Raw genomic sequence first — 72,089 nt, 5'->3', positions numbered from 1 at the left:
CCGAATCAAATATTCTTATGAAAAACATATGTTGCATCCATATGTTTTTCTTATGTCTTTACTTATATGAAGTCTATGTGGACTCCTCCTCCTCCCCGTTTTTTCTTCTCAGCACTAATTGTTATCTAGTAGTTTGATGTATTGGCTCTTCTATCTATTAGAAATTTTTAAAAAAGATTTTATTTATTTATTTATTTAGAAAGAGGGGATGGGAGAAAGAAAGGGAGAGAAACATCAATGTGTGGTTGCCTCTCACGTGGACCCCACTGGGGACCGGGCCCACAACCAAGGCATGTGCCCTGACTGGGAATTGAACCAGCGACCCTTTGGTTTACAACATGTGCTCAATCCACTGCGCTACACCAGCCAGGACTATCTATTTGAAAGGTAAAGAAATGCTATATAGAGCTATATAAATATATATTTATTTATCAAACAAAAAATTAATACATGCGAAGTTTTTAGCTGTCTGCCTGGCACATAAAAATACTCTATAAATGGCAGCCACTAAGTACTGTTATCTTAGTAGTCACATTCTTTATTCGTAATTGTTTGGGTTACCTAACTACAATAAAACTTTCGCTATCTAATGAAGAGTGGCATCTAGAATGAAGATCAGAAATAAGAAAAAGTAACACTTATCTATAAAGAATGAACATATGGTTATTAAGAGGGGAGCGGCCAAAACAAAGTCAAAGACTCAGAGGTTACACCTAATATTCTGAAGTTTGTGACTGATAAAGCTATCAGTCACAAGCCTTATCTAACTTTTTGGTGATGCCAGGCCAGAAGAGTAGGTAAAAGAAAAGTGGCAGAAGAGAAGGGAGAGACTGGCTGGGAAGAGAAACTGACAGACACCAGTGGTGATAAAATTGTACAGCAGAAAGGCTAGCAGCAGAAAGGCTGCTTAGCCACGACACAGGAAACGGGGCATGACCCAGTTCCCTGTACCTCAGAAGCTCAGGATGTCCCTGGTTATTTCAGCTGTGTGTGGAAAATACCCACCTGCATTTCTGGACTTTTAAGGGCTAATCTCCAGTTCTATGGAAGTCACTAATTTACAATTACACACTGTCTGAAAAAGGTGAATTTCTGAGGGTTTTTTTTTTTCCTTATGGGCACCTGCTTATAGCTTCCATTTGACAGCATTTAATGGATCAGAAAGTGGTTCTTAGTGTTGTTAACAGTTGGAAAAGAGCTGAAGGCTAACAGTTTGTTAATTACAGTATTGTAAATGCAGCACTTCTCTATGTTAATGATATCAAAATGCTGTCTTTAAAAAAGTCACAAATCCAGCTGCTCTAAACACTACTAGCATGAAGAGGAATGCTCAAAACTTTTGGGTTCTGATGGTTAGACATTCTTCCTCTCCATAGCCCAGTTTTAAGCAGCTGCCTCAATATTTACGAACCAGAATAAAGTACGTTTGTCAATTCAAAATTTGAAAAGCATGTAGCAGATGAACTGATTGATGTGTATTCAACTCCTGACCAGGTAGAATATATTTTCTAGAGTACTACTAAACAGTGAACGAAGATGAGAGAGAGAGAGAGAGAAATAAAAATGTCTATGAAGGGTAACCGAAAATCAATGAATATATACACATACACACATAAATAATATATATACATACATGTATATATAATATATACATATCTTTATATTGTATGTGTGTGTATGAAACTGTGAACATAAAAGTAATTTTATCACCTTAAATATTCATCCCTGGGCTCATATATAAGAAAGATCTTTCCCCAAATCAGAGACTCTTTAAGTGCTACTGTGAAAAACAGTCAAATGCTTCTAGAAGCCTTACTCTCAGCACTTTCCATGGCTCACGTACGGCACTCATAGTTAGGTATACTCGACTTTGAAGTGGGAGGTCATAGTAAAGCTGCCAGTCCTTCCCCAGGATTTTTTCCCTTCTTTCTATTCCTCTCCTAGCCCTCCTCCCATCTCAAAACAGCACATACAGAAAGAAGGCTGATTCTTTGTGAGTGGGACAATTTTTTTTTTTTGTATACTGCTGTAATTGAGAGAGGAAAGACCAGGGCAGACATGTGGGCTACTTGCATGGCATTGCCTTAGATATAAATGTTTGCTGCAGCTCTGAGAGCTGGAAGAAGAGTAACTGTCAGATGGTAGGAGTGCCTCTTACCTTGTAGGTAAGCCAAGGAGAAGCCATCTTTTACCCATCCTGTCCAACCACAAGATGACTTCTAAAGTTACAATGGAAAAGGAAGGCATTAAAAGTATTGCACCATGGCATGCAAGTTTTGTGTTGGCCGAAAAGTCCATACGGTTTTATCCGTAAAATAAAAGACATATTTTTCACTTTCACAAGTAACTTTATTGATCTGGATATTCTGAGTATGTCGGCTATCTCCCGCATGGTATGACATTGATTGTTCTCAATTAATGTCTTGATGTGATCACTGTCAACTTCGATGGTCTACCCGACAGTGGAGCATTGTGCAGCAAGTAATCTCCACCACGAAACTTCACAAACCACTTTTGACACATTCGATCAGTCACAGGACCTTCTCCATACACTGCACAAATCTTTTTCTGTGTTTCAGTTGTGTTTTTACCCTTCTTGAAAATAATAAGCATAATGTGCTGAAAATGTTGCATATTTTCTTCCATCTTCAATATTAAAGTGGCTACACAAAAATTCACCAATTTTGATGTTTTTTTTTTTAAAAATGCAGGCTGATATGACAGTTGTCACAATATAATTTAACAACATTGTTTGAAATGTAGTTAAAGACAACTAAGCACTACTAGAGCCATCTTACGGAAAAAACCAAATGAACTTTTTGGCCAACCCAATAGTTCCTTCTTACCTAGGTGATGAGAAAATGGTGTGGAAGGTCATATACCAAGGGGGAAATGGCCCCATTAAATATGAATGCACATGTCTGTGATTGTATGCAAAAGTTCTAAAAGAAAACTCACCAAACTCAAAGGTGGTGTCTCAGATAATAAATGGTGGTGGTGATGGGGGTTGAGGACCCACAGAGAAGAAAGTTCACTTTGTATTCAATGCATTATTATTATTATAAAACATCTACAAATGAAAATAGATCCATGTGTTACTTGCAATTTTTATGCATCAATTAAAAATGACATGGTAGAAACTTTTATGATATTTAAAAGGTAGAACCACAAAAATTTAGCTGACTACCAGCCCTCAAAGACTAACAAGGGACATAACTAGGCCCATCCGAAGTCTTCTTTCACACTGCATTTAGGAATGCTGACTACTTTATGGACATTACATCCTGAAAGATTTCACACTGACACATGAAGCCTGAAAACTTTAGGCTATCTCTTCTGCACACATTTTTGCTATCTTCATCAGTGTCTTTTAACTCAAATGTAAAGGTTAACTTTGAACTCTCTGAGTGAATTTAGAATTTCTAAAATAAAAAGATAATGCCTTAATATACAGGGTGGGGCAAAAGTAGGTTTGCACTTATGAGTACATGGAACAGTTTATTCTTGTTTTATTTTTATTAATTACTGTATTATTTTTTATACAAGCAACTGTAAACTTACTTTTGCCCCACCCTGAATAGTCTCGCAAAGGTATACATTCTTGGCAAATACATTAGCCAGAGTTAAAAATTGGGTGTTGAGGAGGCAAGTATCCATTGGTTGTTTAGGCTGAGTGCAGGTATTATCCTGGTAATTGAAATGCAAAGTCTTTTAAAAAACTGTTAGGTCTCAGTTGCTCAAATGGAGCCAGGAGAGCCAGGGTTCTGATATCCAGGTACATCATAGAAAGCAATATTGCACGGACTCTGCAGGGCAGTGACAAGAAAGTATTTCTACTAATAAACAGAGTATTCCTATTTCCAAATATGCATGTGTTCTAAGGTATATATAAAAATAACAGGGTAAAAATGAAAAGTCAGCCTAAAACAAGAAATATTTTAAGTCAATTGTGTATGTCAATAACATATGTATCAGTGAACTTCTACTAATTTGAAATGTCCTCAGTGACTGGTCTTTAACCACAGCGGAAGTGGGACATGACACTTTCCCTATAATTTTTCTGAGCACTTACACACCAATAAGCTATTTCAGAAATAGAGACCATGAAGAACTATTGGAACTTTATGTGCTAACCAACTGTGCTATATACATCTGCTGTTATTGTAGGGATTTATGAAACTAGCTTTAAGTCTTCCATATCTGATCTTGATCATACTTAGGCTCCAATTTTTAAACAACAGTTAAAAAACAGTGTCAACCCTTAATAAGAGGAAGGAATCAAATAAAATTAACTGAACTTAAGATTAATCCCTACTAGTTACACTAGCCAATGGTTGAAAAATTCTTATATTTCAAACCCTACACCACAACTGTTAGTTATAAACACCTGATAGGGGTCTTCTTCATTCCACAGTGATGTGGTTAATAAACAGATATCACAGAAATAAAAAACTTTAAGGAGAAAAAAGAGACTGTGCTTAAAGAACAAAGTAGAAAGCAGATTCCTTAGAAAATGAAAAGCACTCACTTCTGCCCTGATTAGATAGTCCCACCTGGAGATTAGTGCTGACCAATACAGCTCACCATTTATGGCTTTACTAAGACTCTTTAAGTCAACGGTCAGTATTAGCTCTCTTTGTAGGTAAGTAACAAAGAAATAGAGAGAAAATAATACAGGGAAGTAGGAAAGGTGACACTGGACTACTTCTAACTGCTTTCAATGGACCATAACATAGGAGGAACCATCCCACCGGTTTTGGACATGCAGTGTTTGCTTAAAGAGCAAGAGATTGGTAGGCAAGGAATCTGGGTCAACTTCATTCTTTCTCTTACTCTGCACTTAGCACAAATCGCTAATACTGATCCTCAGATTCCTCATCGGAAAAAGTGCATCATATTTGGCTCCCAGAGACGTGAGGATAAACTATGACAATCACAGTCGATGCACGTACGAAATACTCAACTAAGGTTAATCTTCTCCCAGACGTTGGATCAGGTGGCAGAAAAGGCTGTCAGGGTTTCTTGGCAGTGCAGAGCAATTAAAAGGTTTGCCTTGGTGCTAAAAAACAATCCCCAGTGCTATGAGAGAGTGAGGGAGAGACTGACCCTCTTCACCCTAGGCAAATTTCTCTCCCCTTTCAGAACTCAAACAGCAAAGTATTTCGCATTTTATATATATCTTGCCTTGTACCTTCAGTCACATTTTCACAGTGTAAGATCTGGTCTTTTAAATCAGATCTAACACTTCTCCCAGAGTCTTTTTATACACAATTGCCTACTCTAGGGCCCGGCTCATTACAAGTAGCAGTAAACATTTGTTAACTAAAAGAGAACACACGGAGTAGAGTTAGCTGAATTCAGAGGGCTCCTGTGACTGTGGTTTTAAAAAGGTAGAGGCCTCTTCCAGCCTAACGATATAATCCTGGGAGGTGCCCTGCCAAAGCTTCCCCATCCCCCATTCTGTTCCCGACTTCTCGCGCACCGTTTTTGATTTCTTTTCCCATTCCCTTGGACGAATCTGTACTCTTTAACGGTGTGGAGTGAACGCTAGTAAAAAATTTACTCGTACAGCTGAGGCCGCCGGGGCAGCGGAGCAGCAGCCACACCTACACCAAGGCGCCAGGAGCCCGCAGAAGGCGCGCCGGCCAGGCAGCGGGGTGTTTGGGCGCCGCCCCCTCCTCCAAAGCTTCGGGGGAGGATCCCAGGTCCCGACAGGGTCCGCTACCCCGCGAGCACGTGAGTGTCAGCCGAGGATGAGCGCCCTGCCTGGGAAAGAAGGGGAGGGCGCGCCCGGCGGGAGCCCGCGGCCTGGAGAGACTCGGAGGTATTGATCGAGCGCCCGGACCGCGGCCGCCGCCAGCGCTCCGGGACAGGAGCTTCCCCAGAGCCCCCGCCTCCCCGCCGGCCCGGCGCCCCGCTCCGGAGACCCAGTGGGAGGCGGGGCTCCGCGGACCCGGACCGGTTCTTCCCCGCCGCCACTCACGGTGCTTGCTGCCGCCGCTGCCGCCGCCGCCGCCCGGGTAGCTCAGCAGCAGGAACGGCAGCGGGGAGCCCGGCGACGGCGGGGTCCTCCAGGCACGCTGTTGCTGCTGAGGCGGTGGGCGCGCTGCGAAGCCGGCGCCTCCATCTCCCGGGTAGAGCAGGAAAAAGGGGGCGGCCACCGGCGAGTCCGGCTCCGACTGTCCGCCCGGGGAGGCCGGCAGCTGCCCCGCCCCGCCCTCTGGGTCCGCGTCCCCGGTCGGAGCGTGGCGCGGCTGCTCCAGCGGCTGCTCCCCGCCCCTCGCCGGCTCCTCGCCGTAACTTTCCGCGCCGGCGGTGGGCGGCAGTGAGGTCTCAGCCATGCTCGCTCTTTCCTACGTCGCCTTCGACTCGATCCCGGGCCTGGGCAGGGCAGCAGAGTCACGGTGGGGAGTCGCTGCCCCGGCCCGTCCGTGCCGCCGCCACCTTCCTCCTTGGCCGCTGTCTGGACTCCGCCACTCAGTCCACAGCCCGCCTCGCCCAGGTCCGAGCCAGCTGGAGCGACAGCCCCGCCCGACGGCGCGGCCTCTTTACCGGCCGCCTCCTCCCAAGGCCCCTCCCGCCCCGGCCCCCAGCCGGCGGCGCGGCTCCCCTAGGGGGCGGTGTCTCTTCGCACTTCCCGCTCGCCACCCGCAACGCGTCCCTCCCCGGCGACCCGGGGGAAGAGACGGCCGGGCTGTGCCTCGTCCTCAGCTGCCCCCTGCACGGCCCTTCCGAGCAGTCAGCTCTTTGCTCCCCGGGGCTTGAATGGTGGGAGCCCTGACAAAATACGTAGAGGCGTTTTTGTGTGCAACCGCCTAACTAAATCGGTAGCGCGGAGGGACTAAGATCGGGGTTTGAAGGTTGGGTGAAAGCTAATTTTAAAAAGGAACCTCCTCCCACCCCCAGGCATTAAACTGTACCATTTGCCTTTCACATACTAGAATTTTAAACGTGGATTCACTGTTTTGATTCAGGAGCTTTTTGTGTGAGAAACCAAAGGTGGGTGTCTCCGTTTCACCACCTCTTTTGTTCGCTGTCATGTGCACTGTATGGAAACCTTGAATTTGCTTTGACTTTCACTCCCTGGTTTCCGGTGTTCCGGGTGCGCATGAGTGCATTTTAAACCGAACAGCTTAGAATTTATATGACAAGCATCTATTACGGGTCGACAGTTTTCACTTTCATACCGCCTCGCTAGTAATTGGCCGCTGTGGCTTTATTTTGACTATTTGAATCAATGTTTACAAATCCAGTAATTCCCATAAGTAAACATTCTTTCTCTAATAAAGACCATTTCCAGTTACTATCATTATTCTTTATGCTGGATTCTGTGCATGTGCTCTCGCATTTCCCAGCTCACTGGCTTTGTGTTCGGGTTGTAAAATGATGGCATGAAATCCATGTTGACTCATAATTAAAAATCACTGTTGTGTAACATTTTGCCCACCTGCTTTTCCCTCTTACTGTGGTTTGTCTTTCCTCCTGTAGAACTTACTTCTCTCTCTCTCAAAAAACTAAACCTTTTATTGTTCTTATTCTCTGAAAATGACTCTTGGAATTACCACAAGAAATTACCATACTATCGTTCACCAAATATTTTAAACAAAACGAAATTTAAAAGATGTTTACAAGAAGCTAACTTGAAGCAGTCAGAAAATTTCTTAGCTTTTCACTTTGTAATATTCTCCTAACTTGTAGATCCCAGAGTTACTGCCCACTTAAGTAAGTCGTCATCTGAGCCTAGATTCCTCTTCTGTAAAAATGTTTTTATTACTTATTCATAGGTATATTGTGAGGGTTAAATAAGAAATATAAGTAAAGCCTTTAAAACAGTCTGGCATAGGGTAAAATAATAATTATTAGCTCTTTATCATTTTGGCAAAACAGCATGTAACTTAAGAACAAACTCAGTGGAGAAAAGAAAAGCCTTTTCATCATTTCCTCAAAATTTTGGAAGTTTGTGGGGCTTTTTATTTGTCTTGGTGATGTCTGGATATAAAAAAACATTAGCCTTTTAGGAGTTGCAAATTTGATCATACCTTGAAGAGAAAAACGAAGAGATTCCAGATGTTATTTTTCTTTTCTGTAGAGAAATATTCACACCTTTTTTTAGCCTCCAGACATAACTACAGGTAAAGACAGGTTTTAGTTATTGCAACCTGACACAAAAATCCACAACTTGTTCTAAAAGCTTGCTGTCTGCTTCAATTTTAAAATTAAAAAAAATTTTCATTACAGTTAACATTCAATATTGTATTAGTTTCAGGTGTACAGCATAGCAATTAGGCATTCATGTAACTTACAAGGTGATAATCACCTAAAAGTCTAGCACCCACCTGACACAAAATATAGTTATTACAATATTATTGACTATATTCAGTATGTCTTAATTTACACCCCCCTATTTTGTAACTGCCAATTTGTATTTCTTAATCCTTTCACATTTTTCACCCAGCCACCCAACCCTGCATTATATGGTTTTAACACTCATCCTTAACTGGAACTTTTACCCTGTTTTTGCATGTAGACATTTCAAAGTATCATTATATTCTTGTCAGGTTCCTTCACAGAGATGTTTTGCAATGTTTCAGTAAAGAATTTGACAATGTACACTTACGCCATTCTAGGTAGAAGAAGAGAGCAGAGTCCTCACAAATCACCCTTGAGAAAGGCCAATAAGCAGCCAAGGGAGTCATCAAGTCAACAAAGCATGAAATGCTATCTAGCCTAAATTGCTAACTTTCTCCTTTCTAGTTAGCTAAGATACCTCCAGGTATTAGAAACATTGACATGCTATGGAATCTTGCAGGGTACTGGGGCTTTTTATGCCTCTCTACTTTAAAAAAGTTCTATTTATGCTTTGTGTCATTAATTAAGTGGCAGTGTAATGAATAAAGAAAATCAGCTGAAATATGAGTCCTTTAAATTTTACATGGAATGCTATTTATGAGCATTTTCTTTAAAGGTGGGTGGTACTCCAAGTTCCTAGTTTCTTATGCTTTCAGCTTTTGGATCAATAATATAATCACAGCTCTGCATAACCCCTAGTGACATAAAGGCTTGATTCAGCAGTCACACGTATTTAGAGAAGCCAAGATTATAAAAATAAGCCTAAACATGTTGCTCCTTCTTGAAAATGCAGAGCAACAAAAATTCAAGCCATTGTAAGAATCAAGCTCTATTTTCTTGTTATATAAAGGGCTGCTTTTCTACTTTATCTGCATTTTATTTTTATTTGTCCATGTTTGGTTTTTTGAAACCCTTGGGTGATTTTAAGGATGGACACTTAGAATATATTACAAAACTTTTTAGAGATCAATGTCATGGATGTACATTTAGCATAAGCTTCTTAGAGCTGTAATCAGAGAAAGGGTAACACTTGAGAAATGTTGATATTCTTTCTCAGTACAGTACATAGATTTATTATGATTCCAAAATGGATTTCTTGAGCCATTTGTTTTTCATTGTGTGGTACTTGGGAAAAGTCTTATTTGAAAACAAGGTAATTCTTCATGTTAAACTTCTCATTTTAATAAATGCAGGAATTTATTTGTACTAATTAGTTTATATAAAGCCTCAGTGTGAAAAGCTGTCTCTCTCTCTTCTTTTTAAATTATTAACGCTGGGAACAGTGAAACAAGGAAGGGCTTAGGATAGCAGAAACAGCAAAGAGCCTAGCCCAGGCTGCTTCAGTTCTCTAAAAATGTTATAGGAAAGAAATGAGCCTAGGTGGGGCTGCTTTAGCTCACTAAGTCAGAGAAAAGGGGGACCTGGAGACAGGTTCAGGGGGTTAGTCTGGGACAAGCTGCTGCTGTTCATTGCTCCCCTGGCTGCAAGTCTCCTGGGGACCCTTAGAGTTTAGGAGATGCCCATTGTGGGGAAAGAAAAGAGAAGGGAAGGGCATGTGTGTGCTTCCTGAGGGAGAGCCTGCTGAAAAGCTTTCTTCAGATTCCATTATTCTTTCCTTTTGCATTACTAGGTTTTGATTGCTGTTGTTAGTATTGATGATTGTTATTTGATTATTTTTCCAAAACATTTATTACAAAAATACTTAGTCAATACATACCTCCTCTCCATGTTTACTGTATATCTATAATAATCACTTTAAAAAAAAAATCCTCACCTGAGGATATGCTTATTGATTTGAGAGAGATCGACAGTTGCCTCCCACATGCGTCCAGACCAAGGATGGAACCCACAATGTGGATGTGTGCCCTGACCAGGGATTGAACCTGCAACCTTGTGATATATGGGACCACACTCCAACCCACTGAACCACCTGGCCAGGGGCTGTAATACTCTTAAGAAATATAAACACTACTTTTAATACAACAATGCACTCTCAATAAATATCTTTTATCTTAAGCAAGGTATTTAGTCTAGGTCAAGCAATGGCAGTTTTCTTTGGGTGGTAGAAATACCATATTTTTGGGGCTGTAAGATGCACTTCCCCCCCAAAATTTGGGAGGAAAAGGGGGGGAGCATCTTATAGTCCGAATGTAGCTTACATTTACATTGGCAAAATGTTATTAAATATTTTACCACATTTTTTGCTTCGAGAATTTTTTTTCCTATTTCCCTCCTTTAAAACCTAGGTGCGTCTTATGGTCCAAAAATATGGTATGTATTTTTCTACTCTTCTGTACTTGCACGTAGTCTATCATGAATGTTAACTTTGTAATAGGAAATAGTAAAATACAGTGAAGGACTGTTTTAGCCTATCTTTTTTATGAAGACCTGCTAACAGCAAGCTTGTGTTGTCTATACTGTGGAATAGAATTCCTACCCTAAGGGAGCTTATCATATTTTGTGTCTATTTAGTTTTAATCTTAATAGTGTCGCTAGACCTCTCTGGTTGTTTGCTTTTGCTGACCTTCTGTAACTTTATCTCGTGTTTTCCAGTTCTCATGTGCTCTTTTTCAAATTCTCTTCTAAATTTCTCTCAAAACTCTCTTTAATTTGTGCTCTCTGCTCTAATTGCAATCTTCATCTTTTCTTGCCTGTGTTATTGCAAAGGACTTGGAGCTGGGATGCAGTAAATGGCTCTGACTGTAATGTGTTTCTCTCTTCTACCAATGTGTGTACTTCCAAAGTTGACATCTTCGAGTTTCTCCTTTTTACAACATACAACGAATTTATTCCTCTAGTAGTTCGGCAACACCTCTCCCCCCACCTTTAATTAAAAATCCCTTTCTAAAGTCCTATCAAAATTCTTTGATTCTGTGACCAGCAGGAACCCAAAATAGAAGTGATTCAAGAAAATTGAACTGAATATGAATTTTAATAAACTTATTTGGCCTTAACATCCCTTTTTGTGTATATTCAAGTGTGGTGTCATTAGAAATGTATGTGTAAAAGAGCTCACTTAATAAATATTAAAAAATTCTAGGTGCTAATAAAATTCTGTTCAATCATCAACTTACTGTGAATAATCCCCTCCCATCCATGGTAAGATCTTCTAGTATACATATTAACGAGGCCATATAAAGCAGTGCTGAAGCGTAAAAAGAACAGTCCCCTAGTATAAGTTTTCCTACTGAGGTCCAAGGACTCCTGGCTTCAGAGTCTAGGAACCCACTGACCTGGTATATAAAATGTGAGTAGGCCTATGTTACTGTTCTGCTGGTGGTTGAGGGGAAGATTCATTGCTTTCAACAGATTCTTCTAGGGCTACCCTCGAGGTTTTTATAATCCCATGGTAATACGCCATATTTCATTCCTGTAATTTCATTCAGTCTCTGTCACTAAAGAGAAACCTAAAAACCAGTGTGCCCAGAGCAGTGTTTCCCAGTCTGTTTCTATGGTCCACCTGGATCAGCATCATCTGAGTTACCTGTGAAAAATACACCTCTCTGAGTAGACATTGGCCCAGTTAAATCAGAATCTACATTTTAAACTTACCAACTGATCCTTAGCATTCTGGCTTAAGAACCATTATGATAAAACCAAGGAGAAAATTAATGCTTTCAAGTGGAGTAAATTTTTTTTCCTAATGGATAAATAGTCACTAAGTACTTAGTACCTGCCAGGTGATGTTCTAAATGTGTTACATGGTTTAATTTTTAAACGGCTATAACAATCTTGTATTATTCAATGTGAGGAAATTGGGACACAGAAAGGTTAAGTGGACTGAAGACACATCATTAAGTGATGAAACTGCGATTTAAACAGCCTGGCTTGGGCGATCAAGTTCCTAATTGCTACCCTATCTTGTTTCTCTTAAGGCAGGACATTATTAGTTTCTTCCAGGAATTTTTGTTTTGTAGTTTAAAAAATGTTGATTCTTAAAATTTACTATATTTAAAGCTTCACTTTGAAGCAAATGTAAAAGAAAATCATGGTTTTCTTTTTTTTCAAAATGAATAGCTGAGTCAAGAAAGCATATCTGGAGCTTAGCTGGATAGCTGTTTGTTAGAATATACAGAGGTCCTGATATACAGAGGTCCTGATATACAGAGGTTGAAGGTTCCATCCCGGATCAGGGCACACAGAAGCAACCAGTGAATGCATAAATAAGGGGAAGAACAAATCAATGTCTCTCTCAAAATCAATGTTTTTTAAAAAAGAAAACATATCTGGAATACATAGCTAAAGTAACTACATTAAAACTTCTGACATGATAAAATACAGTAGGTGAAATATAAAACATACCTTAACACTTGTTGATTTGCTCATAGAACTTACATACAATCACACTTACCAGTTTAGTAAAAAGACAGATGAACAGTCAGATAAAGCATAGGACAAGGTCAGGGAGGGTCCTGAGTGCATGAGCTTCTGTCCCTGTGGACTTGGGGTGCATCACCTCCCCAGTATGTGTATATGTTCACCAACATGGAAGTTCCCTGAACCCCACACTATTGGGATTTTTATGGAGACTTCTTCATGAAAGTATACTCAATCATTAACTCCATTTCTGGCCCCTCTCCCTTTTCTGCAGAATGAGACTGAAAATTCCAAGTTTCTAATCATAACTTGGTCTTTCTGGTGACCAGCCCCTATCCTGGAGCCATTCAGGAGCCCATCCAGTCACCTCATTAGAACAAAAGATGCTCTTGAGTGTTCCAACCACTTAGGAATTGACAAGGGTTTAGGATCCCTGTGTGAGGAATGGGGAGGGAGGCAGACACACACACACACATACACATATTATCTATGATCCCACAGCTCTTAACCATTGTTTTATCTCTTCTTCAAGGTAAGTATAATAATTGTACTATACAGATGAAGAAAGTGAGTCATAGATCAAATAATTAATTCAAAACCACCCTAGTAAGTTAACTCTAAAAACTACACTTTTTATGTGATATCAAAAGGACAGGGCTCTGAAGCCAGAAAGTCTGGGATGAACAGCTATATATCCTTGAGAAATTACTTAACTTCTTTGTCAGCTTCCTCATCTCTTTAACTATGGGTAATAGAATTTACCACACAAGAATGGTTGTGAAGAAAAAGAAAATAACTACACAGTGTACTTTAGCATTCAGTAAATGTTAATTTTCCTTCCAATCTACTTCTTTTATTTATAAGAAAACAAAAGATAAACTTATTTGACATGTGTGCTACTCTAAGGAGGCAGATGCAAGCAGAGGTTAAGAGAGTAAAGGTTCAAATTAAGCTGGCTTGGACCCAAATTTCAAGATGTCCTTTAGAAACTTAACCATCACGAATTTCAGCACCCTCCTGAGAGAATAGTACTTCCTCACAAGGTTGCTGCAAAGATTAAATGAGGTGATACATACCTAGTACATGGCAAGTATTTAGTAAATACTAACCAGTGATCATCTCTGCATCTTTAGCAGCTAGCACAATATTTAATGAAAAACAGTGACATAGTTAAGTCATCTTTTGTGCTTACTTTCACCAGTCCTCTCATTTTCTTCCCCCGCATTATCCTAAACATTTTTAAGTTCACCATCTCAATCTCTCTCTCCTACTGTAAATACCAGAGCAACTTAGAAAAATGTCTTTGCTACCACTTGAAGTTGGCACTTATCCAAGGGGTACTCATACCAAATTTTCAGCAAACGGAGTGTAGAAATCGCAACCACGGCATGTTACCAGTACAGAAGGGGAAATGGAATTTTTACCTATTTACCACTTTAAGGATTATTAGAAAATATCACAACTAATGTAATTAAGGAATCTTTCTAACTTTAGCCACAGTTCCACTTCACTCTTAAGCTTTTACTGCACATAATGTACAAAATTCTTAAGTTAACATTAAACCTATTTATTAACAAGTGTTCTGCTCAAGAATTATACTTAGGTAAATGAAATAATATGTCAGAAATATTTTATAGCCTATTTTACAAATGACTGCCAAAGATGCATTCACTTCCGTTTATGGGAAAAATTATAGAAGTATTCTAAGTTTGACTGTTGTTCCACAACTAGCTGTGAAATTTTCCTAGGCTACTACTTGACAGGATATTGGAGAACTTTTTTCAACACCATCTCTTTTACCAAGCACCTGCATATTGCTTCCACAGTTCTTAGTATGACCTTAATAAAAATTAAAGGAAAAATATATTGATCAGTAACCCAAACAAATTTCCCTGCTGAGCAGAATATTTAAAATTTAAGATTAGGTATTATATGAATACAATCACTTCACTATTTAAAATTAAAATTTATTGATCTAAAACTTGCAAAACAAAAACAAAACTTAAAGCAAAAACTTTACTTAAGCTTAATGCTCTTTTTAACTCCTGCACGAATTCCAGATATTTCACCACTGTAACGTTGCTCCTCTCTGCGAACTTCACGAACCTGGCCCCTTCTGCGAATTTTGGCTCTTCTGAACTTCTCCCGGTGTTTCACTCTGGGATTGCGATCGATCTTCTTTCTCCTAGGAGTAAGTCCCCTATTTTTAGCAATCTGATAGGTAATGGCTCTCTTTGCATTTTTATCTTCAAGGGCCTGTTCTTCAGTACTATTTTCTTCTCTCTTTCTCTTCAACTTTTGCCTGTCTTCTGTTTCTTTAGAGTATTTCAGCACAGCTTCATCAAAACTGGAATCATCAGAAAGATCTGTAACAGCAGAGACAGCAGCAGCCTCTGAAACAGATTTTGGTTTGGCCTTGGTGGATTTTACTTTTGGAGTTAGTTCTGTCTTTCCAGTATTATCCTTAAGTGTGAGAAGATGACGAATGTCAGAGGACAGCTTCTGATCCACAACCGACAGCTTGTTGATCAAAGTTCGGTAGGTAACAAGCCTTTCTATAACAGGATGTCCGTGTGCAGGGACTCTCCTAGCTTTCAGGATCAAATAAAAACTGATGTTGGAGCAGTAGTTCAAATAGAGGTTGTATTTGGTCATCAGGTACTGACTTCCTTTTCCAGGTGGAACGATCCCTTGCTCCACCAATTGCAACAATGGCTCCAGCTCATCTTTCACCTCTGTCAACTTAACTTTCAGGTCTTCGATCAGCTCCAAGAGCTCTGGTGATTCCTTCCTCAGCATCTTTAGCTTCTCTTTCACCGAAACTTTTGCCAAGTCCTTCACGACCCGTGTCTCAGACTCATCTACCTGAGGTACCTGAGGTTTTGCAAAGGCCTCCACCCAGGTAACCCCAAAATCATCCTCTTGCAGGGCTTGGGCTAACCGCTGCTGAATGAGCTGTGCCTCCTCCTCCTCCTCTCTTTCCTCCTCCTCTACTTCTTGTTGACTCTGCCGGCCTCGGGACTTGGAACCATAGTCCGTGTCATAGTAAAGTTTTTTCCTCTGACCCCAAGACAAACTGGGATCCACAGAGGCCTCAGCCTCACTCTGCACGGAGCTCCCACCATCACCATCATCGTCATCCTCATCCCAGGCACTCTCTCCATCCTCCTCGTCCTCTTCCGCAATATCTAGGGCTAGCACCTCCTCCTCCTCATCGCCATCCTCCTCCTCGTCCCCACTCTGTACTTCGCTCCAGCCCTTAGCCAAGGCGGCTCGAGATCGGGCCTCATGGAAATCATCTACCTTATCTTGGTAGTAGCTGGAGTCCCCTGGTGAGGGCGGCAATTCTAAATCGTCCTCCTTTTCGTCCGCTGGGCCGCGATCTGCCTTGGCCCGCACAGCTGCCCACTTGGCCGCTCCGCGCCTCCGGGATCTCCCCACCATAGTTCGCAGTCTCAGGTTCTATACCAAGGTCAGGCAATCCGCCACTCTCGATCTCCGTGCACGAGCCCCGCGCTGCAGCAACACGCGTGTTGAAATAACCACGCGCTCTCCTACCACGCGAGTTTGCCGGCTCTCCGGCAGTTCGTAGGAGATCCTACCTCCTTCCGGCTCCCAGGATGCTCTCCGTGTGCCGTGTGAACCGGAACTTCCGCTCGGTCCCGCAGGCCTAGTCACGTTAAGAGCGCCTCTCTTTTCGCTTTGCCTTTTGATACCAATCGAGTCGGATGAATTAAAATCTTTCCGTGTAGGAACAATAGGTATAGGAAGTTTAGTTCCGTAGAGCCCCTTAGGAACGCCTCCGTTCTTACTCTCGCGAGCCTGAATGGGGCGGGGACGGGGGCGGGGACCGGGCTTAGTGAAGGAACCGCGAGGCGTGGTCGCCGGGACCAGTAGAGGGCGCTCTGCCTCTACGCCTGGGGGAGGTACCCCAGGCTGTGCATTGAGCTGTACCGCGAACTTATCGGGCGTCTCCGACCCGGAGCCAAGTGCGGGTGTTTAGGATTTCCAGGTTTACTGAAATTGTTTTATCTTTTCCGCTCAACGGTCTGGAAGTTAATCAGGTTGCTTTTCTTTCCGCCACGTGCAAATACATTTACGAGCACCATCGCCGGGGGAGCCGCTGGCGCTGCAGGACTGGAGGATCCTGTCCTCGGCTCCGGGCGTGAGCGGAGGCCGGGCTTCTGGACCGTTGTTAGAAAACCTCCAGCTGCCCGCTCTCAGGGCTTGGTGACTCCTCGGGGATGTGAGTCTCGGAGGGGTGACTACGGGAAGACAGAGCCCCGCTCTAGGGTTTGACTCTTTCCGAGGATCTCAATTTGGTTGTAGAAGACACCGTGATTTCTATTCCTTTTAGTGGAGAAGATTCACTCTTCCAGATGCTTTGGAAGTGACACATTTTAACTCAGTGGCGTACCCTTAACTTACTAATTCTTCAACATTAAGCACGAGGCACGTGTTCGGCCATGGGAAAACAATGGTGGGCAAAAGCAGGCGCTGTCCCCGTACTCGAGCAACTTGTGGTCTAGCGGGGGACAGCCTTTAATCAAGTTATCATGCTGGCGTGCGAAAATATAACCGGAGTTAAGTGCTGTGAACCCTTGTCCTGTGTTACCCAGCCTTAAGCTACTGAAAACAGTCAACATGCCTTTTACATCGCTCCATTTATAGACGCCATTCTTCTTTCTTAAACAGGGTTTAGTACTCCACCCAACCTTGGGGAATTTCTGCTGTATTGAAGAGAAAATTTAAGGATCACCTCTTTGATCTCAGCTCCCTTAATTGTATTTTCCTCAGTTCTACATCACCTAGTAGTTCTTTACAAACACTGATACTGCAAGCACCCAGTGCTGTATCTGACAGAGTAAGCATCCAAAAAAGGTTTAATGAGTAAGTATTGAAATTACAGTATTTGGTTACCTGTTTGTCTCAGGTGCTATATAAAATAGAGTGAGTGAATGATGCATTAGGCTACAAACATCCCTAAAGGAGGTAACCTGAACTGGAATGGATTTTAGGGGTCATCAATTCCAGCTTCATATTATTATTTTCTACATGTGGAAACAGACTTGGGGAGATTATATTAGCATATCTGGCACAGAAACCAGAGACAGGGCACCCACACCATGCTTTCACACTCAGCTGTTACCAGTCCTTTGCTTCTTCGGTGTGAATTAGTTTCAGATCTTTCCCAGAGGGTATATTTTGCTGGGTGGATGAAAGAAACCAACAGCACAGATTAAAGTTTGTGAGGAAGAGGGTGGTAATAAGGGAAAAATTAGTTAACCTTGTCTTTAGAAATATTGCTAGGGCTAGAAGTACGAAAGGACAACCCTATAATCTTAGAATAATTCAAGGTTTAAAATTACAGACTTTACATATGATAGGCTCAGTTAGTATTTTGATACTTTCAATCATAGGTTGTTGGAAGCTGAACTTTTGACATGTTGCTAAAAGTAATAGTGACATACAATTTCTTTGCAGAAAGTATGTGTCATTAGCTTAAGAAAAATAATACACATTTTTAGAAAAGTGATATTTTGAAGTAACATACATTTGAAAACCTTTACAAGATTTTTTAAAACATAATTTTATGAATACAAATGGTATGGGGTAAAAATCTTATGTTTTGATGGCAAGCACAGAATTCACTTTTGAATGTAAATATTAATAGATTTTTGTCATTCATCAACTATTGACTGTTTACTAACTTTAGCAGAATGCTATATGCTATAGTAGATACAAAGGAGAATTAGCCACAGTCTTTTTCCTCTAGGAGCTTTTAATCAGGTGGAAGGAAGACAGACATACAGATTACGAAAATACAAGGCAGTGTGTGATGTAAACCCAGTGCTGTGGGAGATCACCTCTGGATTGTTACTCTAGAAATATCGCTTATATTATGTTGCATCTTAACTGTAACTGTAATTATATCCCTGCTTTAAATGTAGTATTGAATTTTCATTATGTCTAAACATTAAGTTTTATTTAGGCACATAAAACAAATTCCAATTCTTCTGTTGATTTTTATTGCAGATTATTTGAAAATTTAGTCATATTTCAGGACCAATGTATGTTATTAAAGAGAAGTTAGAAAGTTATTTGGGATATTTTTAATGAGAATGATCACATTGCTCTAATATTATTTACTTCATACACATTACATTTTCTATTTAGAATAGAGTTGCAATAACCAATGTATATTCTAACATTCTCAGATCTTTTTGATAAAGAACAGTTAGAGTCAATTGTTTAATTCCAGTGGCTTCCACAAACTAATCTTTTATAAGTTAATCTTAATGCCACTTAGGTGAGGAATTTTTTTTCTTAAAAATTTGTATTACTGGAAAGACATTAATAGCTTTATCATACACCTATACCAATCAAAAAGAAAAACACTGAGCCCACAGAGAAAATGAACAGGTATTAAATAACATTTGACACTTAACTATTATATTTGTGGCAACTATAATTTATCATCAACTTGAATCTTTATTGTGTTATACTGCTTTAGGAGTTAGCAAACTACACATAATGAGGGCAAACTTTTTTTTTCTTTTTTTTACAAAAACCCTTTTGCCTTAAGCCCTTTAGGAGAAGGTGGAGGTTTGTGAATGACACACTAGGTCAGGGGTGTCAAACTCATTTTCACCGGGGGCCACATCAGCCTGGTTGCCTTCAAAGGGCCGAATGTAATTTTAGGACTATATAAATGTAACTACTCCTAAACTAGGGGCAAGGAGCTTGGCACTGCCACTGGGTAGAAACAAGGTGCCAGGCCAGATAAAACAAGGTGGAGGGCTGGATTCCATCCTTGGGCCTTGTGTTTGCCACCTGTGCAGTAGGTTATAATAGCATACTTTCTTCTGGGCATGAGTTCTGGGTGTTGAAGGTATTCTACCACCAGATTAGCTAAATTGATCTCAAATTCGTCCAGGACTATGTAGCAATAGTAATAATAGCTAACAATGAGAGCAGTTTGTAGTAGGTACTGTTATAAGCTCTTGACATTCAACTCTATGAGGAAGGTACTATAATAATCTCTAACCTAAGAAACTGAGGCATTTGGAGTTTAAAGGAGGTAATAAGGCTAGTAATTGGTAGAACTAGATTTGAATCCAGACAGCTGGCTTCAGAATCTGTACTATACTGTAGCTGACTACTGTATTATACTTACTTTCAAATATTAGCTCAAAACATCATCTCATTTCCAGTCCCTATACATTTTGTTCAGTATCATCAGATATAGCTTTCTTAAAAAAAAAGATTTTATTTATTTATTTTTAGAGAGAGGGAGGGAGGGAGAGAGGGAAACATCGATGTGTGGTTGCCTCTCACACACCCTGCTGGGAACCTGCCTATAACCGATGTATGTTCCCTGTATGGGAATCAAACTAGTGAGTGACCCTTTGGTTTGCAGGCCTGCGCTCAATCCACTGAGCCACACCAGCCAGGGCCAGATACATCTTTCTAGAGACAATTTCCATTGTCCCACACCCTTGTTCAAAACTTTCAATGACTCTCAGTTACTATCAAGATAAAGTTCACAACATACATGGCCCTCCCACAGTTTTGCCTCAAAGCCAACTTTCTAGCCAGTCATATCTTTCATTACCCACTACTAAAACCTTCCACACCTACTGAAGTGCTCTACCACTCTATTCTTCAGTCACTGCTTTGCAGTTTTCTTTCCTCTTTGCTCATCTTTTCAGTGTTCTCATAATTATTTATCAGAAATTTACAAGTATTACAGACATCTTTTTGGCTAACAATTCTAACAATCCATAAGGGGACCTGTATGAGGCTGTGTGGAAAGTTCTTTTGATAGCAGGGAGTTGGAGACAAGCTGGATGCTCATCCCTGGAAGGGCAGGTCAGTAACATGTCATGGATGAACAGCATAGAATTTAGGAGCACAGAGTGACCACACACCTTGGTTTGCCAAGTACGGCCCTATTGAACCTGTTATTCCAGTGTAATTGTTAATAGCACCCCCTTTTACTTTCATGATTTTGATGGTAAATTAGATGGCTATTTTAACTACCCAGTAACTGAAAATAGTAGATTATATGAGTTTATCCATAAAACAACATGAATGGCTCTTAAAAACAATGTGCTTAGGGAACAAAATAAAAAATTAGATTGTAATACAATACCATTCACGTAAATTAGAAATGAATGCACAGTACAACAATACACAATTTTTAAGATATATACAAACAAAAATAATGTACATTAATTGTGAAAGGACAATTGCTATGGATCAGCAAAGAATGGGATGAGGCTTGGAGATTGGAAGGAGTAGGGGAAGAATCTGCCATGGGCCAATAATGAGAATGTACCAGGAACTGAGGAGAATAACTATTTGTATCTTAGGAGAAAACAAAAAACAAATAAGCACACACACAAAATGACCTTATAGGCCCCTATCTTAAAGTCCTTTAAAAGCTTCATGTCCTTTATGACCTGACTCCTGCATAGAACTTTAACTTCACATCTTACTACATTCTTACTGCCATCATGTGGGGCATAGTATTGCATATTTCTTCATATGCAAATATGTTATATGTAATATATTAGGCTAAGAGCTAAGGCCTATATTGTATAGAGAAGGAGGCTGAGTAAAGAAAAAATGTTATGTGAACTGTGTTTCAAAAGACCTTCACTATCAAAGCTATCATTATCATTGAATCAATCATTAGTGTATAAATAACACCTGCCAGGTTCCTCCTGAACCTTGTGGAGGCTGTGCTTTTTCTTGCCTCTTTTGCTTTGCACATATTTCTTTTATACTTTCTAGAGAACTCTTATTCACCCTTTAAGACTCATTTTAAATTTCACCTCAAAAGCCTTTGCTGGCCTCCTCAGACAGGGGAAAAACTTCCTCTTGTTTTATACTTATCTCTATTTATACTTACTGCTTTCCCCCAACTGCGTGTGTGAGCCCCATTAAGTCTAGATCCAAGTAGTCCCTTTTTTAAAATCCTAGAATCTAGGTCATGTCAGCCTATCAAAATAGTAGGCGTCAACAGTGAGTTGCAGTGTCTTCTGTGCTTCTCTAGTCATCAGCACAGTTATTTTTATTTTAATTTAAAAGATGAGATAGTCAATATGTGACTTTTGTGAACTTAAGCTAATAGTTAAGTGTGTATTTACTTTTTATCCCAGCGTCACAGACTACCAGGTTTTGATGGCCGAGGTTGTTAAAGAAGTAGCGCTTTTTATGCCCAGAGAAGTAGTAGTAATAGTAAAAACAGTTTGATATGGTAATAGTGGGAAATAGTAATCGTGGGAAAATGGGTTCTTGGTACTATTATCTCTCAACTTATTTAGATAATTTAATATAATCACAGAAACTCCTTGAACTATTTTTGGTGCAAAAAAGAAAGAAGGGATATTTTTAGGTTTAAGAAGGAAAATGGAAGAAATGAAGAATAGTTGCCATCTGCTTTCATTTCGGATGGAAACCACTTACCCTGAAACCAGTAAGTTGTAGATTCTTTCTGCAGCTCAGGGCTGTATTTATTTAAAGACACAAAAATCCTAGAAGTGATTTGGAAGTAAAATATAGAACTTCTGCTGAAATGTGGGATAAACATAACCCTTTCAAGCTTTTAATGAAAAATGACTGGTCTGCCAGCTTCAACGACGAAATGAAGAATTCACTGAGATCGTGACACTAGTTTCCCTCCCAAACTCGAACCCAAGGAAATGCTGTGTAGTTATTTTCTAAACATCATTTTCATCTCTTTTCATCTTTTCCTGTCATGAGGAACCTCATAGATACAATTATTTCTATATTAACTATTGATTTAATGGTGATTATAGCTTTGATGATGAAGGTCTTTTGAAACACAGTTCATGTAAAATTTTTTCTTTGGTCACTCCTAATTCTCTATAGCAAAAAGTCCTTACCTTTTAGCCTAGTATTCAGGGCCCGCCTTTATCTGGCCCCAACTTATTTTTGCTGCTGCTCTCCTAGTACTTTCCTTGAGGAATTCTATATTCTAGCCAGACTACATTACGCATTGTTCTCCTTTTGAGATTTCTTTCTCTTGGCCTTTTCTTAAGCTGCCCACATCTTTATTCTTAGATGGCCTTCAAAGCCCAGCTAAAATGTGTTCTCATTAGCATCTAATAGCCCTTTAACTCTTCCTATGTTAGGATATGAAAACCTTTTCTCTATTGTGTTAAAACTACAGGTATTCATATACTTTTCTGCCAGATATATCACTGTGCATCTCGGTAACCCTGACATTATCTAACGCAGTCACTTGTACCTATAAGTACTGGTAAATAGATAATCAAATAATGGGTTAAATCAAGTTCTGTTAAATTTTAATAAGGTATTAGAAGTTAGTAAAAGCAGCCTAAGATTTTAATAAGCTGCCTGCAAATGTGGCATTGATTTATATCTATTTTTGGTATTCAGGGATAACATAGACTTTATGCTAAGAGCAATGGGGAACCATTGGAGGGTTTTCAACAGGACGAGATTAGAGAATTGATGAAAAAAGGTAAGATTGCGGGTAGGAAGTTAGTGTGAGGCTGTTAAAGTCATCTAGGTGATGAATTATAATGTCTAACTAGGGTTCTGAGAATAAGGATTTAAAAAAACATTAAGAACTATTTAGGAAATGGCATTATAGGATTTAGTGCATTATTAAGCATGAGGGATGAGGGGTTACAGTGACTCCCAGGTTTTCTTGGACAGCTGAGTAGATGACAGTATCCTCCACTAAGATAGAAGTCTCAGGGGGCAAGGGGTTAGCAAGATGCAGGAAACAGGGAAATAAGTTTGGACAGGCTGCATTTGAGGTGTCTGTGAAAAGGTTCAAGTGTCTAACATCTTCTAGATAAGTCGGGTGTACGGATCTGAAGCTTGGGAGAAAAATCTGAGCTAGAGAGATTTGGGGGCTTCCATATTCAGGGGAACGTGGGACTATATTACATATTAAACTAAAAACAAAGTAAGGTTTGGATTGTGTTTACCTAAGTCATTAGCACATATGAACTGGTAGCCCAGAGCAGAATATTACCTGCTTACCAGTACAGTTATAGGACTATCTATCATCAAGTGTCAAATTTAAAAGATTTGGATTAATAAATGAGCTACATGCAATTAAATATGTAATTTAAATTTATTCAGGTTTAAGACCTGTGAAAAATTAGCACCACCACCAACAAAATACATTTGAATAAAACCTTCATGTGTGGCCCACTCATATTTTTATCATGTCCTAAAGTTTTAATACCTCTCTGGGCTTTCTCCACTCGCTATTGCCAATACTATTGAATGTTTGGGGAGATACTAATTATGTATGAGGCATTGTTCTTGGTTCTTTAAGTACATTACCTTGTTCAATTTTCATGATATGTTTTTAAGAAGGGTTCCATTATTATGCTTCTTTTCACAGATGAGGCTCAGAAATGTGATGCAATTTGCCCCCGGAGATATATCAGGTGGTTAAACTCAAGTCTGTCTTACTCAGAGTGTGGTTTTCTGAACTATTTCATTATACTGTTTCCTAGTCTATATGTGTGTTTTTAAATCCTCACCCAAGGATATGTTTATTGATATTAGAGAGAGAGAAAGAGACATTGATCGATTGGTTGCCTACTCTGTGTGCCTCTACTGGGGATCGAACCTGCAGCTCAGGTGTGTGTTCTGATTAGGATCAAACCTGTAACCTTTGGTGTACACTCCAAACAAATGAGCCACCCGGCCAAGACCCTAGTCTATATTTCATCACTAATGATAAACTTGTAGGGCCCAGAGATGTATGCTTCACTGTGTATTGAAAAAACTTGGCCCTTTACATGTAATTTATAAATTAAGTTCACTGAGATATGTGGTATCAATTTCCACCAATATAATGGCAAAAAATAGGAGAAGCAGGAGGCATCAGCCATGTTATATCCCTTCAGTTTTGTTTTGGAATCTCGGAAAGCATGAATGCAGTAGGTGTGTACAGGCAAATATTGATAAAGTATAACTAGAGGATATCACTCAAAGATTGGTCTATTGTTCCTTCACTGATTATTTTTGGGCAGATTTATTATGCTTTTTGTTTTTTGGGTTTTTTTGCTTCTGTGATTTTGGTAAAATTGTTTATTCATTGTAAATCATTTTCTTTCAACTTATTTTGTCCACTAATTGCCATAACAGCATAACTTCAGACTGTAATTGCTAACTACTACTATTAATGTTCTATTGTACAATATTTAATATAGCAACACATCATTTAAGAGTTTCATTATATATAAATCACATATATATATATATGCACACTCATATATATGAGTATATATAAAACTCTTATATATAAGTTTCCTTACATATAATATCAGAAATCACTGGTATTCTGATATTATATTTGAAATCTTATTTCATGTTGCGAAGGCCCTGAATGAACATATTTTATGATCAAGTATAATTTTATAGTTGTCTATGTAAGATCACGACTCTACAACCATATCATACAATAATGCCAAATTTACATCCATGTAAAATATTTTAATTTTGCACAGCACACAGCATCATAGTAGGTACTTAAGCATAGATATGCTGAAACATATAAAATATATGGTCCCTGGACTCATGTTGCCGTATTTCCTTGAATAGTCATGTTTTCTCTCAACTCTAAGTTGTCAATGTTATATTCTCTCCTATACCACATTTGTCCCTTTTTTGCCTGATTTCTACTCATCTTTCAGTCTCATCATAGACTCATCATTAGTTCCTCTGGGGAGCTTTCCTTGACCCTGCCTCCCCCCCCCCCATATCGTGCTCCCATGGCACATTTGTCATCATGTGAATATATATCATTACCCAATAGACCGTAAACCCATCCGATCAAAGGTCATACCTATCTCATTCACTTGTTTTCCTGCTGTATAGAGTAGATGTCCATAGATATCTGTTGAAAGAAAGAATAAATGAATGAATAACCATTTGAATCAAGGGCCTGGAAGGCACCATTAGTCTTACAGACCACAGAAAACATATTTGCTGAAATGGCAACTTTATTTCAGCCAGAAGTGTGGAATCTTCAAACCTCTCTCTCACACTTTCACTGACTGTCCTGCCTCCCTCTTTCTCTTATAAGGACCCTTATGATTACAGTGGACCCGCCTGGATAATCCAGGCTAGCCAAGCTAGCAACCTGACTCTATCTGCAACCTACATTCTCCCTTGTCATGCATTATAACATAACACAGACACAGGTCCTGAGAATTAGGCCATGGACATCTTTGATGGGCCATTTTCCTGCCTACCATAATAGCTTAGCATTTATGTTAGCCTCAAAGAAGATGCCATTTTTTCTCAACATAAAAGAATAATAATAATAATAATAGATACTATAATAATTGAGTGTTTATATGTTATAATCATGTTCTAGGTTCTTTAAGTTTATTCTCATCAATTCTGTGAATTGTGTTCTACAGTCATGCTCATTTTATGGATGAAATTTAGGAAAAGAGAGGTTAAATAACCTACTAAAGTTCCATTTGAATCCAAACAATCTGACATCTGGGCCTTTGCTCTTTGTTCAGGAGGAAGATGGCAAAGTAATTGAATGGAGTAGATATGTCTCTTAAGACATTAAGATATATTTCTTAAGACTTTGGTATTATGTATTGTTAATTATTTGAATATACAATATATTTATTGCTATAATGTTGCAAAGTTAGTCGGGAAATAATCAATTTTTACACATCTTTTGGGCTAGAACAACTTATTTGAAATCTGAGAGAGATTCAAAATATTTTTATGATTATATTAAAAGAAGGCATTAGATATTTTTACAGTAATTAACTGGGTGTTGTCCACTATGGATTTATGCTTTTTCCTTGTTATTAGGGTAAACGGATAGTATGGCACTTACATATGATGTAAAAACTAGGAATAGAAGAGTTGGAACAGGAACAATTTTTTTTTATCACCCATTTTCCTGAATCTTTATAGTTGTCTTTTGGTGTTTCCTTGTTTCCTTTTATCCAATTGTGACTGTTCTTTATGATACCCTCTATGTGTTTAGGAAGCATTAATTATAGTATAAGAAATAATTTTATTCACATATGAAGAAAAAGGATGAAAATATAAAGTAATATGTCAGATCGTGTAAAATGATATTAGGAGGTATAAGATTAATTTATTGGCAATGAAGAAACAGAGAGCAATGTGGTGAACAGAACCAGATGATATTAAGCAGGGAAGCCTTGCTAGAATTAGTTTTAAAGATTTTTGTATTTTTAACAAGTATTGACAGGAAGGAAAAAGAACCTACAGTGAGGAAAATGACAGAGAAAAAAGATTCTGAAGGAGGAATTAGCTAATCACATACAGGAAGAGGAAAACAGATATATTTGATTAGAGCAGAGGCCTCCCCTGAAAATAGATGAATATTTTCTTAGAACAGTGAGGGACCACACCACTGAAGTTAACGAATTGAAAGAAATATTGTTTGAGAGGTTTCCTGGGAGCCTGGCTTACTATTATATCTCTAGGGACATGATCATGAAATCTAAACTGTTGTTTTTCAAATAAATTTTTGGAAATAGCCTATTTGTAAATGAAGGTAGTGTGGTGAGGGGAAAGAGCTCTGCATAATGGTCAAATAACTGACATGTAATATCCCAAACAGCTGTTCTGTGAAAAGCCCCTGCAGGTGCAAGTTTATTTAAAAACAGACCACAACACAGGTGCCGTTCTCCTTATAAACATTCAACCACAAAACACTACCCTAAAAGTCTATGTGGAAAGCCATTGGAAAAAAAGAGAATTCATTTTTTTGTCTTAATTTTTTAATTTTTAAAAAGAACTTGGGATGCAGGGTCTTCCTCATGTTTTAACTTTTTTGTTAATTTAGTTGTTGCCCCCTGATGTCTAAATATAAATTTTACATACACTGATTGGATACAGAAGCATATTTGAAGACATTCTGCATGCAAGAACCAAAATGTTTAGGGTTGAAAACTGTCCAATTGGAAGAAATTCCTTCATATAGATGCGAAAGAAATAATAATGGCTTTTGGTTTTGTGGGAGGTGAAATGGACTGGAAGTTAGGAAGCCTGTACTCCTGCTTCAGCTTCCGAATGACTAAGTTAGGTGGGAGGGATAATGGGGGGAAGAGGGGAAGGGTTTTCAGGAACATCTGTAAAGGACACATGGACAAAACCAAGAGGTGGGTAGAAGCAAGGGAGGGAGATGGGTTTGGCTGGGGCTCGGTGGGGAGTGGTGGTGGGTAAACGCAGACAACTGTAATTGAACAATAATAAGATAATTAAAAAAGAAAGAATGACTAAGTTTGATTCTAAAATTCAAAGAAGACTCTATCTTTGTATAATTCAGATGGGGAAAAAAGTTACTTTTGTAAAGAAGTACACGGTGTCATCTGCTATGGTTCTCCCCTTCTCTCTATGTCCCCTCCTGGCGCCTTGCTCCCTGGTACTTGCCCTGTGCAGACCAAGCTCTTTCCTGTCTTGAGCCTTTTCCTTGCTGTTTCCTTTCTTCTTGGAAGACAATTTTGTTTGACTCTGTGGTTAGGCAGAATAATATCCCTCCAAAATATGTGCAGGACCTAATTCCTAGAACCTGTCAATATGTTGCCTGTTATGTAGCAAAAGAATTTGGAGATGTGATTAAGGGTATGGGCCTGAAAAGGGAAGATTCTCCACGATTATCTGGATGGGCCCAATGTAATCACATGAATACCTAAAAACAGAACTTTCTCTGGCTGGAATCAGGAGAGATGAGGCAAAAAGCAGAGGTCAGAGAGATCTGAAGCATGGGAAGGACTTGATCTGCTGTGGCTTACTGTTGCTAGCTTTGAAGATCAAGGGGGTCACTAGTCAGGGGATGCTGTCAGCATCTAGAGTCCAAGGACAGCCTCCATCTGCTAGGCAAGGGAATGGGGACCTTGGCTCTAAAACCATAAGGGTCTGAATTCCACTAACAACCTAAATAAGATTGGAAGTAGATTCTCTCCCAGAGCCTCAGGATAAGAGCTAAGGTGGCTGGCACCTTGGGTTTCCACATTGTGAAAAAGGAGGAGTTAGCTTAGCCTACCCAGGCTTCCAATTTACAGAATTTTGAAATGATGCATTTGTGTTGCTTTAAGCCACTCAGTTTGTAGTTTGTTAGGGAGCACATAAAAGTTGTACAGACTCCCTTTCTTTCTTTTTTTGCCCATTTAATCAAAAGTATATATATATTTTTATATTCAATATTATTTTGTATTAGTGTAGTGGTTAGGTAATCATATACTTTATAAAGTGTTCCCTCAGTAGTTCCAATACCCACCTGGCACCATAGTTATTACAATATTAGTGACTATATTCCCTATGCTAGTACAGGCTCCTTTTCATCCCCTGTTTCAGCCTAGATAATACCATTTCTGAGAGGACTTTCCTGAGTATGTCTTCTAAAGTAGACTGCTTTAACCCTACTGCAAATGCTCTCTATCACAATATTTTGTCTGTTTCCTTCATTGCACTTATCTCAAACTGACTGTTTGTTTTTCTTATTTGTCTTCTCCACTAGAGTATAATCTCTGGGAGGGCAGAGCCTGGTTGTTCATGGTCATTTAGCTCTTAGCACCAAGGGTTCAACATATCAGCTGCGTATTAGGTCTGCAACATACATTTGTTGAAAAATAGTTTTTGATTTAATAGTAAATGGGGTAATCCCAAATGGGGTTGTAGACACTTGATGCAAACCATGGTATGTCAACATAATGGAACGTTACATAACTACAGCAAAGGTTAATATGGCTTCTACGAGGTCTGTCTGGGAAAAGTTCAGGCATTGTTGATATAATGAGAACAGTTTGCATGCTGTTGATGTAACCTGGCAGCCAAGGAGAGTGGACTGGAATGTGCATGTGTGAACAGTGATGCTTCACTGTACTAGTCAGTGGGGGCAGTAGTCACCATTGAGCGAGCATGTGTACCGTGAGGCTGTCACATTCAAAATGACTGAGTGATTAGAGTAATGAATCTGCATCAGATTTTGGTTAAGCTTGAACATTCCTCCCCAGAAACTATTCAGATGATTCAGAAGGCCACAGCTATGGGCAACTGGTGACTGATAGCTTCATCACAACAACGTGTCCACTCATGCATTATGTCTCGTGCAGAGCTTTTTGGTGAAACATCAAATCACTCAGGCGACTCGACACCCCTATAGTCCAGATTTGGCACCCTGTGACTTCTGCTTTCACCCCAAACTAAAATCACCTTTGAAAGGGAAGAGATTTTAGACTGTCACTGAAACCCAGGAAAATACAATGGGGCAGTTGATGGCAATAGGGAGAACTGTGTGAGGTCCCAAGTTACCTACTTTGAAGGGAACTGAGGTGTCACGGTCCTATTTACAATGTTTCTCATACCTTATATCTTCTTCAATAAATGTCTCTGTTTTTCATATTTCATGGCTGGATACCTTCTGGGCAGACCTCGTATATCAATTTTTGGATATTGGTATGTAAAATACATGTGACAAAAAGGAACACAAAATAGTTTGCACAAAAAATACAATTGTGTAAAATGCAATTATACATGCTTTTGAAGATTAGAAGTTAATTTTGGAAATAAAATTTAGTATTTTTAATTCTGCACTTAATATTAAGCATTTATTTAACCTACAATAATATTAAAAAATGTGGGGTCATTAGTCAATTCTTAACTGACTAATTAGATCCAGCGTAAAGATTCTGAAAGGGAAGAGATAGGCATCCCTTGTTCGGAGTGATAATTGGTCTTTTTTGGGTAATAACTCAATTCTTTTAAATTTATTATGAATATACAAGTTTAAAGGGTAATATAACACTCATGTGCTATACCTTGGTTTTTAAGAAATAAAGCATGGTAAATACACTTGTAATCTTGTATCTTCCTTAATATTATTAAACATATCTTAAAATTTTTGTTGATAATGATTCTTGGTAAGTTACACTTGCTTTTGTGGAGCTGGAGAGAGAGTGCTCTCCAAGAGTGTTGGGAAGTCCAGAGCGACCCAGCCAGGGACTTTGTGGGGAGGAATAGATTGCCAGTCGGATCAGCCTTTAGCTCACTTTTGTCACAGAAAACCCTCTCTTCAGTCTTTGTGAGTAACTTCATGACAGTGGATTTGTGGAACTTTGAGTGACTATAGGATGTTTTGGGACTTTTAGAATGTTTAAAAGTAAACTGATAACAATTACATATTCGTTATATTGTATATATATACACATAAAGTATTTTCCACTTTTGAATGCTTGATCTTGCTTCACTTATCTTGGAGATCATTTTTGTGTTAGCTTCTCTTGGCAAAGATCTTTCCTCCAGTGCTAATATGATCTTTCCTCAGTTAATTTTTGAGGGTCGAATCAAAAGTTACTTTTCTATTGTCTAGTGTCTCAAAGGTACAGGACATAGAGATAGAGTGTGCATGGAGAAGGGATAAAGGTTGTGTTCCTGATGACCCTGTAACTAATTTCAGAAACTGTGGTTTTGGAGCTGTTTGGGTAATACTATTCAATACCAAAACTTGTTTTTCATATGAAGTTTAAGGACAAGTAGGAACAATGAATTGTTACACTAAATGCAGAATTTAATCCATTAAAAGGAAAATCAAGACAGTTCAGCCACATCTTGAGTTTAAAGCCAAGAAGTTCTTTAAAAATATCATCATCTCTTTTAAGTGTTTATGTGTCAAGATGCCAGGATACAAGGAGCCTTTTATTTTATGGAAGATTTTTAAGGGAAGTAATCACAAGATATTAAAGACAGAGGCTAAGGGGAGATTGATTACTTATAATTATTCATGCTCTACTTGTGGACAGAATGGAGAATTACAGTCTGTGTGATAGTATGCTATTATGTGAATTAACTTGAAATGAACTACTATTCCCTAAATGTGCTTGTTAGTGGACTGGTGTTAGCTTAGAGGTGGGGCTTTAGATGTACGCCATAGAAGTCTATCTTCAGCACTACCACTTTGAACATTCTTCTTAATGACTTAGATGAGGATTCTGATAGCATGTGTATCGAGTTTATAGATGCTGTGAGGATGAAATAACTAATGTGCTAGATTTCAGAATCTGTACTTAAAAATGAATCTAAAGAGGTATAATGTTGGTCTGAGTTTAGCAAGATAAAACTCAAGGGAGACCAACGCTAAAGCGCATACCTAAATCTCAAGTATTTAATTATCAAATGTGGGGAAATTATTACTTTATAGGAACGTATTTTTTTAAAAAGGGGATTTTAGTTGACTGTACACTTAATAAAAGCCAATAGCATAATGTAGCCAAAAAGAGATACTATCAGACTTCCAGCCAAGAGGGAGGCATAGGTAGACAATGACAATTTAAAAACAAAAAACAACCAGAACTGACAGAAAATCAAACTGTATGGAAGTCTGACAACCAAGGAGATAAAGAAGACACATTCATCCAGACCAGTAGGAGGGGCGGCGACGGGCAGCCGTGCAGAGAGTACACGTGGCAAGGTGGCGGCTGGTGGACCCAGCGAGGTGGTGGATTGTGGAGCGGGTTGGGCAAGGCTGCAGCTGGTGGGCCGGGTGACAGACAGTGCAACCCAGAGTTCCAGCATGGGGAAGTAAACCCTCAAACCACTGATTGAAAACACCTGTGGGGTTGAGGCAGCAGTGGGAGAAACTCTCAGCCTCACAGGAGAGGTCGTTGGAGAGACCCACAGGTTCCCAGAATGTACACAAACCCACCCACCCAGGAAGCAGCACCAGAAGAGCCCAATTTGATTGTGGGTAGCGGAGGGAGTGACTGAAAACCAGCAGAGAATGGAGCAAGCTCTATTGCTCCCTCTCAGATCCCTCCCCCACATACAGTGTCACAGTGCAGCCACAAGTGTTACCCCACCCTGGTGACTACCTAAGGCTCTGCCCCTTTATGTAACTGGTGCACCAAGACAAAAAAAAAGTGGCCCAAATGAAATAAAAGGTCAAAGCTCCAGAAAAAATATAACTAAGCAACAAAGAGATAGCTAACCTATCAGATGCACAGTGCAAAACACTGGTAGTCAGGATGCTCACAGATTTGGTTGAATTTGGTCGCAAATTAGATGAAAAAATGAAGGCTATGCTAAGAGAAACAAAGGAAAATGTACAGGGAACCAATAGTGATGTGAAGGAAACTGGGACTCAAATCAATGGTGTGGACCAGAAGGAAGAAAGAAACATCCAACCAGAAAAGAATGAAGAAACAGGAATTCAAAAAAATGAGGAGAGGCCTAGGAACCTCCAGGACATATTTAAAAGTTCCAACATCCGAATTATGGGGTACCAGAAGGAGAAGAGGAAGAGCAACAAATTGAAAACTTATTTGAACAAATAATGAAGGAGAATTTCCCTAATCTGGCAAAGGAAACAGACTTCCAGGAAGTTCAGGAAGCTCAGAGAGTCCCAAAGAAGCTGGACCCAAGGAGGAACACACCAAGGCACATCATAATTACATTAGCCAAGATTAAAGATAAGGAGAGTCTTAGAAGCAGCAAGAGAAAAGGACACAGTTACCTACAAAGGAGTTCCCATAAGACTGTCAGCTGATTTCTCACAAGAAACCTTACAGGCAAGAAGGGGTGGAAAGAAGTATTCCAAGTCATGAAAGGCAAGGATCTACATCCAAGATTGCTCTATCCAGCAAAACTTTCATTTAGAATGGAAGGGCAGATAAAGTACTTTTCAGGTAAGGTCAAGTTAAAGGAGTTCATCATCACCAAGCCCTTATTATATGAAATGTTAAAGGGATTTATCTAAGAAAAAGAAGATAAAAAATATGAACAGTAAAATGACAGCATACTCATAGTTATTGATAACCACACCTAAACCAAAAACAAAAGCAAACTAAGCAAACAACTAAAACAGGAACAGAACCACAGAAATGGAGATCACATGGAGGGTTATCAACAGGAGTATGGGAGGGGGAGAGGGGGGAAAGGTACAGAGAATAAGTAGCATAAATGGTAGGTATAAAATAGACAGGGGGAGGGTAAGAATAGTATAAGAAATGTAGAAGCCAAAGTACTTATATGTATGACCCATGGACATGAACTATAGGGGGGGGGATGTGGGAGAGAGGGGGTGTACAGGATGGGGTGGAGTGAAGGGGGGAAATGGGACAACTGTAATAGCATAATCGATAAAATATATTTTTTAAAAAAGCAAAATAAAGCACCCCCCAAAAAAATACAAAAAGAGATACTATTGTTTTAAGTGGCATTTATTAAAGAATATGACAGTTCTGCTACATTTTGTCCTTGGTCAGATGACACTTGGATTGTTGTGTACATCTGGATGCTATACTTAAAAAAGCAACATTGACAATATGGAGCCCATCCAAAAAAGAGACTAATATCATTAGAGGACTTAAGATTAGAGACAGTTTTCAACTCTGTGAAAAAGCTTTCCATTCATCCTTTATTCAATCAATACATTTTAGGCATTCCTGTACTTGGTTCTTGGAAGAAGTGAGCAATAAGATAATGCCATTCTCAAACAGCTTTTGTTCTAATGAAGAGGAGATAGGTACTAAATAAAGTAAATAAGAATTTCAAGCAATGATAAGTACTATGAAAAAAATAAATTTGGGAAATATGACAGTGACTAGCAGGTTGCTTAGGAGGATTAGCAACCAGGGAAATTCTGTCTGAGGCAATGGCATTGAACTTGAGACTTGAATGACGGTGAAGGGCCAGCCATGCAAGGATATGGAAAGCGTTCATGCAGAGGGACTAGAAAGTACAAAGGCCCTGAGTGGAAGTAGCTCAGGAGTGATGAGTGAAAGGGAGAATTGTGGGAAATCAGGTAAGATAAGGAGTTTGAATTTATCCCAAGTGCAATGAGAAACCAGTGGAGGACTTTAAGTCAAATGTGGTCTGACTTTCTTTTTGAAAAGATTGAGGTCTGCTGAGTGGACAATGATTTGTAAAGGCAAGGTTGGATGTAGAGAAGAGTTTGGAGCAGTGAATAGTTTAATGTGTTTAAACATGAAGCCATTTTTTTCTCCCAATCATTCTTCTAAATTACTATAATTAAATTTTCCTTTGACTTCTCTTGAGTGTTATAAAAAGCTTCAATAATTTTATTTATTTATTTTTGCTCATGGATGTGTATTTTAATAAAAACAATTCTATCAAAATACAACAGTTTTCTCATCTCTCAAGTACAATTTAATAGGATGTTTTGTGTTAGAATTTTCTCTAAACCCTTCCATACCCACAAGTTTCATGCTAATGCCAGGTATCAACTTACGAGGACAAAGGCAGAACCAGTGCGCACAAAGTGGAGGATGTGTGTGTCAGCTGTAGTTACGAATAGAGGAGAATGCTATGCAAAAAAGGTGACGCCTCAGGCAGCCAGAGTCCACAATCTGGCCACAGGTCCAGGTGCACAGGACTGTTGGTCAAGTAGGGCTCCGCTGCCCAGCTGCCCTACAGCATGCATGCCTGACTTGTAAGCAACCGTGGGAACTTTCAGCACTGACAGTTCTCTGCCTCATCTTTGTGCTTGCTTAAGGGGTAGGGAGGCACTGGGTGGGTGGGCAGTCCCCACTTCTCCATCTCTTGGTATCCCCGTTTTGAAGGCCTACCTCCAGCCACAGACCCATGTGGGTGAGGATTGGAGTTCTGACTTTCTTGTGTCGTCTGCCAATTTCCATCCCTTCTGGAAGAGAAATCATTTGGTGGCACAAGGGGAAAAGGTAAATAAGGAAGGCCGTTCCCCTAGGGCTGGACACTGGACAACCCTAGCCCTAGAGGGCTAAGTCTTCCTCCTGACCCTTTGGGTCAAGTCCAGTTCTTCACCGGGGCTCCTTCCAGGTGCCTTCCCCACTCTCGGCTCCCAGAAGCAGGCTGGTAGGACTGGGTTGCATAAGGGGCTCCTCTGGCTGGCAGCAGGCCTGGACTAGCAGCAAGACAGTGGGCTCGAGCAGCTGGCTTTTGGTCCTCTCCATGGCTTGCGGGGCAAAGGCTTATGTCCCAAAGGTAAGCTGTCCAACTGGGACCGAACGCTTCTCTGAAGAGGAGCAGAGTAAACAACTTGGATTCAGCTGAAGCACTGAGATAAGGGACAGAAATGGGGAGATGGCCATGCGTCTTGAGTGCAAGCCAGGTGGACACCCAGCCGCAATCAGCATACAGCTGCCTGAGCCCTCCTGGGCCTTCTCTCAGATGCTCCACAACCTAAGCCCAGGCTCTTATCCCCATCCCTGACCACTTCTGAAAGTACCAGCTGCTCAGACCCTGCTGGAGGCCTCCCTAATGCTGCTGAACCTAAGCCCCCACCCACACCCGCCATTCAGTTTTAGGCCTAAACAGCATTGCCCAGCCCACCGGGATGAGGTTAGTCCCAGCTCTGGTGCAAATCTGCCCTGTGACTTTGGCCGAAGAAGAAGCTTCAGTAACTTTGGTAGTTTTCTATTATCAAATGTCTGGTTTATTTGCTATGAACCTAAAACTGCTCTAAAAAGTAGTCATAAAACTCTACTTTGGTCTAAAAACTTAAATCTCAAACTCACTTTTAATTTCAAGTCTCTGACACCCAATTCGAAACAAGATGGAATAACAGGACAAGATTTACCCTCCCACTTGAAACAACTGAAAAGAAAAAACCTGACAAAATTTATAAAACAATGATTCCTGAGACTTTGGACATTAGGCAACTAAGGATAGTGGTCTCTGAGAGACAGAAAACCACGAGGCGGCCTCTGCAGTTGCCTCAGTTCGCTGCCTTGAAAGAGTTTCCAGGCCATGGCCTCGCTGGTTAAATCTGTCAACATTTAAAGAAAAAATAATACTGGTTCTACATAAACTCCTGCAGCAAACTGGAGCAGAGGAAATACTTCTACACTTATCCTATTGGGCCACCATTATCCTGATAACAAAACCAGGTTAAGACATTACAAGAAAAGAACATTTCAGACCAGTATCCTTTATGAACCTAAAAGCAGAAGTTCTAAGCAAAATTTTAGTAAATTGAATCCATCAATTTACAAAAAGGATATTACATATTAAGTTGGGTTTATCCCAGGAATGCAAGGTTAGTTTAACACTTAAAATTAATGTAATTCACCATATTAGCCAACTAAAAAAGGAAAATCATATGGTCATTTCAACAGGTCATATATTTATTAAAATAAACTCTCAGCAAACTAGGAACAGAAAAGAAGTTCCTCAACTTGATAAAGGACATTAAAGGAAAATCCAACATCATACTTAAATGCTGAATTATGAAGATGTGAATTTTTTAACAGCTTGAGATATAATTGATATACAATGAACTATATACATTTGAGTCAAACAATATGGTGAATTTCGACATATTTGCACACTTGTGAATTCATAACCACCATCCAGATAATAAACATACCCATCCTCACCCAAAATTTCCTCATATACCATTGTAATCCTTTTCCCCCCTTCCTCTCTGTACCTTCCTTCACAGGCAGTTGCTGGTCTGCTTTCTGTCACTATAGATTTGCTTACATTTCCTAAAATTTTATTGAAATATATAATATTTAATTTAATGTAATATGAAATTTAATGTAAATATAATTAAATATTTTTATAATGTTTATTTAAGTATTATATATAATATAGGGAATCATATAGTATATACTCTCTTTTCAATAGTTTGGCCTCTTTCACTCAGAATAATTATTTTGAGATTCATCCGTGTTGTGTGTGTATTTCAACAGTTCATTTGCTTTTATTGCTGAGTAATGGATACACTACAATTTGTTTTTCCAATTTATTTATGGACACTTAGGTTTCTTCTAGTTTTAGGCTATTACAAATAAAGCTAACATTTCTTCTAAGTGTCCTCTGCCTCTCCTCCAAGTCAGAAAAACTCTGGATATATCCTTTTTCTTTATATTTTCCAGTTTTATTGAAAATTAATTGGCATATAACATTGTGTAAGTTTAAGTTGTGCAATGGGATGATTTGATACACATATATATATAGTGAAATGGTTACTATAATAAGGTTAGTTAGCACATCCTTCACCTCACATAATTACCATTTTGTTGTTGTTGTTATGGTGAGAACATTAAAGTTCTACTCTTATAGCAACTTTCAAGTACAGTAGTCCTCCCTTAGCTGTGGGGATACATTCCAAGACCAGCCGGTGGATGCCGGAAACCGTGCATAATACCGAACCCTATACATACTATGCTTTTTTCCCTGTACATACATAGCTTTTAACTTAAAAGAAGCACTTTACGGCTTCTCTTTGGAAGATTCAAATTGCCAGCATCACTACTGTTTCACTTTGGGCCACTATTATGTAAAATAAAGATTACTTGAACACAAGCACCGAGATACCATGACAGTAGCTCTGATAACTGAGACTGCTACTGAGCAGCGGAGGAGTAGCATATACGGGGTGGACATGCCGGACAAAGGCACCATTCACGTTCTGGGTGGGGTCCAGCAGGACTGTACCATATTTCATCATGCTACTCAGAAAAGTGCAAAATTTAAAACTTACGAGTTGTTTATTTCTGGAATTTTCCATTTAATATTTTCAGACCACAGTTGACCTTGGGTATCTGAAACCATGAAAAGTGAAACTGCAGATAAGGGGCGGGGCGACTGGGTACAATACAGCATTATTAACTACAATCACCATGCGGTACCTTAGAAGCTGGAACATACTCATCTTAGAACAGGAAGTTTGTAATCTTTGACCGACAGCTCCCCATTTCCTCTCGCCCTGACCCCGCCATCTCTGCCTGCAACCACCACTCCATGTTTTGTTTCTATGAGTTCAGTGTTTTTAGATGCCACCTACAAATGGGTTATACAGTATTTATGTTTCTCTGTCTGACTTACTTCAATTGGCACGCTGCCCTCAAGGTTCATCCACATTGCCACAAACGGCAGGATTGCCTTCTTTTTAAAAAAAATAAAATATTTTTATATATTTTTATTTGTTTTTTAAAATTTCACTTTTAATTACAGTTTACATTCAACATCATTTTGTATTAGTTTCAGGTGTACAGCATAGTGGTTAGATAATCATGTATTTTATGAAGTGTTCCCCCCGATATTTCTAGTACCCACCTGGTACCATACATGGTTATTTTAATGACCGTATTTCCTACACTGTACTTTACATCCCCATAACTATTTTGTAACTAGCAATTTGTACTTCTTAATCCCTTCGTGTTTCACCCAGTCCCCCAACGCCCCTCCCCTCTGGCAACCCTCTGAATGCTGTATCTATGAGTCTGTTTCAATTTTGTTTATTTTTTCTTTAGATTCCACACATAAGTGAAATCATATGGTATTTGTTTTTCTCTGATTTATTTCACTTAGCATAATGCCCTCCAAGTATGCAGATTAGTACAGCCACTATGGAAAACAGTGTGGAAGGGCCTCAAAAAATTAAAAATGGAACTGCCTATGACCTGGCAATCCCACGTCTTGTTATATATCCAGAGAAATCCAGAACACTAATTCAAAAGGATATGTGCACCCCTATGTTCATTGCTACCTTATTTAGCCAGAATATACAAGCAACCCAAGTGCCCATCAGTAGACAAGTAGATAAAAAAGTGATGCTACATATATACAATGGGATATTACTTGGCCATAAAAATGAAATCTCCCCTTCATTTTTATGGCTGAAAAATATTCCATTGTGTGTGTGTGTACATTTTTCTTCATCCATTCACCTGTCCGTGACAACTAGGTTGTTTCCATGTCTTGGCTGTTGTGAATAACGCTACGGTGAACATGGGAATGCAGACACCTTTTTAATATAGTGATTTAATTTTCTTTACATATATACACAGAAGTGGAAATGTTGGATCATATGGCAGTTCTATTTTTAATTTTTTGAAGAACCTTTATACTGTTTTCCATAGTGGCTGTACCATTTCTTCCAATGGCGTGTGGGGTGCCCTTTTCTCTACATCCTCATCAGCCTTTTTTAACTCTTGTCTTTTTTTTTTTTTTTTTTAATAATAGCCAGTCTAACAGGTGTGAGGTGATATCTCCTTTTGGTTTTGATTTGCATTTCCCTGATGATTAGTGATGTTGAGCACCTTTTCATTTACTTGTTGGCCATATGAATGCTTTCTTTACAGAAATGTGTACTTAAGTCCTCTGTCACTTTTTAAAGCAGATTTTTCTACTTTGTTGTATGAGTTTCTTATTATTTTACATATTAACATTTTATGAGATATATGGCTTGTAAATTTTTCTCCCATTCTGTAAGGTGCATTTTTATTTTTTGATTGCTTTGTGTATTTTGCTGTGCAGAAGCTTTTTAGTTTGATTTAGTCCCAGTTGTTCATTTTTGGTTTTGATGCTTATGCTTTTTGTGTTATACCCCAAAAATCATTTCCAAGACCTATGTCAAGGAGCTTTCCCTTTTCCTTTTTTTTCCTGGGAGTTTTATGGTTTCAGGTCTTACATTTAAGTCCCTTAATCCAATTCAAGTTAATTTTTGTGAGTGGTGTAAGGTAGGGGTCCAGTTTTGTTTTTTCACATGTGATATCCAGCTTTCCCACCATCCTTTATTGAAGAGACTACTCTTTCCCCATTGAGTATTCTCTCCCTCGTCGTCTATTAGTTGACCATATATGTGTGGGTGTATTTTTGGGCTCTTGATTCTGTCCCTTTGGTCTATGTGTCTGCTTTTTATGCCAGTAATACACTGCTTTTACTACTATAGCTTTTTGAATATTTTATAATATTCCTTATGAGGGCCATTTAGCATGAATGTGTACTGGTCTCTAGGCTTCCACATGCCTGTAACCCAAGGGGAAATGTCAAACTCTCCCAGAAATGCTTTCCTCAAAGTTTATTATAGTGGATATCCTCAGGTTGGGTTTGCATTTTCTGCAACTCAACATGGAGTGAGCAACGTAATATGATGATGTGATAATGGTTATGACCATGTTAATAGTCACTAATAATTGTATAGCACTTACCACAGGCCAAGATCTGCTCTAACTTCTTTATATGCAATAATACATGTTAAGCCTCATGGCAACCCTATGAAATATATATTGATATTGTCCCCATTCTACAGATAAGGAATTGAAACATAGAGGTTACATTGTCACACATCTGGTAAGTGGTGGATTGGGAGATAAACGCAAGCAGCAGACTCAGAATTCTTTCCCTTCACTATTACGCTGTATTGCTTCTCAGTTTCCCCTTCTTGCAGGGTCCCTGATCTCGCTGAGTTATTTTCTTGAATCTCTCCATCACTTGACTATGAGGAAAGAAGAACACCATGTCTTTCTCTTTCCTAAGAGTAAAGGGGGGAACGTCTTTTACCACAAACGTTCCTATGTCCACAAGGTCAACAGCTCCTGTGATGACATCGCCCTTTTGCTCTCAAATCATCTAAAGCCTGGAGGCGGGAGCTGGGAAGAGGTGGGGTGGTGGTTGATGGCAGTGAGCTGAGTTCTGTTGCCTCTTGTTAAGCCTTGGAGGATGTGTCTGACTCTCTTTAGAATTTGGGGTACTTAGCCATTGTTATCTGTCAGCTGTGAGTCCCAGTTGCCAGTGCTGGGGCAAAGAGAAAGCCATTTTTTTATTACCGGGGCTATTGTAGTAGTCCGAAAAAAAGGGTGGAGGCTTGGACTAGGGTAGCAGTGAAAATGGAGAGACTCAGATAAGTTTGGGATATATTTTGGGAAAAAAGCCAACAGGATGTAATGGTAAATTGAACCTGGAGGAGATGAAAAAAGGAATCAAAAAAGAGGGTTTTTGCCTGAGCAACTAGTTGGAGGTAGGTGCCATTGACCGAGGAAGACTAAAGACAGAAAGAGTTTGGAATGGTGGTGTGAGGGTGACTTGGTCCACAAGAGTACTGTTTTGCCTGGTTACCTGTTAGATACCTGCTAGACAGCCAAGTGGAGATGTCAAACACAAAGCTGGAGCTCAGTGGGCAAGGTAAAGTCTAGAGTTGTCTATTTGAAAGTCATAGCATGTCTTATATTCAAAGCCGTGGGATCAGATAAAGTTAATTAGGCAGAGGCTGAGTGAAAAGTGAAGGCTGAGGATTGAGGAAAATTCAGCAAGAGACTGAGGCGTCACCAAGGAGAGCAGGGAAACAAGGACAATGTATTCTCCATGTCCCAAGAGAATAAATTGTCATGATTTGGGTGTCTCCAATATAATAAGCTGTGTCAGAGGAAGTGAAGCATTGACCTGCTTCAGGTGGTTTTTAAACAAATGCTAAACTCAGACTGTCTGCTGTATAGGAAATTGAAACAAAACTTTAGTAGAAATAAAGAAGGTGAGATGAAATTACCATAAGATCTTTTTTATTCAGATGAGTCTATCACTGAATCTCTTACTGTAAGAATATCATGTATAGGTGTAAAAAAATAAATCATTTCTGGTGAAAAAGTTGGAACATGTAGCTAAGCTCCCAATTACTTATTTCACTTGCTTAGAAAGAGTTCTATTCACATTTTACATTTTTTAGTGGGAAGAACAAAATTTGGAGATGAAATGGTTGAAAAATTAAACTGCAATCTATTTTATATATATGTAGGTACATTTGGTTAGAATATATGTATATAACTATATAAATAGCCAATATATAGATGTATTTGGTTAGTGCTAAAAAGATGAACCAATTTGCTTATATTGATTCACAGAATTGTAAATAAATTTGCTTTAAAAATTACCTTTATTAACTTCTTGCTCTTTTATAGTTAATGCTGCTAGTTATTCCCCTGCCCACCCCCTGCAGGCTTCTAGTCTACCAATTTTTACATTGTAGTATACTTAACAATCAGGTGAAAGACTTTTTAATTATATGTATTTCCAGGTTACAGCTCCAGAAATTCTGATTGGGTGTAGCCAGGAAAGCCATGTTTTCACTAGTACTCTAGGTATTTCTAGGGAAGATAACCCCTGGGACACACCTGGCAAGACACTGGCCCTGGTACTGCATTGCAAGTCTAGGTGACTCTTCTGGTGGCAAAAGTGCCTCTTGGATCCCCACGCCTTATTTTTATTAAAATAACTTTTAGATGTGTAGCTTACCTGATAGAAATATAAAACTTAATATTGAACGAATATAAGCACCGAATATAGAGCTTCCCTTTAGTATTTATGAATCAAGTAATAATCTTCACTTTTGTATAAAATAAGCTTTTGGGAAAGCTTTAATTTGACTCCAGGAATTTATCCAATTGTTTTTGGGAAGCAGTTTAGTCTTTGAGTTTACTTTCAAGGAAGTAATAATTTCTAAAAAAGTATCAAGCTAACTTCTAATTACTCTTTTTTTGTAGTGATGGAATAAATCAGTTATTTAGAAACTACAGTTAAAGATGAGGAACTCTTTAAGTGGTTGGCATTTGCTTTTACATCCTGACCACATACCTAAAATAATGTGCTTTCAGATCTGTTTCTTCTGGTACTAGGTATAATTGTTCATGTGAACCCAGTAGATTTTCTTAACCCCAAACAGCTTCTAAATGCTATGGTAGTGGACATTAAAATGAAAATAAATTTTTGACAGTATAGTAATATTGTATGTTCTAGAGTTTGACTTTCAATGCATATTGCTAAACTTTTAATACAGATTGATTTAAGGAGAGCAATTATATGCTAGACTTTATAGCTTTCATTCTGCTGTATTCGACTGTTGGCTATGAAGTCTGCTTGCCTACTTAGGATCCTGAAGTATCTCTTTAGTACCTCTCAAAATTCTAGGAGATCCTTAAAAAATTAGAGAACTAAGAACGAAAAGTAGCATAGATTTGATGTTGCATGTAAATGTAACCAATATGCTCTTGGAACAAGCCTGCCTGAGACAGAAAATTCTGGTATGTTGGGGTGGTGGTGGTGGGGTAGGCGGATGCTCTGTCCAAAAGCCCAGATTTTTTTTTGCACTAATTAATGAAAAAAATATTTACAAGAAATACTACAGTGTTCTGTTTTCTGTTGAGCCATCTCAAATGAAAACCATTTTATGGGTTTACAGTTCTGAAAGGCGCTACTAGATGAGCAAACACAAGGTCTGCCGTAACGCTGTCAAATTAAAATGTGGCAGCTGAGACATGCAGTACCCACCTGTTTCCAATTCCAATGCCGTGTTTGAGCTTATATGTATATGTATATCTGCTGTTCGAGCATATATATATATATATTATATATATATATATATATCTGGTAGCTTGGTTAATTAAGGACTAGAAGAAAAGTTGACATAAGATACAATTGGGATCTTAATGAGCTTTAATTCATTTATCCTCCTTCATTTATTGTTCCAAGCACAACAAATGTCATGTATATTTGAAAACTTTATCATCTAAGGAATAAAGTTGAAATCCCTATTTAAACATTCTTAATGGACTCCTGCCTTGAAATTATTGTTAGTCTTCTGCTTTAATTATATAGAGTAAATGTAAAATAAAAAAGTGATTGCGTCAAAGTATGGCTTTTTGTAGGATGCTTTGGAAGAAAATAGGTAAATCTGAGCCATACATTTCTTTCCAGTGCAGCATTAAAATTTTAGCCTTCAGCCGCGGTTGTGATTGGTTTTAGTTTGTTAGCTGCCTGAAGCGTTATTTTAAGAAAGCAGAAGCACTATTGTTTGCCACACTCCTTACAGATCACACACCTTAACCCTGACTGTTTTGGCTCCAGTTTTCGAAAGAAGTGAAGGCAAGATGAAGAACCATTTGCTTTTCTGGGGAGTCCTGGCCATTTTTGTCAAGGCTGTTCTTGTGACAGGTATGTGTATTTTGAAAATAAACCCAGATAAAAGGAAAAATATAACACAGATTTGTTCTTCAGAGTGGAACATTAATGCTTGTGGTTTAGTTGGCCAGCTAGCTGGTTACTTTTTTCTAACTTGCCTTAATCTTTGTATGGGCAGTGATCTTTATGCAGACAAGACTCATAATTCTTTTTTTCCCCTTTTCCTTTTATTTGTTTGACTATTATATCTTACAGGGGTGTCCAACCTGTGGCCCATGGGCTACCTGTGGTCCAGGATGGCAATGAATGTGGCTCAACACAAAATTGTAAATTTACTTAAAAGTTTTTTTGCTCATCAGTTTTCATTAGTGTTTGTGTATTGAATGTGTGGCCCAAGACAACTCTTCTTCCAGTGTGGCCCAGAGATGCCAAAAGGTTGGATACCCCTGATTAAAATGTATATATTTCCAGGTAAGTATTGATATGAATACTGTACCTATATGAATATACATGTTGACTTTTAAAAATCAGTAGTCTCCTCTTTGAATGTCTTAAATTAGTATTAGGAAAAATGAAGTAATAATTACTATGAATACAACATAGAATGCATTGGGATTTTATTTCTCTAGATTTATTATGATCCTTTAACAATGTTCAATGTTCTACAGGGCCTATAACTTAATAGCTGAACTTGGGGTATTTTGTATGTTAACCCTTCAAAGTATTGTAGAAAGTGGAATATATTATGAAAATAGAGATACAGGTTTTCATAATTTTCATTTACAACACACATGAATTAGAAGTGATATAATTTGGCTGAATTATTTATATATGAGCTTATTATTCTTATTTCAAGACAGTAGTATATAATTAAGAATAATCACTTTAAATATATTTTATACTAATTTAGCATTAATAATAATGGATTTCTAATATTTACAATATAAAGATAGTAGTAAAACATGTATAGTTTATGTATCTATATGTATGTATAAATACATGCACATATATACACATATAGGAGCTATAATTATTGAGCACATGTTATGTTCTACTCATTATGCTAATTACTTTATGTGTACTATTCTAATTAATTGTCCCACCAACTGCTTGAGGATAGGTACTAATTTCTGACATATAGTTGAGCCCATTGAGCTTTAGAGAGGCCACATATCTTACCTGAGGTCACGCAGCAGGCATGCGGTAGGTAGAACCCAGACCCTCTGACCCAACAGTTTGCACTCCTAACTACTACTCTACTTTGCCTGTATGAGGGAATCACCTTATAATAATTAGTAAATTAATTATGTTCATATGTAGTATGTTATTAAGTCTATTTTCTTATTTGTTTGACCTGAATTAAACTTAATAAATATTTATTGAGCACCTACTATGTCCCAGATGCTCTTGGGATAAAGTAAGGTACACTCTTTAATAACAGGTTTATTAGGAAAGATGCTGCCTGTCAGTGAGAGAGAATATTAGAACTGTGTAAGGCTTGGTGAATCGAAGGCATTTGCACGTTTTCTAGTAGGAATATTGAGCTGCCTAATACTTTTATACAACAACAGTAACGTTATTTCCCCCTGTATGTTTCAGGTAAGAACATAAACTATATACCATAAATAAAATATAAACATTTTCTATTTAAGACTATATGTCAAGTCACATATTGATTCGATATTGTCCTTTGGACCGGCACTGCTGCCTTATTTGTATTTTATTGAGAAACACCTTTAAAAGTCCTGAATACAGAGGAGGGAAATGACAGCACTGAAGCCACCCTCCCCCCCCAGCGTGAGGGAGAGTTGCCCGATGCTCTTGAACCGACTTCGTGATACTTCTCCTCCAACACCTCACAGACTTGTGCCAGAAGATTTATTAGGAAGTTGTGGATAATGACATCATACACATTCTAAAATACTTCAAGCAGTTTATAAGTACCCTAACAATGATTATAAAATGTTTTTGTAATGACTATTATCATTGAGACTGAAATACTGCAATTAGGGCCTCCCTGCTCTGGGATCGCTTCTGGAATAACTAGACTTCCAGTAATAGTGATCTGTCCCAATCGTTGAACCTTGATAACTTGAATTTGTGCGCTACACTTTTGTTTCTTTCAGTTGAGGCTTGGTGAGAGGAAGTTTTAAAGGTTGCTTAGCTAATATTATAGGACTAAAAAAAGATATTTAACATCATTATTATTTGATTAGCACTGTTAAAAAAAGCTATTATTAACTCCTCAAATATCTGTTAACTGGGGTAAGTCCAGCTGTTAATAAATTTACTTTGCTTATTCTCTGCAACACGTACTAGATCTTTTTGTGTAATATTCAGATTAGACAGTAAATGTTGACACAACGTTAAGGCCTTAGTGGTCATCTCTGTACTCATTCATTCACTAACTTTTTTCTGCATTCGGGCATATTAAATGAAATAGTGATTGTACTTCTCAATATTTTCTAAATTGTTTTTGCAAATTTACAACACTTCATGTCCATCTATACTATAACTTTAAAAATAATTCTTATAAGAGATATTAATATAGCACCTATTATTTTATTTGATTGAATCATTATATCATAATAACTCAACTGTTGTTATGAAAAAGAAAAATACAATTCAGTTTAGGGAAATTGTGGTGGAGAACATTGAAAAATCTTAAAAACAAGGCTATCGTGGGGGGAAGTGCACCTGTGCTCAGCTCCGATGCAAGGTCGGCAAACGGTGTGAGTGGGGGTCCAGGAAGGGTGTGACACTTCAACCGGGTTCACAAAAACTGGTGTTATTTTGGTTCACTGTTGAATGGATTGCTTTGGTCTGAGAGAACTCCACTCTGGATTTTTGTTTTCTCCCTTACTTCGGCGTCTGGCACTCATTTTACAAAGGCTACGCCAATCAGAGAGCTGTGCCTCTGACAAAAGCCCTGGGTTAAAACCAGAGTTCGTCTGTTCGGGTTCCCATTGACTGGTCCAAGGGAAGAAGAGGAAATTCCTTTTGGAGTACCTTTCCTTCACTATGCTGTGAGATTCTACTCCGCTATTTTAGATCGGGAAGGAGAACAAACCATAAAACTTATCAACCATAAAACTTATTTTTTTTTCTGCAGGAAAAAAGATTAACTCAATCCAAAGTTGATAAGTAGATTTTCATTTCCATTTCTTCTTAACACTCTTTTATCTTTCCAGCCCAAGACGACAATGAAAGGACTGTTCTTGTTAACAACAAGTGTAAGTGTGCCCGCGTCACTTCCAGGGTCATTCCTTCTCCCGAAGACCCTAGTGAAGACATTGTAGAGAGACACGTCCGAATTATGTACGTGGTACTTTATGTTTCATTTTTTCATGTTGTAAGTGGAGATGTTCTCTCCTATTAGCCATTGTTTGAATGTAATGCCTATATCTCTGCCCCTCTTTTTGATGTGTAGCACCTGACATGAGGTCGAATCTGGTTACTGTGCTTGAGCCAATGATGCACAAGTTCAGAGCAGGACGAGGTTTCCGTGTAGTCGAAAACCGGTCATCTAGATCAAATGATGGTAGCTGGAGCTTCAGGTCTAGTCATCAGCATGCCCCGTTTATATGGAATTATTTCACTTTGAATCAGAACTTTTAGTTGCTCTTGATTAGTTCAAACTGAAACTTGAGCTAACTCTAAAAGCCTTATTTTGTACTATATCTGGACAGAGTATTTTACATAGTACTCAACCGTCTGTATGCAGGTAAGGCAGACTAATCAAATTGATTTATTTGATTTATTCTTCACTTGCACATTGGACTTAAGATACTTATTTCACACATAGACCAGGGTATAAGCAGGGTATGAGTCTTGATGTTCAATAGTCAAAATGCTAATAATATTTAAAAAATGAGATTCCTATGGCATCCAAACAATCCTTGAATAGTTTTCCTCCAATTGAGTACCTCTTCTTGAAACAATGTAACATTTAATTCCATCTAATCAATGGAAGAAGTTGTGTGCATTTAAAATTTTGTTTCAAGTTCTGGTTGGGCCACTTAATAGCTGCTTTTGTATGCAAGTCACTTCTCTACTCTAAGCTTTAAAAGTATACATCTCATAGGGCTATCGTAAAGCTATACTGAAATTTATTCCTGTTAGAGAATGTATAATTCCTGGCATATTTTCAAAAAGTATTTGCTGTAATTTATCTGCCTGCCCTGTGGGTCGGTTACCGTTATGTCCCTATACTTCTTAAAATACTTTTGCCAGGTTACCCAACATTGTTATTACGATAAATTAAAAAGGCCTCAGCCTAATCTACAACTCTGAGCATAACTGTCTATTGACACTTTTTTCACCTTATGTCTGAAAATCCGGCAGTATGGTTGTGCCCTTATTTTTCCACACTCATAGTGCGTTCTTTCTCTTCTGTTTTTACGTATGTTGTTCTTCTGCTTGGAGAACCCTCCCTCCCACCCCTCTTAGCCTGGCTAACTTCTCGTCACCCTGCATGTCTTAGCTTACATATCACTTCCTCTAGCAGGCTTTCTCTGGCCGTTCAGACTCTATACCACTTAGCTCCCTGTTAGAGACAGAGCAACCAGAGACGCCTGCGACTCGAAGGGCTGCCATCTGTGACACTGGCACCTAACCTGTGTTGAAGAGGAGTGTCCACCTGATGTTTAAACCTTCAGATTTGTAAATGGCACTCCATGATTCTCTAACGCATCTTCTTTCTGCGACCATTCGTTTTATGACTGTAGATTGTTTTCTGAATTCAGATACTTCAGTTACTTCATCCACATTGCTGGATGCGTTTTGAAGGTTCTCTGAGCTCATTTCTGAAAGTTCTATTCTCATTGCCATGCCATTATTCCCACCTCCATCACTTACTAATCATATGACTTTGGGCAAGTTTCTTCACTAATTTGAGCCTGTTTCCTAAACTGTAAAAAAGGGATAATATATGTATGTAGATATACACATATACTTTACAGAGTTGTGAGGATTAAATGTGATAATGTGTAAAAGCATCTAGAACAGTGTTTGACTCATGGTAGACATTCATATAGGTTTATTCTCTTATCTCTATCAATATTTAAAGCCTTTTCTGATATTATTAGAGCCTTTTCAATCTAATAAAGAATAGATTCATTCATTCATTCATTCATTCATTCATCTGACAAGCATTTATTGAGTGCTAATGAATGCCACTGAGGCTGGAGTTGGGGGACCACTGGAGAATTTACAGTCAAGTGGGGAACTGTAAACAGTTAAAAAGACAGTTGCAATACAGTATTGTGAGTGCTATGACAGAAACAGGCATAGGATGTTGGAGGGCACTCCGTCCAATCCCGGGGGCTGGGTGGAGAGTGGCAGTTGAGGCAGAAAAGAATGTTCGGAGGAAGTGGTGGAAGTGGCTACATGGGAGTTCACTGGGTGAGTGTGTGGGGCATGACAGGGTCAGAGGGCAAGGCAGGTTGTTCCAGGAAAAGGAAACAGGGTCGCTGTGAGGGTTACACGAGGTCATCATGTAACATGTTTACATAGTAACAGGCTCACTCTAAGCACTCAATAAACATTAGGACTGTTTTTGTTACTGTCAAGACTTGGAGATGAGAACAGCATGGTAAGTTTGTGGAATTGGGAGCTGTTGTTCACAGCTGGCTGACGTGTGAGGAGGGTGGCATGCTGGGAGATGAGACTGGAGAGTGAGAGGCATATCGTTAAGGACACCCTGCCATTCGTGGGGGGACACGGTAGGTTTCAAGCAGAGAAGGAAATTAGGCTTGTATTTTAGAGAGGCTGTTTTGACAGTAATGGGGCTAATGCACTGGAGGGATCAAGACTGAAGGAGGGTATTGCTAGGAGAGAAATGGTGGTGTCCTGAACCCAGTGGATGTATTTCACAGATGCAAAGAATTGGAGTCAGTTGACCTGTGAGATGGATTAAATATAGGTCATGACAGAGAGGGAGGACTCAGGGATGGCGTCCAAGTTTTTGCTTGGATATTTATGTGGATATTATTGATAAACACAGTTAGAAAACACAAGTTTTTCTTTGTATCTTTTGAAAGGGAGGGGTGCATTGAGGAGGAATCATGGTATAGATGATAAGAATGTAAAAGTTAATGAAATCACCTGAACCAGTTCATAAGCATTATCTAATTTTCATGGAAATCACCAAATCAAGAGATTTGGATTCCAGCTATAGCTTTACGATGAAGTAGTTGTGTGATCTTGGATAGATGGCTAACTGTCTGGTTTATAATTTATGCATCTCAAAAAATGTGGCTAGTACTATCTGTCCATTCATTGCAAAAGTATTGAACACATTCCACACACCACACATCTAGCAAGGCACTGGGGATGCATACATGTTTTTGCCTCAATGAATTTATGTAGTTGAGAGAAGCAATTATTCTGTAGACGAGCAACTATGATGTGGTCTTTGTTATAACAGAGGTCTATGAATTGTAATGAGGGTACAGAAGAAGGGGTTTATTGAGGGCTGGAGAGGGGATCAATGTAAACATCAGAGAGAGGGGAAAACTTGAGCCGGTTGCTAAAGGAAAACAGATTTGCCAAGTAAGCAAAGATCATTGACAGAGGAATTCTTGTGAGGTTGATTTTGAATGGGAAATGCTTAAAATGCAGCAAATTACTGTGAAATCTGAGTCCTAGTATTACTATAGATTCTTATGGAGTGCTAAATGTACCAAATGTAAAGGAGTAGTAACTACTGGCCTAGCAATATATCTGTTAACAAAAAATAGCACTATCTGTTAGTTTCATTATTTTGACTTGTTTTTTCTTTCCGTCTTGTTTTAGTGTTCCTCTGGGCAACAGGGAGAATATCTCTGATCCCACCACGCCAGTGAGAACCAAATTTGTGTACCATTTGTCCGACATGTAAGAGATTGTCCTTCATAGTTTATATATATATACATATATTTATATTTATATATTCAAATTAATAACTTTTAAAAATTAACTTGTTAGTAAGAATGTTTTGGAAAACATGTTGGGGTATAAACATTTAGCAATATAATTTGTACTTTTGAATACATTAGTTTTTATGTTACTTATTAAGTATTGGTATCATAAATTTATAAATCTTTATCACAGATACAAGTGAGCTATAAGTTTATTCTAAAGAAGAAATATTTGCCATTAGTACAGGTAAGGCCAGTTTCTCTTAATAGTTCAGTAACTGGATTTCAGGCATATTAACATACAGGTGTTTCTTTGGACACTGTAGAATCCAATAACAAACAGTTAAAAAAATCTTCCCTGTTTTCACTATAAATAACTTGCTTAATCCTAGTACACAATATGTAGTAAATCTAGCAGAGTAGAAACTGCTGCATGGTGTAGCATATCATATTATTAATCATATTGGTTACTTTCAACTAATTTTTATATTGAAGGTTGAAGAAAATCCTGAAAACTATTCTGTATTGTGGAGCAGCTGAGCTCTGAAAGGAGTTACCCTTTGTCAGTTGTCAGGCCAGAGCTGCAAGAAGTAATTGATTTTGGATAGAAATATATAGTCACTGAAATGCTGACACAGCATTTGATGGGGATTGTCTAATGCATATATTTGTTTTCCAGCTGCAAAAAATGTGATCCCGTGGAAGTGGAACTGGAAGATCAAGTAGTTACTGCCACCCAGAGCAATACCTGTGACGAAGACAATGAGACCTGCTACGCTTATGACAGAAATAAGTGCTATACAAATAGGGTCCCACTTTTGTATGGTGGTAAGACTGTAATGGTGGAAACAGCCTTGACCCCGGAATCCTGCTATCCCGACTAGTTTATGTCCTTGCTGACTGCTCAGCTCCTTATCTTGAAAGGCTCTCCATTTTGACCCAGAAAGTTAATATATTTGCCACCAATGAATTTGAAACCATAATTTTTTTGATAATGTAAAACTTTCCCCCAAAGTAATTGAAGCGGTAACATTGTTATTTTTATTAGGTAATTACATTCTAAGTGTTGACTCTCTTAATCATCCTGGGGTATATGTTCTTAAGAATATAATTTCTAACATTTAAACGTTAGGTAAGAAGAACAAATGAAACTCAAGTTAAAATCAGGATACAGAATTAAACTTTGTCTTTTTTTTTTGCTTTGCTTTGGAGAGCCAGAGCTTTCGCACATTCTATGCTATTGTCTTTTACAAAAGTAAAACTGTGTAGAGAAAAGTGATGTGTAAACACAGGTTGATTACAGGTCTTCATTATGAAAATGATTGCAAAACATGTTTTAGAAATATTTCTAAAAATAATTAAAATGGGATTTTTAATACTTATGAAACCAGTGAGTTGAAAGGGACATAATTACATGCATAATTAAAACTATGTTTTGACATAATACAGATTTGATAGCAGATGATACAAATTTTTTTTGATAATCTTTTTTGGATAATCAAGATAGTGTAAGAAATTCCCATTGGAAATTGTCAATGTTGTAACTGAATCTGATGAAATGCCTATTTCAAAATATGTGTTCTCTAGCACAGTTTGAACAATTAAATAGATTCTTAAGCATATACCTGTGTGAACTTAATTTACTGGAAAAAAGACTGTGTTAATTTTGTTATATGTAAGTTAAATATAATTTATTGCTTATGGATAGTTTTTGTAAGTATGATGTAATTTTGCATTAATCACTGAATTCATACACATACATATCTGAGGTAGCTTTGTGATTTAAAATGGAAATTAAATAAAGAGACAACATTGTTGGAGGTAAGGGTGTATAAGGGGACTAAATGGTAATGAAAAAATAATAGAATCAATGCAAACAGAACAAACAAACAAAAGACAAAGTACTTCCCAACAAACATAACATTCATAAGGTCAGTTAACATCTATCACATACAGTTACAAAAATTTCTTTTTGTTTCCTTGTGATAAGAACTTTTAGGGGAAGAGTTTTTCTGGATAGGCTCCTCTGCTCTCTCCCCATCTTTGCCTTTGTTTTTTCTGTGTACCCAATAGAAAAAGTTTTTGTTACCACATTGCAGACTCCTATCCCAGCATTATTGCTTCATTAAATGCCAGCTCAAACTGATAGTCCTGTAGATTCTCCTTCTTTCAGAAGTTCAGCTAAACTTGCAGACCATCATATTAACAACAATTTAGCATTCACCACCTCTTAGGCATCGACCAGGGCTTTATTAAACATTCACTCATTCCATATAAATCTGGTGGCTCTTCACTGAGAGTTATTGAAGAAAGATTAAAGCCTTTCTGTGCTTAGTTTTACTAATGCGTTTGCTTGTACTAGTCAACAGTTTAGTGAGGAAACACTAAGGAATCAATGGAGATGAGGCAGCTACGAAAGGAGCCTCTGGGTTCTTTGCAGGGAGTGTATTTGACCGATGGCTCTGGTACCCACCACTGTGCGTGTATGAAGTCCATGGGCTGCTCCCAGCCAGTGATGACTGCGAATGTCAAGGACTAAGACAGGCAGTTCCTGGGAGACACAGGACTCCTCTAGGGTGACTGACTTGAAGACTCCCCATCAGCTTCATTGAAAATTTCTTAGCACTGCACCACCACTAGATACTACCTACCCAGCCTTCCTCCCTGCCCTTGCTCAACGTGGGTCAGACCTGAGTCAGAGGCTGAAGCCTCTCCCAGCCTTCTTGGGCTCCCGCCCCATTTTCTCTTGCCTCTTCAATCTCATCTTGGATTCTGCCTCCAGAGGGCCTGAATTATTAGCATAGTAGCCAATTATGCGGTATCTGATTTAATGAAGATGTTGATACTGAACATTCTTTATCTGCCACATGAATCACCTGTGTCATTTCATTTTATACTTCAGAATAACTCTTGGGTTTACTTTCTCATATCTTTAATGAGAAAGTGAACTCAGTTCATAATTAACAATTTGACTGGTTCACTTGTCTAGTAAACGGCAATGAAAACCCAGTCACGGCCATAGCTGTACCAAATATCAACAGAAGCTCTTTAATAATCATTTATGCCCACTATAGCATTTTCTTACAGTTCATGTGGCATTTTGAGGTTAATGTGACCAATTCATGGATCTGTTGTAAGTCAATTATTTGTGTACTATTTGACCTCCCTTTTAAATTTGAACTAACTGGATATTTTAACAAGACAGGCATAAGGGAGTATTATGGGTATGAATGTTTTCCTTTTGCATAGTTCTTAGCCATTTGCCTAAGTGAACGTACTCAGCACCAACCAGAGAAAAATTACATTAATTAATAACAAGAATAACATTCATCTTGTACCAGGACCTTAAAAACCAGTAGACCCAAGTCAGTATTCAGTTGTCTCACTGCACACGTGTCATTTTGAATGGTTTTGTGTAACTTGCTATTCGAAATGAACCATGATTGTGCTTCTGCAGTCACAGATGCACAGACGCACACACACTCCTACCCAGACAAACGGATGCCTGACTTGGGATCAGCGGGTTAGGAACATTACTCTTTAATAGACTTTCCAGGTCTTGGCTTTGAGGTGGCTTGTAATGAAGTGGGTAAGTCTATATCCTTGGTGGAGTACAGACTATATTTAGTGATTAAATGACAAGTCACTAAGGGCAAGTTCATTCAATCTGATAGAAAATAGGAGTACAAACTATCTCGTACATTTTTGTGAAAGTAAGGATACATGCCGTAATGTGTGTATATCACTTAGTACAGCTATGGGAGCATTCTGTAACCTTCGGTAGAGTGTAGTTGTCACTGTGTGTTCATTGACATCTGGCTCTTCTCTGCGCAGACAACAAATCAGAGAAAAATGTGAACGTATTGGATCACTGATTCTCAGTCTTTAGAATGCATGAGACTCATGGGGGGGACTCGTTGAAACAGATTGCTGAACCCCTGCCCTCCACCATGATGATTAAGTAGTTCTGGCATGCCTCAGGAGCAAGTGCATTTCTCCAAAAATTCCCAGCTGCTGCTGGGGAATTGAGAACCCCTGTTGTAGAATTATAAGCCTCCATCTCCACCTAGTGGTTAATTTATGAAGCACAACGCATATGCATTTCGTTTCATTTAACCCTCATAACGGCCCTAGGAAATAATTACTATCTTCATTTTACAAATGATGAAACTGAGATGCAAAGGGTCGAAGTAATCGTCTTCAGGTTTTAAAAATAGGGTATGGGGAAGTGGTAATTGAATCCAAGACTGTCAAACTCCAAAGCCACTGCTCTCATTCAGTATGTTGCCCTGTCTAAAATACACTTCCAGCCTGTTTCCTTCAGTCATTCCACCTCTGAGGAGACAAGAGATATGGACAAAATGGTATAAGGATATTTATCACAGCATTATTTATTATAGTGAAAAGTCATAATAAACTTTAAGTCCCTTGTCAAAGGGAACGGTAAGATAGGTGTATTTCTGAATATTTTATAGACAACGAAAATGAAGTTTTAAATAGTTTTTGTGTTATGGAAATTGTATAACATGAAAAGGGAAAATAGAATATTTAATAAATGAAGCGCTTTAAGGCCCTTCCAATACACACATATAAAATAGGCCAAAATATTAACATTGGATGGTAGGATTATATATTATTTGTTTCCTTTTACTTTTCAGTATGTGCCAAATATTCTGTAATGAGTATGCATCTTATACTTCAAAAAATATTCGTTATTAATTTTTAATCAATTTTTTAAACTTTGGAAAATACTAAATTTCTATCCACTTACAAAAAAGATTTAAAGAAAAAGTGATGTTTATTTAGCATCTACTCTGTGCTCAGCACAGTTCCAGATGCTATGACCAATACGTAAGAAGAATAAGAATTGGGCCTCACTTTTTAGGAGTATTTCCCCCCTAATATAGACAGAACTAACAGAGAAAAAAATCAGCACATGAGAGAAGATAATATGGGATTAAATATAAAAGATGATGTGTTATGAGCCTGCAGGAAAGCTGGGGTAATCTGGAGAAGATATTAATGTAATATGGCCTTCATGTATGGAAGTAGAACTTTCTAGAGCTACATGAACCGCACAAAGAGAAAGGAAGAAGCATAACATAAATGTGGGGATAGAGATGGGATTGTCCTGCCCCTCTTTGTCTTTGTGTTTCTAGCAAACCTTGCACTTACATGATTCATTTATACACATGCCCCCCAAATTGGTGATGTTCAGGTTTTTCAGTGGTCAAGACCTTTCTCTTTTCTCCTTTGTGATTGTGCAGTAGATTCTTACCTGTAAAAAATAGCCTAGCACTTTGAAACTCAAAATTTGGTCTACCAACTGGTTGATTCATCATCACCTGGAAGCATGTCCATAATACAGAATTGTAGACCCCACTCCAGATCACAGAATCAAAGCCTGCATTTTATGGAGACTCATGTGCATATTAGAGCTTGAGAAACGCTAATAGAGCATGCAGTACCGTCAGAGACAGCGTGCATCCTGAGTAAAAGGGGCGGCTGCCAGTGTGGCTTAACAGCTAAGGGACTAACAAGGTCTGCCCCAAACAATGTTTTCTACCATTATTCTTTCCTGCACATACCATGATTTGAACTCACCGTTCATGGGCATGGTGGATGATTTGGGAGGATTACAGATTAGCCAACACTTGAGCAGAAATTGTTTACCTGGTCAGTCACAGCAAATACCTGCTTTGTACAGTGTGGCATGGTTATTTGGATAAGACCCAAAGAGGAAGTTACTGTCCCAGTTCTGATAAAGCACAGAAAAGAGGATGCAGATGACAATGGGCACTGAGTGCAGAGGACCTTTAACCGGGAAGCAACCGGCTTTGAGAGCTGCTCTATTTCACAATTATGTCTGTGTCAAATTACAGCTCAGTTTCGTCCTCCTTTATTTGAAGAATTCTGCTCTGCCAGAATGAAATTGTGTTCGTTACCAGCTGAACCCTGTTTCTAAATCTTATTGGTTATGAATTCAAAGTGAGAGATAAAGGTCTAGTGGCTGATGTGACAGGCCTAAGGAAGAACAGGTGGACAAAACCAAAAACTCTATTCCGTTGTGAAATAGTGATCACCTATTTTCCAACAAGTGCAGTTTTCTTCTGAGTTTTAATTAGGCAGTTGGGCTTAGTCACAGTGAAACCTCTGAGGTTTTGTGAAGGAGGGTCACAGTTGTTCATCTGAAATCCAACATTTCTGGTTCCCTTTTTGGTTTTTAGAAATGAAGTTTGGTTTTCTGAGGGCAAGAAGAGTCTTTTTTAGGGTCCATTGAATCATGACAGAAGCAGACTGGGATATGTCAAAACAAGTAATAAAAGCAACGCAAAGGCTGTGAATTTTCTTTAAAAGTGTATAAAGTTAAGGCTGATGTGAGCGATTAACGTCAAACCCGTTCAGAGCGTTCAAACTGCCAGAGGAGGAGCCTTCAGACGATGGCCGCCAGGCTAGGTTTTCAGAGGGGGCTGGGCCCTACATGTCTTCCTGCTTTGCTTCCTGCTTAGAGTGCAAAATCTTAAGATCTCCCCCAGTCAGCTGGATGAATGACCAACTACCCTCTAGAGCAGGGGTCCCCAACCTTCGGGCGCGGCGGACTGGTACTGGCCCAGGCCTGTTAGGAACTGGGCCCCACATCAGGAGGTGAGCTTGAATGTAATGTGCTTGAATCATCCGGAAACCACCCCCCAACCCTGGTCTGTGGAAAAATTGTCTTCCGTGAAAATGGTCCTTGGTGCCAAAAAGGTTGGGGACCGCTGCTCTAGAGAAATCTATTACAGGCTGTGAGACAGAAATGCTTATACAAGGCAGGTGTGTGTTAGCTTTGCTAGATTATGTCCTGTGCTGTCATCTGCAGATGTTATTTTCTCTTATTTATTTACGTTATTATCTAAAGACATCACCAGGATGTATCCAGCCATTTTAAAATGAGCAGGTGACGACCACTAGGTGTAAGAACTTGCCATAGAAATGGGGCCATGGCAGGGGTCTGAGACAGCTGGAGACAGGAGGGGGTCACCTCAGAGCCTGCTACCCCCACTGCATGCACCTTAACTTCAGAGCTGACTTTCAAAGCTTTATCAATAACGTAACAAGGGCACACAGAATTATTTCTTTGCTGTAGGCACTAAGGCCTGGTATCAGGTTTGCAGAAGGATACTTGTGTTGATGGAATGATTCATTTTCCATAGGGACAATTCCCTCTCTATAGTCTCAAATTTAATACATGTTTTTTGTCCCCTGGTGTGTTTACATGTCACATTACAGAGGTCTCAGGTGATCAGTTAAGTTGCGGCGACTCATAGATGAAGATGTGTCCACGTATCTGCTAAAACAAATGTACGATCCATACATTTTGAAGAAATATTGAAGTGAAAGATATTTTACAGTGAAAGCCATTCATATATAGATTTAAAAAATCATTTGAAAAAAAGTAGTGAAACATAAAATGTAATTTTATTTTGATGAGGATAATTCTTAAGAGATACTTTATATAGAATAAGTTAATGATTTTGCAGTGAATGATTAAAATGTAAAACTGGTGGTGGTGGTGGATTTAAGCAACTAGTGGATGGCCTAGAATAGTCTATGTCTAAGATCCCTTCTCACCCTGAGATTCTACAATGCAAATGTTGCTGAATATTTTACGCTACAGAGTGTGGTAGCTCGTTCAGTATCCTCTGTGGTTTACCAGCAGGAAAAGCACACTGCTGTATTTTCATGGGAGCTTTAAAAGCTGTTTTAAGAATCAGTCAATCAGTAAATATTTACTGGGCATCTACTATGTAAGACAATGTGCCAGGAACTTTATAAGGTTAAAAGGACAAGATTCGTTTCCTTGGGAAGTTTTCAACATTATATTTTTCCAAATTTCTGAGATCTACTTATGAACTCTGTCCCAGGGAATTTTTTTTCCTAAGAAATTCCTTAGAGTTAGAAGGTAACTTTCCCGGTAATTCTGAGAACTCTTTTTCTCTAGGCAGGAATATACAGATAGTAGGCCAAATGCTGTTAATAAAAGCAAAACACCTAGATGTATTCTAAGCAAGGCAATATAGAAATGTCTACTTTACACAATAATATACACTATTTAATCAAGATATGAAGAAAGTGGGTCTGCAAATAATTCTACCAGGACATGAAGAATACAAGTCTTTGTTACTAGTAGCACATATTGCTAGAATCACTCATACTGTACTATTAAAGAAAACTAGCCATTGAGCATTTCCCTTAATTGATTAGGACAGTGTTTCCCAAATCCTGCAGATGAGGAGTTGGTGAGGGGGAAAGGCAAGTCCTACTCTTTTTGGTCTGGATGCTCAGTCACAGAGTGGCAGTCCTTCCCCACCTACCTTCCCAAGCCTTGTTTCTCAACTGCTAGCTCTGGGTAACTAGCTTGTCTCCCCCTAAACTTGTCCTTGAATGTGTTCCTTTGACTGATCTGTGTCCACCTGGTAAAGAACGTATGAATATTAAAAACAAAAGTAGGTATTAGTGTTTTCTATTCCTGAAATATATTTTAAAATGAAGGTTAGGCTAGGCCAAGAAAAATATTAGGTTAGAGTCGAGAGAGTAGAGACCATAAAGGGAGAGAGACATGCTATCTTAAGATATGAAAGTAGTGCAGCAAGGAGAAAGATTAATTGAAGGGAAGAAGGAGTCAGAGGAAGAGATTGAGTGACAAGTGACACGTCGGGAGTCAGAACAGAAAGGTGGGAAAAGAGGAAGACAAAATGGAAAAGGTAGATGTAAACACTAGTGATGGTCAGAGATAGCTTAGTATGTAAGAAGTGGTAGAAAGATGGGAATGAAAAAACAGAAAGCTAAATATAGACTGGTTGAGAGAGAGATCAAAGACGGAAGATAAGAAAAGAAATGATAAAGGTAAAAAAAGGTGGTGGGAGAGAACATTAACTAGGAGAAAAACTGACAAAGACCAACACAAGAAAAAATGTACAATCATCAGGATTATATAGATCTCCATACATAAAATGGAAAGTTCATCTGCTTTTCTGTCTTGCAAAATCAGAGAATTTTGTAAGTACAGAACTTTGAGAGAAAAAGGAAGAATCAGCAAGCGAAGGGAAACTAACCTGACCAGTGGCTTCCATGTTTCAAGGTGGTGGCGGTCATAGTCTTCCTGCCTTTTTGTAAAGGTCTATGCTAATAGTGACAGCCCTAGATGTAGTGACACCCAGAGACCCGACCTCATCACATCACCTGGGCCACTACTCCTATTGCTGGATGGGGAAAAACTTAAGGATCACCAAGAGGGTCAGATACTTAATCAAGTCGTGGGGGGAAGTTTGAGAACCACTGTGGGATATCGGGCATTTTTCTTCTCTGAGGAATACTTGGTTGATATAATCCCTAGGCCTGAAGTAGTAAGCAGTCTTGCACTTGGTCCTGTGGATTGGTCCCTAATTGAAGGGAGTCAAATGGAGTGTGTTCATCTGCATTAAGTGGGTCTACATTTATACTCTGAAACTGAGTCCCAGTAGCTAATCCAGCCAATGAGTCAGGAATTTCAGTAGGCATTAATGAGTCCCCATTGAATGGGCTTTGCCTTCCAATGCTAGATGGAGTTTCTGGGCTGGAGGAGTGATACTTGGCTAATTTGGAGCCAAAGCATGGTAACTGTAGGATGCTAGATGGTCTTTGTTGTTGCCTTTCACCCTCATTTCCTAGCACTTCACTTTGGATGTCTTCTGGTTTGGGGCCTTCATCAGGTGTCCCAATAACAAGCTGCTCAGGAGTGAGGTCAACAGTCCTTTCACTGAGCTGGTTGCCTTCAAATATTTGTTCCAAAATATTGTTTCCATCTCCTCCAGGGTCATTTTTGAGACAAGGTGTGTTCTTTGATTGAAGGGAACTGGCTTCAGAAAAGGGCATAATCCCCCTTTGGTCCAGTTGATTCTTTATAGAACATGGCACGTTCCTCCTCAGAGTGGACACATCATCTCTAAAAGGACTGGGATTTTGACTTTCTAGGGGCTGTCTTTTCTCTGAGCTGTTTGTTTGGGTAGGTAGGGTGGTTGTTGGGGAGATGGTGTGTCTTGCGTGCTTTGCATGACTATCTTTTGTATACAGAGGGCTGGTTTCTTGGCTCTCCCCTGGCACCAGACCAAAGGATGGAGTGTAGTCTTCTTGAGCAAGTGGATTGTCTTTGTGTCCAGTGGAGCCACCAGAACAGCAAGGGCTTCTCTGGCTAAGGTGAAATAAATGTGCTTCTTTTTGACCTATTGAGTAACTTGGAGGCAGTAAGTCCTGGAAAGCTAAATGTTCGCTGTCTGGTGAATTTAACCTAGTAATCCGCATGCCGTAATTCAAGTTCTTACCTTCATGCCATGTTGGATTTCTCTGAAGCCCAGCTGGGGAGTTGGGATAAGGCTGGTTCTCTTTCTGGTGTGGTGGACTAGCAGAGGCTTTGTGCAAATTTCTTGGCCGATCCCAGAAATTTCTGTTAAAATATGGTCTTCTTTCTCTCTGCCCTTGGGCTTCTATCCTGTGGTCCCAGGAGTTCCAAGAAGGAAACAGAGTGCCTTCTTCTTGTCCAACAGCTCTATTAGCATAATAGCCCCTGCTCTCCACAGGTGGTGGTACAGGGGGAACTGCATTATATGACGGAAAATTCTCATCTGGGTTCCAGGGGTCATATTCACCATAAGGAAAATCCTCCCTGGGTTTTCCTGGATTGTCTAAGGAATAGGGAAGGTATTCCTTTGGTTGATTTGAGGTGTACTGCTCCCCTTTGTAGTGCCTAACTGTGGTGCCTTCTTTAAAGCTCGACTCCTCCATGTCCCATTTACTTTGTTCCGGAAAAAGTTCATCTCCAGTTGGATCAATTGGGTCCTCTTCATTATAAGGGACTGTTTCTTTCGGGACTGGAGTATTCATGGGGTACATCAGATCTTCTGGTAGCCCCTTAGTATCGGGAGAATCATCTCTCTCGTCCCATTTACTGCTTCTAATGTATGGTGAGTTTTCTCTGGGATCAAAAGGGCTATAGTCAGGGTAGTGCACATATCCCCTAGAGCCATGGGAAGGACGAGGTAAGTGTTCTTCCTGCCTGCCTGGATCTTCCTTAAAAGGTGGAGAGATTTCTTGGTGGTTCCAAGTATTTCTCCCACCAGGATAATGTTCCCTTGCAGGGGAAGGGATTTCCTCTGGGTATGCAGGCTGATATGTACTGTGCTTTGATTCTGGCTGATTAGTTTCTGATTCATATGGGATCCTTCTTGGTTCTAAAATAATCCCTTTGGGCAAATTCTGGGTTTGGGTGTGTCCATCAGAATTTGGGGCTCTTCTAGAGTCTCCTCTTGGGTAATAAGAGTTTTCGTGTTGATCAATCGAATTAAAATTTGGGACTAGCACGTTGCCCTCAGGGTAAGGCAGTTTATAGTTTGATTTATTAACTCCATAATCTTGAGAGTTTCTCCAGGAGCCAGTTGGATCCCTTGTAGGAATGACTGTTCTTTCTTTTTGACTCAATGGCTTCTCTCTTGGATTTTGAATTTTTTCATTGCGGCCAACAGTAGTACTATGTTTGGGACTCAAAGGGGCAACGTTGGTTCCCAAAGGGTGTTTACTTGGCCCCTGAGGTTTCCTTCTAAAATTTGCTGAATTTCCTGCAAGATTGGGAGAACTGCCTCTTGCAGTGGAAGCGTAATGTTTGCGATAGTTTGGATTTCCTGGACGAACTGCTTGTTTGCTTTCCAAAGCATAGGAGTTCCACCGAGGACCTCTTTGGACTTGATTTTGGTAAAAAGGCCCATTCTGTCTGTGCCCTGTGGCGGTACCTGGGGGACGCCATTGTCTTCCCACAGGAAAACTTTGAACGTTAGGATTTGGGTAATTTTTGCGAATGTTTGGCTGACTTGGTCTCCACGGGATTTGACTTCTTGGTGGCCTCTGGCCTGAAACATTAACTGTTGGGGGCGGGATGACCCTGTTTTGAGCTGTAGGGTTGCCCACAGTGTTTGGCCCCTGGCCACTGTTTCCTGTTGGGCTGGTGTCATTTCCACCTGGACTTGCTTGGGTAGAATTAGTCTCAGGAACTGTTGAATTCGACAAGGGTTCGGTGTCTGGACTCTTGGTTTTAGGAGGGTCTTGTTCTTTGGGTTTTTCAAAATCTTGTTCAAACATCTCTTCTGAGTAATATGGAGGACGACCCCCAAATCCTTGATATCCAAAATACCCAAAGTAAGGATTCTGTAGGGAAGAAGATGGACATTGTTAATTACTCTTTGTTTCCCACTGTGGTGTTCCTTGGAATTTTTTAATGTGATAGGGAATCTTATCAGCCACCTGCTTCTTTTTAACTCTAACGACTTATGCTTTCTTTCTTGAAATTTAATTTCTCCTTGGGTTTCATGACCCCACTCCCTTTCTCTTCTGGTACTTGGACTTTCTGACCATTACTTCTCAGCTTTCTCTTCCTAGGCCTGGATTCTGAACCTAATTGTATTTTTAAAGGTTTCTATCCTCTATCCTCCTCATTCTTCTGTTCTCATTTTACACATCTGCTGTGCCACAAACACTACAATGACTTTTGATGACATGGAGCTAGACTATAGTAACAGGACATCACTCCGTGACATGCATTTAGCTCTTCTCCTAGTGCGTGTGGTAAAAACACCATGGGACTGGGGGTCAGAAGACTTGGATTCTGGGAAAAGTTTATCCACTCAGTAGGTGATATTAATTAGTCATTTATTTTCTCCTGGATTTAATAATATTTGCACAATGAGGGAGTTAGATGATTACTTAATTTCCTTGTGGGGATAACATTCTAAGATACTCTTACTTCCTTTCCTGTTTATTTGTGGCTCCATCACTGTCTAGGGTCCAGCATCTACCTGGAGCATAGGTTATTAGGTTGGCCTTCTTTGAGAGAGAGGGACAGAGAGGGAGAGAAAGAGACAGGAAGGGAAAGAAGGAGAAAGATTTCAATACGTGTAGAGGAGAAATGATGTATCACATTTGTTTTACTTTAGGTTACTGGCTTGGTTTGTTCCACTTTTCTCCTCTTATATCAGGGACACTTGAGCTATAGTTTCATGTGTCGGATTTTAACTTTCTTATTAGGTAGGGATGAAAAAGGCAAAGACCAAAAGGTTATAATTCCTAATGGGCAATGTAACTTTACTTGTACTTACTCCCCCTTCTTCATTGCTGACTGGTGGACGTCCGTAACCTGGTGGTACCCTCTGAAAGGTGAAAAACACAGTGAACATAAGAGAGAAAACCACTTTCTATGCTGCTATTTGCTTGTTAGACTTGAGGGGTCTTAAAATAGTTCATACAAGTGATTGGGTGTCAGCACCATTAGCTTTTAGCACCTGAGTCATTAGCTTTCACAATCCAGCTATTAATAACTGTAATTATAACCCATCTGTGAATATTGGTGAGTACAAAGGCTTCAGAAGGATGGTAGGTCATCCCAAGATGACTTAAAATGTCATCTCCTTGCTGTCACCAGCCCCATCACCCCAACACACACACACACATACACACACACAGTGTTGGGTGCCATCAGGGTCCAAACATCCATGTTAGAACATGTAATAATGGAGAGTAAATAACAATACTATTTTTAGAATGTCTACTTCTCACTTAGGGTGACAGATTGACAATCTTTCCTGGATTGTTACTATAATATTTTTATTTGATCAGGGTCGTTTTCCTAATCAAGTTTGAAGGCTGAGTTTCTACTCAGAATAGGGTTTAGAAAAACAGTTCAACTGCTAGAGACCTTGAATAAATTTTTTGTAGATGAGATTAATAGCTACTTTAGCGTGAGAATCATGCTCATGTGCTTTTTAAATAGTCACCTGGTACTGCCTCAGCTTCCTTAGTTCAGTATGGCAAGTAAAAAGGAGTGACTCTTTTACGAAAAGAAAAACTAACAAACTCTTATCGAAATGAATTGTTCCTTGTTAATAAGAAGCCTTCTTGGTCATAAGAGTCATAGACAAGAAAAACCGGTGCTGCAGCTGAATGAAGTCATGAAATATTTCTTCTTCATCTTCTGTTTTTTAATTTAACAGCAACTGGCCTTTACTATTCCTTTAGTTCAAATAGTTTATTTTGCAATTCATATTTTTAATACCTATGATGCAATTTCAATATTATACTTTATTTTAATGACTTTAAACTTTAAAGGATTCTTGTAAATATTATTTTGTATGATTTTTTTTATAATGAAATACCTGTGGCTAGAAACAAGATATAATGGAAAGATGTTTGATTAATTATCTTGTGATTTGCAAACTCCATTTTGTTTCAATTTCTCCGGTACGTTAAATTAGGATAGTCTTTGTGTCTAACCTCTTGTGGAAGCAGGGAGTGGTAATGAAGTAGCACAACCTTTAAAATTAATTCATTAACTAAGTTATTAGTGATTGGTAATTTAATCTGTGTTCATGTCACCAAAATGAATAAAAATTCACTTAAAAATTCTTTTTTTCCTGCATGATTACTGATGTGATGATTTTGTTCCAGATTCTCTACTGATTGGCACATAGCAGTCCAGTTAGCACTATAAACTCATATTAATTTGAGATATAACACACTAATATTATTTTTTATTTCTAACATAAAGGAAAAGACTCACTTGTGGAACTTGCCACAGTGGCTGTTGATAGGGAAAGATCCCGTTGCTGAACGGTGGGAATGGCTAGAGAGAAAGAAAGAATCAGAGTGACGTGGAAGTGAGAAGAAATGAAAAATAAAACAAACCTAGTACATACAATTATTTGAAACTTTGGAGAGTCTATGTCTTGCATTAAACTGTGATTTTTAATTTTAGGGCAGAGATGATAATGACAACAATTAGTATTAGTGTTATTGAACACATGTTCTAGGTTTCGTGCTGAGCACTTTATAATGGAAAGCGTATTTAATCCTCATATAACCAAAGAAAATATGTGCTACGATTATTCCCATTTCACTTAAGATTTGAGGTTCAGAGAAGTTAGTCACTTGGCCCAAATTGCATAGCTGGTAAATGACTGAAGCCAGGACCCCAATTCAGGAGAGTCTTTTCATTCAATTTTGTATTCTCTACATTTATAATAGTGTCTAATAATAAATGCTGATTGACTAAAAGACAGTATTTGAGAAGCCCCACACCAGATGAGATCTTGAGAAACCACTTATGCATTTTCTTGCTCTAAGTCAGGACCGTCCTGAAGGACTGGAAGCAGTGCGACCTTTCAGGGCAACTTTTAGGTCATCAAAGTGCAGATCTTGGAAGGGACTCGGAGAGCATTTTGTTTACCCATGGGGGGCCTGGATTCTAGGAAGGCAAAGTGACTTGCTCAAGCTCATGCAAATAATAAGGGCTGGGGGTAGAATTCGAATCTCTGTCCCCTGAGTCTTCCATTAGTGTTCATGTTATCTCTGTATTTTAAAAGGAGCTTCTTTAAGGCAAGAGTTTTGGGGTAATTTTTAATCAAACAAGGACCAAAATGGACTTACTAGGCAGTCTTGGATAGGTGGTGACAGCATCATCTTGGAAGAGAATGTCACAACGAACACTTCTATTTTGTACATAGCAGTACCTGGTTTGAGTGGTACCGAAGCCAGTGTTATGTGGGAGTAGCAAGGCCATGCCATCACTTGGAGGCCGTATGATTTGGTTTAGAATTTTGCTGGGTAAGTCTCACCTGAAGTAGCTGGGCTTCCTCTTGTGGTGGAGTTGGGGCAGGTGGGAGCCGCTTTGGTGGTGGCTTTTTTAGTTGAGGCTGGTTGGTTTTCTGGGTCTGTGGGACTTGATCAGTCTTGCTCTGGTGTTTGGATGCTGAAGGAGATGAAGGTTTCCGTGGGCGCCCTGTTTTGGGTGGTGGCTGGGGCCACATGGGCATCTGGTACTGTGGGAAGAGCTGAGGAATTTGTGTACCATATCCATACAAGGGGCCCAGCTGTGCTAGCTGCAGGGTAGTAAATAACAGTAAGGTCACCTGAGGGCTGAGATTCGGCTCTCCCTACTCTCTTGTGTTAATCTCTAACCTCAGCCAGGGATCTTAAAAATCCTATGGACCTTAACAATGGAAGCATCAAGGTCTTTAGCTAGCATTCTTTTAAGTGTTACAGAAATGAATCTCATTCAGTCTTGTAGAAAACCAACCAAACAAACAAAGCAAAAGGTCGAAGTGGGTGAGAAAGTTCAGTTTAAGAATGAAAAAAAAAAAAAAAACCTAAACCCCAGCTCCTGGCCAGAGCTCCTAAAACCTTTGTAATTTCCTAAGTAATAAAGGTGCTAGGGGCATTGTTTGTTCTAAAAAAAAAAAAAAAAAAAAAAAAAAAAAGAATGAAGCCCTGACAGGTAAGAAGTGTATAAATCAGATTATAGGGAAGTTGATGTCAAATTCAAACCCGCTGTAGCTTTTTAGAGGATGGAGAAGGAAGAGGAAAAGCAAAAAGAAGATAAAGTGAGGGTGTTAAAAAAACAAATGAAAGGAGGGAGGGAGAGAGGGGGAGAGAGAGAGAGAGAGAGAGAGAGAGAGAGAGAGAGAGAGAGAGAGAATAGAAATTCTGTTGTGTAAATGGTGCCTGTGCTTCTTGATTATAGGTATACTCCGTTTTCATTATCAGAGTCTCCACAGCTACAAGGTTGGCAGGGAAGCGAAGGTAGTTATAATCTGAAAATGCTAATGTATGAATTGTCCTCTTACAATGTCAATTCCCATTCAAATGTTCCTTCTCTGGCTTAACACCAGTGCCTCTCCCAGTCTTCAGTAATTAATCTCTTGCTGTCTATTGGATGATGTACACATGACCCAGTGAAAATGCCACGTGGGCTGAAGGAAGGTAAAATTGCAAATCTTGCATTAAGATGCAGTATTTTATGACAATTAAGTTGGTGAACATTTCAAATTATACGCAGACATTAAAACCAAGAATGAGAGTTTAAAGAGTCCAATCGGTAGCCGAAGATGAGAAAATTAACAATGATAATAATTTTTGGTGAGGGGCTTTAAAAGAGAATGACTTGAATAAAAAGAAAGTTGATGAAGTCCTTGATTTTCCCCCAAAATGGTTTTTATAATTATGTCACAAGTCAAAAGTGACATATGATATTGCTGTAGTAAGAATCAACACACAGTAGTATCATCTAAATTTATTTAAATAAAATAACTTATATCATAATTTTGGTGTTATCATTCAAGACAACCTGTGCCCTGAAAATTACTATGCTATTTTCGTGTTCTCATTGTTTGTGAATAGTCTTGTGTGATCTTTTCCCAGAGCAGATTTCTCTTGGATTTAAAGAATACTTGTAATTAATAAATGAGTTTTATTTACTTGAAACAATAATAGTAATGAATAGTAAGAAAATCTGAGCCCTGGCTGGTGTGGCTCAGTGGACTGAGCACAGCCTGCAACCAAGGGGTCGCTGGTTCAGTTCTCAGTCAGTGCACATGCCTGGGTTTTAGACCAGGTCCCTAGTTGGGGGCATGTAAGAGGCAACCACACATTGATATTTCTCTCCCTCTTTTAAAAAATTTGATGTAAGGGAACAGATGAAATTATTTCTCCCCCTTGACACTCTTATAATGGTTATATTGTACTTAAAATGTGTAGATAGCTATTGGTGTCTTTATTAGCTAAGACAAACCCCATAATGTAATTATGGGTATACAAACAAGGAAATCATCAGAAATAATATAAATCATTAGAAATAATCACTTACATGTGGAGAGTTCATGAAGTTGAATTGACCATACCGCATCATCTGTAACCAAAGAAATCCATCAATGGAAATTTTTTCACTCAGTCAATCCACAAATCATAATAAATAAGCTGAATTTCTGATTTTAAGGTACAAGAGCCCTAATATCTTTTAGTGGTTATTAATAAATTTAAAATAAATATGCAATAAAAAACTTCTATGGGATTTTAATATTTTACTCAGAATTTTATTTTGAGAAGAATCAATATAGAATAATAGAGAATAAAAATCTTGTTTATTTTGAAGTTGTTGAATATTCTACTGTACTCTTGAAGTTCAGGATTTGAGAATGTGATAATTCTATAAAAATATGATCCTCCCTTCTGATGTGTAATGAATTTGGCTGATGATCCTGGATATGAGTCATGTACAAGTTATTTAGATGCTTAAGTGTCTACCTTCTAACAGCCAAATGGTACAAACTGCTACATTTGCTAGCTTGAAAACTTATGTAACACAAACTCACATTTACCTTGAAAAGGAATATTGAAATACATAGGTAGGATGATGCTGGGGAAATTATTAATTTGCCTTGATTTGAGAGTTTAAGTCTTTCAATCTCACTTCCTCTATCTCTTTCATAAGAAATTTTATATATCAGAAAGTTTTCCAATATTCTCCTTTTTAAATGAACTCTCAGGACAGGGCTCTGGAAAACTTTGCCCCAGAGACTAAACATACATACCTCCTCACTTTTACTGCTAAATCCAGGCATTTGGGGCATTTGCATCTGGAAGTGAAAGAATATCAATGACAAATTCAGAATGTCGGTTGAAATAAGCCCAATAATTTCCTCCAAGATATATAACAAGGACACAAAAAAAGTCCTAAAATTTTTAAAAATACTCACTGGCATAGCAATAGAATTACCAAGCACACCTAGAAAGACCAGGAGAATCTTCAATTTTCCACTTGGTACCTGAAATTAAAAAATGGATTTTATTTTTGAACTATGAAATAGTTATGCTTGGTATAATAATTATACTGTGCACTTATTTAGGCACTAGCCCACCTGTCCATCAAGGGGAATGCAGAAACAGACAGTGGTAGGGGCCTCTGCCACCATTCTTATTTTACATTAAGAAACTATTAGATAGTTATTATCTGGTGCTGTTCTAAACTGCTAAAAGGGTCAAAGTAGAAAGAAGAGATGAAAGAGAGATAGAGATAGAGCAAGAGAGCGAGAGAGAGCCAGCGCAAGACAGAGAGAGTATATGGATGCTTGAGAAGATGAAAGATGGTTCATAGCACTGGAATGTGGAAATTAGAAATTAGGAGTTTACCTGAAAAATATGACTATTGCTGGTTTTGAATTTCTAGTTGCTAGCCTGGTTTGGAAAGGCATAGTGATGTCTGACTATATTCATTATTCAGAATAATCTCAGTTTCAATGAGGGCACACTCCAAAATCAGTACTTTGAACTCCTTCCTACCTAAGAAGCTATAGACAACATCCAGTTATATAGAGGCTAATTAAATAAGCTAGAACAGTCCAGAATCCTATCCTTTTCTTTTTTCTGTTGTTTCTTTATTATCATTTTAAAAATCACTTCTGCTCAAGGGCTGATCATAGAACTAGAAAAACATAAGCAAAACTTTTTAGTTTTCATCTCTTTGTTAGATACTTTGATTAAACATACAGAGGGAGATATTGAAACTGGAGACATGTATGTAGCTTGGAGATTATTTTCATGGATTTCATTTATCCTACTTTAGTTAATTGTTCAAGCCTTGTATAATTAGAGCTTGTATTTACATCTTTGAATAAGATTTGTTCTGAAGCATTTCCTTGGATAATTCCTTAAGAAAAGTGTTCAATTTGCATATATGATAGAGGAAAATAAATGTTCTAATCAGAATGATTTATTTTCATGGTATATCAGATACAACACAATTCCCTGCATAGTAACCAGCATATAGACGCCAGTAGTTTTTCATTCCTTTTGTTCCTGCTGCTTCTTTCTAGGCATGAAATGCATCTAGTAGTGATTTGAGCTAATGCTCACCCTTCTGCTTGTTTCCTAGCAATGTAATTAAAGGATACTTCAGCATTTTCTTAAAATTTAGGTGTAATAAATTACCTTTTATATATCAGAGAAATTGAGAGAGTGTAATTAAACAAAGGAAGCAGTAATATGTAAATGCCTCGTCTCCTAATTAAAGATTTTCAGAATTATAATATTGTAGAGAATTAAAAATAACAACTGAAGCTGGTGTGTTTAGTATAGCCTACAATAATGCAAGGAAGCTAATAAAGAGAATATTGATGAATGCTTTTCCCCCTAAATCTACTTTCTAAGATTATGGCCCAAGATTTTGGGGAACTTTTGGATGTTTAATTTTTCTGTTGCTTAATTATCCATCTCTATAATTGCTGTCACTTAGATTCTTGATAATGTTGCACACTTACAGGATGATGTGGTCTTTTATTTTGCCAATATAAAATGCTACTCATTCTATCTTTTGTAAAGTTAATATGTTATGTTGGATAACTTTTAAGATTCCTTCCAACTCTAAAAGTTCATTATTAGATGAAAATTTATGATTAGTTATTTTTTTTTGAACAGAAAATAACACTCATAGTGATTGCTACAAAATATGATGGCTGTGTAAGTTCCTACTTTTTCTATCCCAGCTGTCAACTCAGATGCTCTCTGTTTCTTCTGACATATTTATGTAGTGTTTTATTCCATCCAGTGTACTTCTGACAGTATTTAGGTTGGTATGGAACCTGTGTGTATTAGGAAAAACAAGTGAAAATACTCACCAAGTTATCTTGCTTAGGAAAAGAGGCTCCATGTCTGCACTGAAGCAGCACCATTTTTTCACCAAAATTTTCATAAGCCTTCAAGAAAGAGATGGTTTGGCATGAGAAAGAACTCGTATAGACATGAAACAAACAAAAATGAATTGCAAAGCTTCAGTTCTATGGCAGCACATGTAAAGTTAATTATTTTGCCCAGTCATACTCTTATTAGAGGGTCTTCAAAATCAAGCTTAATCTGTTCTTTTAAGGGTAGAGTAGAAACTACATCAGAGAGAAAATGCTCTGGGCACTGTATTTTGAGAAGCTTCTAGTGCAATGT

The 72,089-nt window shown here is 38.7% G+C and overlaps 4 protein-coding genes across 11 annotated transcripts in view; 1 reads left to right on the top strand and 3 right to left on the bottom strand.

Annotated features, from left to right (window-relative positions):
• Positions 1-6,576, bottom strand: part of RUFY3 (RUN and FYVE domain containing 3) — a 67,645-nt gene extending 61,069 nt beyond the window's left edge. For 3 of the 8 annotated variants that reach the window (XR_011651140.1, XM_053922137.2, XM_071221286.1), the window contains exon 1: positions 5,984-6,575. Coding sequence is in view for 6 of the 8 variants with exons in the window: in XM_053922137.2 (XP_053778112.1) it covers positions 5,984-6,341 (358 nt within the window). In the remaining 2 variants the exon portion in view is untranslated. Of the gene's footprint in view, positions 1-5,983 lie in introns of all 8 variants that reach the window. The other 5 variants (XM_071221284.1, XM_071221285.1, XM_071221287.1 and 2 more) reach the window with 4 other exon arrangements.
• An 8,043-nt stretch (positions 6,577-14,619) lies between these two features.
• On the bottom strand, positions 14,620-16,440 carry UTP3 (UTP3 small subunit processome component). Its single transcript, XM_024577390.4, has one exon. It carries the CDS (start codon positions 16,108-16,110, stop codon positions 14,683-14,685), a length of 1,428 nt encoding a protein of 475 aa, XP_024433158.1. The 5' UTR covers positions 16,111-16,440; the 3' UTR covers positions 14,620-14,682.
• A 27,784-nt stretch (positions 16,441-44,224) lies between these two features.
• Positions 44,225-52,888, top strand: JCHAIN (joining chain of multimeric IgA and IgM). The gene is made up of 4 exons (XM_024579691.3): positions 44,225-44,400; positions 47,559-47,685; positions 51,163-51,243; positions 51,946-52,888. Exons 1-4 carry the CDS (start codon positions 44,337-44,339, stop codon positions 52,148-52,150), a joined length of 477 nt encoding a protein of 158 aa, XP_024435459.1. The 5' UTR covers positions 44,225-44,336; the 3' UTR covers positions 52,151-52,888.
• Positions 52,889-60,638: 7,750 nt separating this feature from the next.
• Positions 60,639-71,824, bottom strand: ENAM (enamelin). The gene is made up of 8 exons (XM_024577399.2): positions 71,771-71,824; positions 69,854-69,922; positions 69,689-69,733; positions 68,965-69,006; positions 66,938-67,201; positions 65,884-65,946; positions 64,427-64,477; positions 60,639-63,479 (listed from the first exon to the last, which is right to left on the bottom strand). Exons 1-8 carry the CDS (start codon positions 71,822-71,824, stop codon positions 60,639-60,641), a joined length of 3,429 nt encoding a protein of 1,142 aa, XP_024433167.2.
• Between the last annotated feature and the right edge of the window lie 265 nt (positions 71,825-72,089).

The sequence above is a fragment of the Desmodus rotundus genome, chromosome 4, assembly GCF_022682495.2.
Source record: "Desmodus rotundus isolate HL8 chromosome 4, HLdesRot8A.1, whole genome shotgun sequence".
NCBI classification, from domain to species: Eukaryota; Metazoa; Chordata; class Mammalia; order Chiroptera; family Phyllostomidae; genus Desmodus; species Desmodus rotundus.
The sequence above is the reverse complement of the archived record's forward strand: the minus strand, read 5'-3'. Positions and strand labels throughout refer to the sequence as shown.

Coding starts and splice junctions, on each gene's coding strand:
- UTP3 (XM_024577390.4), bottom strand. CDS start 16,110: ATGGTGGGGAGATCCCGGAGGCGCGGAGCGGCCAAGTGGGCAGCTGTG.
- JCHAIN (XM_024579691.3), top strand. CDS start 44,337: ATGAAGAACCATTTGCTTTTCTGGGGAGTCCTGGCCATTTTTGTCAAG. Junction 44,401..47,558: donor CAAGGCTGTTCTTGTGACAG/GTATGTGTATTT, acceptor TTATCTTTCCAG/CCCAAGACGACAATGAAAGG. Junction 51,244..51,945: donor GTGTACCATTTGTCCGACAT/GTAAGAGATTGT, acceptor TTTGTTTTCCAG/CTGCAAAAAATGTGATCCCG.
- ENAM (XM_024577399.2), bottom strand. CDS start 71,824: ATGGTGCTGCTTCAGTGCAGACATGGAGCCTCTTTTCCTAAGCAAGAT. Junction 69,923..71,770: donor TTCCTAAGCAAGATAACTTG/GTGAGTATTTTC, acceptor TTTTAATTTCAG/GTACCAAGTGGAAAATTGAA. Junction 69,007..69,688: donor TTAGCAGTAAAAGTGAGGAG/GTATGTATGTTT, acceptor CTTTGGTTACAG/ATGATGCGGTATGGTCAATT.